A 72,089-nucleotide genomic window follows, 5' to 3' on the forward strand; every position below is an offset into this window, starting at 1 on the left:
GGGAGAGTTACAACTGCATATATCAGAAAAAAAAGAAAACTTACTGTTTTTCTTTCCCTTTTCAGATTTCAGACAAAAGTAATCTAAGAATTTCAATACATATTTGAGAACAAAACAACAGAACTCCAGCCTTCCACTGCAATAGTTGCCAGGATTACTCCAATGGGGTTTGCTCCATGTAGAAATTCTTTTAGTGCCTTGTGTGTTGATTTTTTTGCCCTGGTGTTCAGTTCCTTAAAGAGATAAGGCAAGTGTAGTGGAATTCATGTTTTAAGAAGAGTAGATTTTAACTTTGGGATTGGGAAGCACTTGGAGATTATTTATTGCAAATCAGCATCATAAAACTGCAGCACTTCACGAGGCCCATCACATTTTATGTAAGTGGAAGCAACAAGTGAATGTTGGTTGATGTGCTGTGGCTTTGAGTCCTATGGTGCAAGTTGGAGGATTGTATTATTCAGATAGAACAGCTTTGTTAATAAAAACTTGACATTATATAACTTTCAGCCTCCAAAGTGGTCATATGGCAGAACTAAGACACTCAGACTTGCTCAGGAGAGACTTTTTCATCACATTTCAGTTAATTATTGTGTCTTAGGGGATTTGTAGACTTCAAGTCAGGAAATACTTGCAATCAGGTATGAAATCCTCATGACATGACCATTACAATACAAAGGATAGTCCTAAACTTCAGCCAACACGTTTATAAAAACTGGTTTGCCAGATTTCAACAAAGTCAGCAGAATGCAGTGGAGTAATGAGTGTTATTTTCAGTCTGCATCCCCCAAATTTCTACAGTTTCTGTTAGTTCTCTTCTTCAAACAACGACAATTTCTCCCTTACCTGCAGGTACCTGGAGACTAGTTACAGCTCTTTATTTCAAGATGCCCAGAGATAGAAAACACAAGTGGCAGCTCTCCTGCCTCTGTGCTTTTCTCAGGGAGCAGATCCAGCTGGTGCTTGGCACATTCCTGCCTCCTCCAGTCTGTGCTTTCTCAAATATCCTGTTTTAACCAAGGTCAAGAGCAACAGGACATAATAGGAGCTACCTCTGCTGAAAATACTCCTCATGCCTAAGTGCCACTTCTAGGACCTTTATTCTAAACAAAGTGTGGACAGCAAAGACAAAGAATGAGGCTCCTTCCAGCAACGGAAGATCCAAGTCCCTTGTCATAGTCAAGGTGACAGAACTTTTTCCATTCCTTAGTATAGCTGGGGATCTATCCTGGATCTCAGATGTACATCCAGAAGAGAGTGGGAATTTCACTTCCTGAAGGACAGTGAATCAAACACTTCCCTACAGAGCAGAGGTGGAAACCACCTCATCAAGAAAGGGAAACACAGCTTCATGATGGGCATCCCTAATGTGCTGACGGGGCTTTAAATCAGGCTCATGGGCAAGTGGGACTACAGCCCACAGACAGGAGGCACTTGTTAATTCTCTGGGGCAATAACAGATAAGAAAGATGCTGCTGAAAGAAGACCATTGGGTTATGGGTTTCTCTGACCATACAGTTCACTTCCCACAGCTTGCCTTGCCTGGCACAGTGCAGAGGATCTGTACCCATAGTCCTGTTGCTGGTTGCATGAGCATCAGGGGAATAATTTCTGGCTACACAAACATACTCTGGGCCTTCCACTGGATCTCTTTTTCATTATCTTTTGCCCCAAATGGCTCATCCTGTTCTGCTGGGCTGCTAGAGGGTAGAGAGTGCCTCATTTCTCTGAATACAGAGGTCTGGAAAGGTGGTCTACAAATGATAAAGCCAAGACAACACTCCCAGGAAAAGTACAGATTTTTCTGCTAGATAAAATTTTGATACAGGCATTCTACAGCATCCTGATCCTTAACCCTCTATTTGTTGCCATTTCCTTGGGGTCTTTACCATTCAGTCTCTCTCAGCTTGGCCTCTGTGAGCACTATTAACCCTCTTTTAGGAAATCCACTGGCAGGCATAGCTGTTGTGGGGTTTCTCTCTGTCTGTTGACCTTTGGAAAAAGAACCACAAATGCTTTTATACCTGCAGTGTTACCACTCTGATTTATGCAAATAAGCTCTTTAACAAAACCCAAAACACCTAACATCAAGTGCTGCAAACTGAATCAAGCAGATCATTGCTCTTTCTCTCAATTCATCCCATGTTCAAAGATAACCTGTTGCATCCTTATGCTCCTGCAGTCTAAACCACCAGTGACTGAAGAAACAACCAAGGGAAAAAACAGTTTAACATGCAGTCTGTACAATGCACAGGTTGTGGGATGGTTTTCTTTTTGCAGTGACTGCCAATACATTTAAATCCAGACTCCTTTAAATTTTGAAATAATAAATAAATAAGGTTTATTCTTAGGAAAGCTGTGATGGGAATCATCATTTTAAATTTGAGTCTCTAACAGTAAGCATCCAAACCAACACAGGCTCCCTTGGCAGAAGAAAAGATCTATTTGTCTACTCCTGAAAGAGGATTTTGTAATTTTATTTATACCCACTGCCAATCTATTGACTATAGGGGCATCCCAGAATCATAAGCTCAGTAAGAAAACACCATTTTGGTATCCTTCAGCTGTAACAAAATAGATTTATTTCTAAATTTCTGGAAAACTTACAGAGAAGATATAAAATATTAATAAAATTATGTGCATTGTTTGGTGTAGCTGCAACTTCTGTGAAAAAGCTTTTGATGTATTATTACAAATTTAGCTATGTTGGAAAGAAAGGGGATCTCAATGTTAGATCTCTTCAGAATTTAAAGGAAGATAATAAAGGATCATGTTGAAGCAGCAGGCTAAAAGGAGTTTGAACACATAATCAACAACACTGTGGAGAACCTCCACAACATCTTCATTTATAATTTAGTAAATAGAAGAGAGTAGGTAACAAAATTTGCTGAAAAGGTCAAGATGAGAGACGTTGACACAGTGAAGATGAGAATTTCATAAAATGAGATGATCTAACATAATAGACTACAAGAAGTTGGATCAAGTTCAATAGTAGCAAATGCAAGATCAGGTAATTGAGGATTGTTAAATCTGCAGCTACAAACCAAACAAAGTAAGGTGAAAATTACCAAGGAGAAAGAAAAATAAATCAAATGTATTTTTTAGCAGCAGACTCAGCATGATAATGTTTGACTTTTTTCTAGTATCTTGATCTCAAATATCTGTGTTTCATTACAGGTCACACATTTAAGAGCATAAAATACTATGAAAACAAGAAAACCATCAAATCTTTTTCTTAGAGAGTGTTAGGGAGCAGACACACTAAACATTCAGATCACACTGAGCTAGGTCTATCAGTCAAACAAAAGGGCAAGGAAAGGACATGCTTTAACTGGAGCTTTAGGAAAGACTTATGACTTTCAGTAAAAGTCCCCAAAGTTGTTTTCTGCAGCATATTTCAAATACATTCAGAGGTGGATCTGACCTCCACAGGTTGATGATGCCTCCACTTGGCAGCTGATTGGCTCATCATTCTCAGTCTCTTGTGCAGGAGGGGGAGACTGTACTGTTGCATACAAAGGTTTTTAATCAAGATGTGCCATCATCCATCTTCATCTTTAATACGCTGGATGAGCTCTTGATTTACGAAGAAACTTACTGATTAAAAAAAAAATAATAAAAAAAAAAATGGTGGTTTCTTCAGAAGAGAGTAGAGGACACTTCTAATCAGGTTGTCTACCAAAACAAATTCACCTTCAAGCATGGTGGGAAGTGTAATGTTCAAATAATCAGTGATTGCTAGTACCAGCTTTCAAACATATACCAGAAAGGCTTTATGCTTCTCTTCCAGTAATAATCATCACAGTGATTGCCAGAGTTGCTTTAGGCAATGCAGTTCTTGGTCCTATGGGCCTTTCCACTCCCCATCTTATTGCGGGAAGGAAGAGCAGGGATGGAGGGAGGGAGGCAGAAGTAATATTATAAGAAATAATCAGAGGTGACAGACTGATGGATATGGTCAAACAAAGAGAAAGGATTTCCACATGTAAGATATTGGTCCTACTCGAGAAAAGAAAGTGGCAAAATTTGTCAGTTCAGACTTTATTTTCAATTATTGCCATGTTTTGCATAAGTTGCAGAAGTCTGTTCAGACTGGATGAACAAGTTCCCATGAGCATTTTTAAACATCCAGCACCAGAATGCCCTTAGGATCCTATGACACAAGCAGCTGGAAAGCACTTTCCATCCTTCTGAAAATATTCATCATTACATTTAAAGCAAAATTTGCAGCCAACTGAGGGGGTGGGATTTGTCTAAACAGGAGCTGGAGAACTTGTGGACGGCTGAAGCCTCCTACACCCACGGCTCCCACCAGCAGCACAGGGTGTGCACAGCAAGGGCAGGCATTTTTGATTCAGAACCCATAAAGCCATGTGCCACCACTGGAAGTTACTGAAGACAGAAATGCTTTAACACTTTATGGAGTAATAAAGGTTAACCTGTGAACACCTTCCCACTGGGTATACCTCTGCAGAATTCATGCATTATTGATGATATAAAAGATAACTTTTGCATTGTCTTCATGGACTGGTTTCCTAAACACTTTGCCGTAAATTAAATATACTATTACAGGAGAAATCAGCCTTTTATAGCTGTGTTATCTAGAGAGAAGCAGCTACAGTTGAACAAGCTATGGTACAGAACTGCAAGGCCAGTCTCTTTCAGTCTATTCCAGTTGTTTTCAATCTTCAATTTTCATTTCCTTGAAAATTTACTGACTGCTTTGGGGAAGTTCACAAAAGATGAAAAAGAAACCCCTGTTTTCAGAAAGTCTATTTGGACCCACAGTCTCGAGAGATGGAAGTTCCTCAGCATCTCTGGTCAGCACTGTTTCAGTGTCTGAGCACTCCCTTTATGAAGATTTTTTTTTCCTTATACCTAATGAAAAATGCAATTTATTTCTATTGCCTTTTGTGCCTTTCACTGTGCACCTGCAAGAATAAGGTTCCATCTTCAGTGTAACAACACAGCAGGCAGCTGCAGAAAGAAATAAGGTTTTCTCTCACTCTCAGTTTATTACTAAGAGTAAATAAATTTCATTTCAGGAGATATCAAACCTATGAATGAAGTTTAAAAGATATGTTTACTATTACTAATCTATTATGTCCTTATTCATGACACTGGTTGTTCACACTATACCAGCAAAGTCAATTCTGCGTTTTGCTACCTGCTGCCCCAGATCCATGAAGTGCGTTGCTTCAGCTCTGATGTATTTTGTGAAAGTATTCTGCCACCTAAAGGAGATACTTCAGACAATACATCCTCAAAATGGTTGGTTTGCCATGATGAGTTGAGAATACATATAGTTATTCCAGTTTCAATTTTATGATTAAAAGATTCAGTTTTCACACTCTGAAACTATTTCTCCCCTGAACAGCTATTTCTTTACTGAATTTATTTCATTTCAGTGGGATTCACGGCCTCAACCTCCCAGTGCCTCATTTTCTCACTTGTTAAATGCAAATGTCCTGGAATTAAAATGGTATTTGAGATTTTTGTCAGCAACTCCTGTGACTTCAGAAATTACTGACATTTTTTCAAGGCCTTGGGCTCCCACTGAAAATTAACTTCTTTATTTTAAAACAAACATCTGCGTTCCCTTTGGCATTCTAAAAAACTGTGGCTTTATCCTTAATTAAAAAATTTGGAATTTCTGAGAGGTTGGCTGAAGGAAAAAAGGACAACTTAAAATACTCTGGAGCCTGACTCTGAACGTGAATGTAGAGATGTAGAGATGCAGAAAACTCTTCAGTTCCTTGACATATGAAATAGCTCATTAAACAGCTAATTGATAAAAGATCTATTATTCATGCTTCTACCTAATGAGCCAAATATGCTTTGCATTAATTCTATTGCCAAAGCTTCCTTACTCTCAGCAGAAAACAGTGACATCTACATTTAGGTTTGACAAAAACCTCCTCAAAGCCTGAGGACCAGATATAGCCCTGAAGTAAATGAGTTTTTACTCACCAAGTGAGTCCCAATTGTATTAAGTGAAAGGATTTGGGAGTGGGATTTGGGAGAGAGGGTGATAATTCAACATATATTTTCTGACAGCTTTTCCATATTTTCCAATCATTATTAAAAAAAATAACTTTAAAATTATTTCTCCATGTCTTCAGATTGGTTGAAATCAACATTAATCCTTATTGGAATCCAAAGAAAAAAAGACGTGTATGTTTGGATATACCATCTTATTATCGCTGTAGTCTAGTCTTTATCAATATAAAGTTCTTTTATTTTTGTCCATTTTTATATATTTGCAAAATCACAAGCCTATGTGATTAAAACATTCTCAGGAAGAACTGTTTTTCATTCAGTATGTGACATAAATTATAGTTCAGCAGAGAAATTGAAGTTAATAATTTCTCTTTTTTTAGAACACTGGAATAGCTTTTTAGACTTTTGCACCAGGGCATTAGGCGATTACTTGCACTGAGATCCAATTTTCATGCTTGCATGGAAATAAAACTTAAACCTTCCCTTATTTTTATGTATATTTCAATAATCAGAGTTCTAAATAAATTTGTGAAATAGCTAAGTGATTACAAGAATATTTAGCTCTATATAGCTCATGTTGTCTCTTCCAGAATCAGTCACCAGTGGTTGCATCATCCTGGTGATCCTTGGAGGAATTGCTTTAGCAGTTTTCAGGTTTTGTCTCTATTGTCTTCAGTAAGGCAAAATGAATTCATTTACCTAAGATACTGGTAAGAAAACCAGTTCATTCTTGCCCAAAAATTACAGAAAAAAACCCTAACTGGTTGTTTCAATATTCAAAGATGCTACAGGCACAGGTAGCACAGGTAATTTCAGGTTTCTGAGTTCCTTCTTCAGCAAAATACTTAGGTTAATTTTTTATTCTCTGGTACATTTTTGCAGTGCAGAGATGAAACTCAGTTTGTATTTTTTGATGATCAAAGTAAAATGTCTACAGTAGCACGAAATATCACCTTTTTTGAAGGCTTACCAACACTTTATATTTGTAAAACAATTCCATTTCATGTAGACAAGGCTATGCTTTTCTTAAGACTGTACTATAGTTCCTTACTGATTCCTTTAATAATCTATGTTTTCTACATGTTGGTTAATACTTTCTCTTAAAATCAGGGAAATTCTTTGTACCTATATATCTGGTCATTTCATTTTTGTGGTGTCATCCATTTAACATGAAGGGACCGATTACTTTTTCTTTTTCTCTTTTTTGGCATAGATTTATTTTTTTTTCCAAGGAAAATGAACCAAACACTTTTTTTTTTTTTTTTTTTTTTTTTTTCCGTTCGCATGATACTGGTTTAGAATTTTTGGATTACAAAGAGGCAAGAACATAAAGTAAAGAAATCAAGATCTCCTTAAAACATTTTATATTGTACTCAGTCACACCAAGAAAATTCATTGGCTGAGACCAACAGTGTGAGGATCAACAAGGCCACATACCAAGTCCCACACTTGCGTCACAACAACCCCAGGTAGCACTACAGGCTGGGGGCAGAATGGCTGGAAAACTGCCTGGCATAAAGGACTTGGGAGTGCTGGTCAGCAGCAGCTGAACATGAGCCAGGGTGAGCCCAGGCGGCCAAAAAGGCCAATGATATCCTGGCTTGTATCAGGAATAGTGTGGCCAGCGGGACCAGGGCAGTGATTCTGCCCCTGTACTCAGCATGGGTGAGGCCACACCTCAAATCCTGTGTTCATTTTTTGGGCCCCTCATGAGAAGAAAGATATTGGGGTGCTGGAGTGTGTCCAGAGAAGGGCAATGGAGCTGAGGAAGGGTCTGGAATACGAGTGTGATAAGAAGTGGTTGAGAGAGCTGGGGGTGTTCAGCCTGGAGAAAAGGAGGCTCAGGGGAGACCTTATCCCTCTCTGCAACCTGAAAGGAGGCTTGTAGCCAGGTAGGGGGCTAGTTGACAAGGTAGTCTTCAGTCAAGGGCTCAGCTTGATAGTCTCAGAGGTCTTTTCCAACTTAATTGGTTCTGTGATTCTGTAAATGAATGAGCCAGAAAAATTTTTGCACGGAAATGAAAGTACTTGGTAGCAACATCATCTCCATGCAAATATCCCAAAATATATTTTTTTGTTTGCTTTGCACACAAATTGTGTACTGTTAAGAAATTAACATCAGTTTCACAAAGGTCAGATTAATCTTCATACTGCTGCACTCTAAATGAGATAATAAACACTTTTGATGCTCAACAAATGCAAGGATCTTATGTAGGCTCCCGAGGAGGTGTCAACAAATATGCAATGCAATTATCATTTGAATCACAGAATCACATAATATCCTGAGTTGGAAGGGATGCATAAGGATCATTGAAATCCAACTCCTGATCACACACAGGACAGCCCAAGAGGCATATCATGTGCCTGAGAACATTGTCCAAATGTTTCTTGAACTCTATCAGGCTTGCTGTTGTGACCACTTCCCTGGGGAGTCTGTTTCAGTGCCCAACCACCCTCTGAGTGAAGAACCTTTTCCTAAGATCCAACTTAAACCTCCCCTGACACAAATTCAGGCCATTCCCTTGAGTCCTGTCACTGGTCACCATAGAGAAGAGATCAGTGCCTGCCCCTCCTCTTCTTGTCACAAGGAGGTTGTAACCGCAGTGAGGTCTCCTCTCAGCCTCCTCCAGGATGAACAAACCAAGTGACCTCAGCTGCCCCTTGCATGGCTTCCCCTCTAGGCCCTTCCCTGTCATGGTAGCCCACCTCTGGACACCTTCTAACAGCTTTATTTCTTTTTTTAAACTGGGGCTCCCAAAACTGCACACAGCACTTGAGATGAGGATGGTGCCTCAGTTGAAACCTGTTCCTAATTGATGGGCACATGTTTCTGGGCCAGCCTGAATTCTCTCAGAACACCTGAAAGTTCAGGTACTGCTCAATGTCACCACATCAGCTTTTAGAAGCAAGATTTCTACATTTGCTGCTTGCAACAGAGAATGGTACGGAGGAGCCCTGACAGGAGCAGGCTCATTAGCGGTCAGACAGAACTGCAGACTGTGCCAATCAGACCTGATGAGGTCTGAAATATTTGGGAACTGAGATTTTTTTAAGCAATGGTAATCAATGTTAATTGTTTGAAATAAAAAAAACTTTCAAGTCCCCTTATTTCTATTTGGAATCTTATATTCATATTCATGTCTCTTTAAACACCTGTCAGCATTTACTCTGGTGGAGAAATTTTTCACAGAGCTGCATTCAGTAAGATGCTAAAGCTGAGTGGAAGTGATATAAGGAAACCAAGCAAAAGGAAAACAAAGCTACCAGGGAACTCTCCCTGTCAGTGAGGGTGAGGAGGGATCTGTGGATAAACAGCAAGGGAATAGTGGAGGTTTCATCACAAATCCTGGTGAAGAGAGGAATGAATGAAATTATAGAACTGTGGAAAATCACCTTCTATATCAGGGGCGAGGAATCACTTAGCTCTTTTATTTTTCTACTGGCTAAACTCTGATATCTTTTGAAGTAAATGCCATGCTATTGTCCATGGGAGTCTTGCTTGTGTTTTACCTTATGACTTTACAGACCCAATTCTCCATGGGCATAAAGGAGCATAATTACTGTTGACATAAATGAGGTGAGACCTAACACAGTGCATGGCTTAATTGGATGATGGGATTTGCATTTCTCATGTATGCAAGCAGTGCTCAGTGGCACACAAGTGGGCTTAGAATACCATCAAGCATTAACCTTCGACTTGTGTGTCTAATGCAACAGTGTCTAGAATAAATGGTTGTACATTCATAACTAAAATTGGAGCCTGCTCAGATACCAATGATTTTTTATTTATTTATTTTCAGGTTTTTGCAAGGACAGGAAGAATATTTGCCTATTAGGTGTTCATTACTACAGATAAAGCAAGCAGCCCTCCTGTCTGTGTATATCGTACGATATCTAGGAATATCTTAAACCTCACAGTCCTCTTCACTTCTACCCTGGCTATCACTCATGACTTGAATTCCCTCAAATCCCAGTAGGAATCATAGAAAGAAACACAAGAAATTTGCATTGCTCAGCCTTGAAGTGTGCAGCTTAACTGCATAAATAGAAATATTTGCAAGTCATAGTTGCCAGCTTTACTGGAAGGCACAGCTGTCTGCTTAACCCGTCACAGCAGAGAATGTGAGCCCTGACTGTATAAAAAAGACAAATGTAAAAATAACCATGAGTCTTCTAGCAAAAAAATCACTGTGGCAGAAAGAGCACAGTGCAGTCAAAGAGATGGATAATTGCTCAGGTCACTGCTTTTCTGCTCATTATAAATCAAAGCCAAGAGGAAGCCCTGTCTGTGCAGTCCATGGCTATGTTTACTCAGCTTTGTGCCGCCCTTGTGTGGCCTCTATTCCTTCGCATACAATTCCAGCTGTAACACAGCACAGTCCGGGAAGTACAAGGGCAGCAGCAGAAGGGCTCAGTTCCCAGCTAGGATGAAATCATAAAATAATGCTTTGCAGCTCTTGCTCTGCCTGCTGGCCCTCGTGAAGTCTGACTGCCCATTCATCTCGTGAGCTGCTGTTGCACGCTGGGCACGCTGCTGTTATGGTATTGTGTGTTGTCACATAAATTGGCACATAAAGGAAGGGCTGATGCCTGTAGTGGTATGAAGATCGGCTGGAAGGAAAAACTAATTCAGACTGAGCTCTGATCAGCCAGCGTATTCTCTCAGCCTCTAACAGGACCCCTCTGAGAAGGGAGAACAGGTATTAGTGACCCTTCCACATGCTTTTCCAACATGACATGATGAATGAGATCTGGTAGACCCTGAAAATTGTATTCCTTACATTCAGTGGCTGGTGGAAGCTGGAGCTGTGTGTCATGGGCACAGCATTTTAGTGTCACTTGCTTGTCGCTACCCTTCTGGATGCTCCTTGGCATCTCCGAGGAATGTACATATATGAAAGTGTGACCCTTGTTGAGTGAAAAACAGGAGAGAGGTAGATTTTCTCCTCCAGACCCCTGGGCTTCTCAGCTGGGATTTTTTCATCTGCATCCTGAGTTTGCTGGTGATCACATTTATGACAGAGGCTCTCTGAGCTGAGCCTGACACAAGCTGCTGGTGAGAGTCCTAGCCCAGAGAACCAACAGAGCCACAGCATAAGGAAATGAAAAGAAGATTGTGAGCCTTTAAAACCTCACAGAGTTAAGTGATTTGCCCATGCTCACATAAGAAGTTTGGGGCAGAGCTAATGTGATCCAGAACTGCTCCATCCTGGGCCACTGCCTCCCAGTGTAACTGTTCTTTGCTCTGTTCAACGCACTGCGAGAGGATAATCTGTTATCCTGATTTCTGGGGTCATCAGTGCTGGATGGTAACAGGAATAGCAATAGTCCAAATGTCATTGCCTGGAACATCCACTTTATTTGTCCGCATAGGAGCTGATCTATGAACTGGGGGTATAAAATTCTAAGCCTGCTAATTGCAGATTCATTGTCCTTTGCTGGAGTTGTCTATGTCATTGTATGACTGCTAAGCATAGATAAGAGAGAAACAGTGGATCTATGTCCTAATAATGCAGTCACCCTGGACCTAAAACCCACAAAACCATATTTTATTTTCAGTTTAAATAAGTATTATGAATGCTCCTGTATCTCAGTATTGCCCAGAAGTGACCAGGTACCCTCATGGGCCCTGAGAAACAGCCCTGTTGCACAGTGTTGGCAGACTTACTGGCATGCAGCTGCTATTGAAGGCATTGGTAATTTAACATTTGAAAGAGAGGTTCATGGGTCCCAGGTGGGGACTGCTAGTTCTTGCACTGCTATTTCAGGACAGTGTTAGGTGTCTAAACTCAGTCATGTAATCTGAGACAAAAACAACAAACAGCAATGAAAAGGTGAAGAGAGAAGTGTGAGGTCTACTGTAATTCTTTTTATGTCTAGGTTTCTTTCTAATACTGTGTTTAGCTTTATTTAATAAGGACACATTCATGCTCCCACAAATGAAATTATGGCAGTGCTGTTAAAATAATTTATTTCCCTTTTGTAGCAGTTGTGTTTGCTATAATTATTCTTCCTCCTTAAGGATGACAGATATTTTGATGTCCTTATCTTGATATTTTCTTAATAAGGTTGCAAACAAACTTTCTTTGGAACATTTGATAAAGCTTAATTTTCTGTTGTCCTTTCTGTGAAGCCAAATATTCCTGCAAAATCAAATTTTCGCTTGACCACAAAATTCCAGCATGCCTTTAATGCCTTTAATGCCTTTCAGACTTTTGAGAGACTAATTCTCTGACAATTTCTCTGTTGTAGACCTGCATTCAGCTCCTGCTTGGTGTTGATATCATTATAGTGTAAACTGAGCAATGACTGTAATCAAAGTTTCAGTGTTTTCCCCAGAACACAGCAGGTTGCTATGTGGGTGGCAGCAGGGCAAGGAGAGTCTGCAGGAATGTTGTTTTTTTGGGGGACTTACTGTTGTCAGTAAAGATTTAGCCTGGAGGCTGTACTGACAGAAAAAGAAGCTGAACACAATAAATCGAAGAATGAACTGTATTTTCACAAGCTGCTCTCTGTTGGTCACAGAGAATTTCATGCTAAATATCTGCTGTTATCAGGTCACTGAGCCCGACAGCTCCTTTCTGCAGGTCTCCTTTCAATTACAAATATGTTTCCCTTTACAGTAGTAAAGTTGAGTTCAATGTCTTTACTGCCTTTGATGTCATTTTAACTCCCACAGACCTGGATGAATATATTATTTTATAACTTAGAATTGATCCATTTGGGATTCACAAGTCACAGAAGTAACAATATTTTGAACAGACTAAGATTCACTGACAGAATAATACCCAGATACATCTTTTATTTAATGGCAGGTGCAACTCTGCAAGGTTATTTCTTTACCACTAACCTGCTAGAGTGCTCCCTGCTAGTTTGAACCTATGTTATTAAAATTATATTAAGTACCATGACAGCCTGCTACCTTTTAAGTGCTCCACAGTGTTAACAGAAATCTCCCAATTCCTACATAATGCTGAGAATGTGTTCCAGATTTATGACTAATGACAGAGTGTTTACTGTGCTCAGTATGGAGGATAAAGTTTTCACTCCCTATTTCCAGCCTGTGAGAGCAATGCCTGCACTACATGTCAAACATGAAATCAGATCCTCACCTGAATCTAAGCGAGTTCAATGGACATGTTGCAGCTCTCAAGCTCTGGCTTTCGTGGATCCATCTCCAACCATGCCTTGGCACAGGCATATCCATATGCTGAGAGTGCTTTGTGCTGCAGGAGGCTGACTTTACTGCACAGGCTGCATAGGCAGTGATTATACCAGTAAATTAGGCAGAGCTGGGGAATGTTCTTGGTCATGGAAATGTGACAGACTGTACTGTGAGACTGTTTGAACAGTCCCTGGTGCAATTTTAGCCTGTGCCTATTAGCAGTCTCCCAAAAGCTCCAGAGCACTGTCTGCAAGTTAAAGCAGTCCAGGGACTACTCCCAGTACATGATGTGTATGGAACCACTCTGTTGAGGAGGCTGGAAGGGTTTGTTAAAACACATGCCAGATGGCTTCAGTGCCTAGGAGTGTTTCTAGGCACATTCAGCTCTAAGTTCAAACGTTGCCATAGGGTGTCCTCAGTAGACACAGATTAACTACAAAGAGTACAGCTCTAGACCTTCTGTCCCTGATTCAAACTGGCCATCTTACCCAGGGCTCAGAGGGACCAGGCTTTCTGCCTTCATTGTCTCTTGTGGGAGGTGTCCTGGCCAACTGTAAGACTCCTATTAGTTTTTCTAATGCCTTCTTACAGTTGTGAAAATCATCCCAAAAGGCCTTGGTCACAGACACCAATGCAAACAGCACCAGTAAGCATCCTGAATTATTAACACTCAACAGGAGGCAACATGGTAGATATAAATCACCTCGTCTGGATTTACAATGTTTTGTGCCAGCACCTTGGGTGAAGTCTCAGTGGCAGCAAATCAAGCTGAAGCCAAATCAAGTGACCAACAGTCTCAGCGTGAGTTGGCCAATGTAAGTATCTGTCTCATGGCAGAACTGAAAAAGGAAACATCCGTGTTGTCACAGGGGCTGGTAAGTTCAACAAGTTAAATGGTTCACACAAGAAAAGAAAATCCTTCTTAAAGAAACCAGAAGCAGAAACTTCTGATTCATTCTGGTAATTAAATCTAATTTTTGAATCTCTGCTATTATCAATTATTTTTACACAGCAGTAGATGTCTCAGTTAAACATAGCATCATTTTCCTCTGCTTAACTTATTTTCTTCCTAATTATTTCTAAATAAAGTAACTGCAACATATATAAAAATGAAGTTAAAGCATGCATGCTGATGGCCAAGACCTGGCTTGAGGTTAATCCTGTATGGATAAAAGTGTGAGAAATTTTTCATCACTGTAAGCAATGGAAGGGGAAAAACAGGTGGCCTGAGCCAAACTGGAGTTAAACTAATGAAACAATAATGGAGAACCTAGGAGTAAAATGTATGAAATGAGTATTAGTAACTCTAGTGAGTGAAAACTATCAAAAGGTATTAAAATGGGGGTACTCCCTTCAGTCATTCATGAAGGCCAAGATTGTCATATGAGTGTTAAATCAGAAAAGCCAGGCCCTACAGGAAAAGAGTAACACAGGAGTGGACTGTTCATCAGGGAGGGGAACAGGGGGCAATGTGGAATATAAAGTGAAGCAAGTAATGAGGTCATGGCTGTTTGAGGAGCCCCTGATGAGCAGTGTAACATCTGATCACTGAAGTGGAGCAAGGAAATAGAGCTCTGATCTGCCCATACCTTGTGTCTGCCTTGTTTCCTCAGACAGGGGCACCTGGGGTGCGCTTTCCTTAGCATAGATTGAGGGATACCATGGAGAAGATGGAGAATGGACCAAACATCCCAACATCCAAAGTCTGAACAATGTGCTGAGTGCAATGTTATTCAGAAATTCTGGGCAGAACCCAATGCAATTGGCTGAACTAAACTGTGGTGCATTCTAATTAACATGACAGGGGATAAAATTGGCCCGGTTTTAGCAGATTGGGTCTTTTAAAATAGTTTTGATTTCCAGTGGGAACAAAAAGGTGGGCAAAGAAAAGTAGGTTGTCTACCTAGGCCAAATAAAAGACAAGGTAAAACCTAAATGGTACATTGTCTCTTTTGTTAAACAAGATTTTACTTACAGAGTACATACACACTTCTTGATGCATCAAGAGCTGTTCAAGAATAGAAAGTACACAAGTGCACTGAAGTGAAATCTCCAATTTGAGTTGTTTTTCTGCTGCAGGCGATGAGATTTGGAGCTGTGCCATACAATTCAGTGCACAACTACTAAACCTGAGATATTAGCTCATAGAAATAGAAGCTGGAAAAGACTCAGGCCGTGTAGATCTGCCTCAGAACAAGTCATTACCCATGTTATACACAACTCCACACTTCAAACCAAATAAAGCACCGTGGAGCACTGTTGTCCAAGACTAATACACAGGATTAGGAAATTCTTCCAAGATTTTTTTTTGGTTGGTTGAGGTTTGTTTTGTTTTGTTTTGTTGTTTTGTTTGTTTCAATAAAAGAAATCATAGAATCATAGAATGTCCTGACTTGGAAGGGACCACAAGGATCATCAAGTCCAATTCCTGGCTCTGCACAGGAAAGCACCAGGATACTGGGCCTTTGTCAATTCCACACTACAAGTGAGCCAGAGAAATGATTTTCCACTGTCTACATCTGACAGGGAGAAAGGGATTTGGTTTGAGATTAATTAACTGCCTTTTCAGGTCTTTACCTGTGTGCTGCTTGACCAGTTTAGTGCATGAAATTTCGGTGACCTTGGAGGCATTGCAGGCTGTGTTGGTTGGCCTCCAGCTGCTGCTCCAGAAGAGCACAGATCTCCTAAAGATTCAGTAACCTATCTACCATCTCCCTATGGATATGCCTGGCACCCTCAGGCATTCCAGATGCCAGCAGACACACACTATTCTGCACAAAAAAAGTCTACCTGAAGGTGACCTGAACACCTTTGCAGGCTCCACCAGCTTAAGGGACTGGATCTCCATGGCAGCCTGGACTCTAGACCACAGACAGGTTGCTCATTTTTTCTGTCAAGCAACAAACAAGCGACGTCTAAACCACTCCCAGATAGCCAAGACATCCACATGGGAATGAGGACTTCCCCGACCTATAGGTGACTCATGCTTTCTTGGAGTTGGAACAGCCTACAGAATCCCAAAGGATATAAGAAGCCCATAACTAAGCAACTAGGTTGAACCTCCTTAAACGATCACGTACAATGAGCTTGAACAAAAGACCATGTTGTTCCCAGCTGAATTACAGAGATAAAGGCAGATGTAAAATGTATTTTTACTAACTTTTAAGATGGTTCTGTGTCTCTGAATAGATTATTCACATTAGAGAGTCAATTTTGATTTTTTTTAGGAAATTTTCCTAAGGTATTTCTGAACCAGTGACCAAGGCAAAAACGATCACCAGGAACTTCAACTGCTCTCTGTAGGTTAGGTATTGTTAGTACTTAAAAAGTACAATGCATTGGTCAGATCACATATTCACAGGATTATTATTATTATTATTATTATTATTATTATTATTATTATTATTATTATTATTATAAAGAAATTCTTTACCATGAGGATGGTGAGGCACTGAAACTGGTTGCCCAGAGAGGTGGTGGATGCCTCATCCTGGGAAGTACTCAAGGCCAGGCTGGATGTGGCTTTGACCAATCTGGTCTAGTGGAAGGTGTCCCTGCCATGGCTGGAGTGCTAGAACCAGATGATCTTTAAGGTTCTTTCCACTCCAAACCATTCTAAGATTCTATGATTATAAAGTTTTGTGTCTATTTCTAAGGTACTCATCATAAGAAAAATATATTGTCTTCCCATTGACAACCTCAACATGTCTCTCTCACTGAAATAATTAATCTATATGTATCATAAAGCTTAGAAATACAGTTTCAAGGCCACACTGGATCAGACTCCAATGATCAGCTATGGTTCAGAATCAATCTACCTTGTGTAACAATACAAATTATTTTGGACTCATCAGTTGGCAAAAATTCTACCCAAAATCAAAACACCAGCCCCAGAACACAGGCTGGCATTACAGATTAGGCATTTTCTCATAACATCTTCATGATCATGTGTAGCAACCAGCAATTAAATGTGAAGTGTCATATTTTAAATTGTCATCAACATAACAAAGGAAAAATGTAGCTGAGATTCAATAGTATTAACAATAAAATAGAAGTCAGGCATTGTAATGTGAAGATAAATAGCAACAATTTAATGGACTAAAGCAGATAAAATTAAAGATGTTTATAAAAGCTGAGAAGCTTGACATTACTTTTTAAGCATTAATATATAGTAAAGACATACAGGGAATTTGATACTAAGCCAAGTGGAAGGGTTTCAAGGAAATCTGAATGAATGGTTGAAAACTGTATCCAGTTAAGGGGTCCTGACCTGTCTGCAAGAACAAAGTGTTTACAGAGCACAGTGAAGAGTGCAATGGATGTGACATCCAAGGCAAAATGAGAAAAATGTAATGATATCTTGATAAGAAATGTACTGTAAGTTTAATTGAGAGTAATTAATGCAGAATTTTAATAGGAGCTTTAGAATGTGACAGCAGTGGAGTGCAGCCACCCTGTCAGAAAGGAGTCTCCTCTCCACCTGAGTGGGGCACAGTCTGTGTGTGTGAGAGAGCACACACGTCTGACTAAGTCTGTGCCTGATGAGATGCTAAAACCTCTGACCCTTCACTCAAGGCTGCTTAAAGCTGGTGTCTCTCAAGACCGAGTGTAATGTGAATCCTTGCTCTAAATCACTACAGCTGCAGAGATGCAGGTGCAGTTAGACAAGGCTAAGGTAAATAAAAACAGTACAGGAAACACTGGCTCAGGTCTCAGAGAAATTCAGAACAGTGTGGTGATACAGATAATTACTTCAGACACAGAGACAGGGTGATTATTTTTTACAGTTTCCTGGCCTAGAGGTAGTGCTGGCATCTCTGCATCGTTTTCCACTGCACGGAGAAGATATTGTCTCTAGTGACCCCACTCAAGGTAAGCTAGCTCAAGCAAAGCTCTTCACTGTTGGATAGAACAGGAAATCTCATTTAAGATTTACAGCCAGTGAAATGAATGGATGAAACCAGCGTCTGTCTGTTCTTGTGGTGCTGCACTTGACTGCTGTTCCAGCACATCAGCCAGGATGGCTTGAGCCTCATCTCACCAGCAGCAGCTCAGGGAGTCAGGCAGCAGCATTGCTGCACATCTGCACTGTGCCAGCTCACATAGTTGACCTCAACCTTAAGAGCTGACAGCAGAGAACTGAAGGCTCTGTGGAGCCCCAGGCAGTGTTTACCCATCTTGTTGGGTATCTTTTCACTTTGTAAAGAAATCCAAGCTGCTATACTCCTCCACCAGTACCTGATGTAACTAGCCAGAGACTTCTGCCCATACATACTCCCAGGAGTCATGACTTGCAGGACTCGTATCAAGTCCTGAAATACACTCTAAGCTAAAAATACTACAAGTCAAATCCCTTCTAGGAATTACAATCCTTCAAAAGAGATCTGAAGCAAGCTGCTAATTCTCCTAGACATGAATAAACTATTCTTTTTTTTCTTTACTGAGACAGGCTTGGTTTCCTGAAGAAAATCATCCCCCATCTGTCTTTGACTATTAGCTCATGTAATGGTTCTGACAGCGGATGGAACTTGTGCCTGGGAGAAGTGCTGACCCTTTCCTGAGAAATGAATAAATCCTTCATTTACCAAGCAGAGTCTATATAAATAGAATGGCAGTCAGTAAAAAGGAGGTGGTCTCCTGGGAAGATAAATAGCTGGTTGTGTTCCTGACAGTAGGAATGCAGTTCGGAGAACAGTACTTGCATTTATTTCACTTATAACAAAGGGGAAATATTACCATGGAAAGCTGTTTTCTGAAGTGACGTCTGTCTACCTTGGCCTAATTCATTTGGAAAAATGTCTAAAATGGACAACGGCCCAGGTGATGTTCGTTTGCATTGTACATCTGGGAACTACACAGTTTCAGAACAAGTAGGACCCGCTTTACTTCCTGTTATGCAGTGCACCTATTTGCAGTTATTTCCACGGGCTTGCTCTGAATTTTCACCAATTCTAATGGTCATCATCCCTGCAGCACTACAGCTCATACAGGTTCAGTACTGAATGTTAAACAGCCCAGACAATAAACAATTCTGGCTTGGCTTTGTTCTACCTTTTCTTCTTCATCTAAGGTTTTCTAGATCAACACAAGCTGTTTGAACACAGGGATGTTCTCAATCTCTTAGATGCAGAGACAACCATCAAACAAAATTTAAGCTTAAGCCAGCTGGGGTCATACTAACAGCATTCTCAGTAGCAAATGAGTTTAGATAAGCTCGAAGTCTTGTCTGGTAGCAGTCAAATTTATTTCAAGTATAAAAGAATAGTAGTGCATTTGAATCAACCTTTTAATAATAATTCCTCTGTGCTTTGATTTATGAGAAAAACAAAAAAAAAATTGCTATTCTGAGGTATAGTTGCAATTTTTCACACGTTTCAGATGGATTTCCAGGTAGTTATATAAGCACAGTTCCTTTTGGCTAATACACCCTTTGTTTTGTCTTTTTTTTTGGTCTACATTCCTGTAACATAACTTGAAAGTAAGTTAATCAGTGAAATGAGAGGAAGAATACTTATCTATCTTTCTGTACAGATATACACATACCACAGCTGTGTGTGCTGTCAACAGGCTGGAGGGAAGGGATGGCATCCAAAGGGGATGGCATCCAGAGGGACTTGGACAGGCTTACGAGGTGGGGTTGTGTGAATCTCATGAAGCTCTACAAGGCCAAGTGCAAGGTCCTGCTCCCAGGTTAGGGCAATGCCAAGCACAGGTACAGGTTGGGAGGAGAATGGATCAAGTGCAGCCCTGGGAAGAAGGACCTGGGTGTGTCGGTGGATGAAAAGCCCAAAATGACCCGGCAATGTGCCCTTGCAGCCCAGAAAGCCAAGCTTGTCCTGGGCAGCATCAAAAGCAGTGAGGGTAGCAGGTCAGAGAGGTGACTCTCCTCCTTTGCTCTGCTCTGGTGAGACCCCACCTGCAGTTCTGCCTCCAGCTCTGGGGTCCCCAGAACACGAATGGCGTTGACTGTTGGGGCACCTGTAAAGACAATCTGAGAGCTGAGGCTGTTCAGCCTGGAGAACAGAAGGCTCCAGGGAGAACTTTGAGCACTTTCCAGTACCTAAAGGTGCTACAGGGGAGCTGGAAAGGGACTTTTGACAAGGACATTTAGTCTGTCCATGGCAGTGGGGTTGGAACTAGATGTTCTTTAAGGTCCCTTCCTGCCCAAACCATTCTATGATTCTGTGATATACTGCTTAATATTCAGGTTTGGTATTAGCAATTACGATCCCATCCAGCTTTATTTCATCCTCTCCTTTAATCTAGACTTTCAACTAAAACTCCCACTGGTTTCATCAGGAGTATTTCAGTGTGCATGTAAAGAGTAGGGATAATTTTAGAAATGAGCTAACTCTCTTCATATTATGCACAGTGCACTGAAACTTAATGTCATCCTAAACTGTTAATAAATTCAGCCCATTTCTGAGAATCCCCTTCATTTGCAGTTTCTTTCCCAAACCATCCAGATTAATAACAGATACTAAAACAGTATAGAACTTTTCTTTAACAAAATCTGATTCTGATAAAAGAATAGACCTTTTTCTGAAAAATGCAGAGCAATTCCATATCTGGTGCAACTCATCTGGGTTCCTGACAGCTGCTCTGGTCATAACTTGTTTTTTCTGATCTTTCTTTTAGCCAGAGAAAATGACACTCTCAGTTTCACCATTCCTGATGACATTTACCAATTACAGATTGTCAGAATACTCAGGGTTGACTTTTTGGTGGCATAGAAGAGGTATGTAGATATAAGCATCTTGCTGTAGTCCAGAGAGGAGAGACAGAGACTGGAGTTATATGAAATTAATTAAAAAAAAAAAAAAAAAAAGCAGAGAGAAGCATAGTATGAAATTTAGGATTGTATTTTTCATTCTCTAATTAAATTAGAGTTTCTTACCATCTAATGCTATATGGCAGCCTAGAAGGAGAAGATAAAACTGGTTTGATTCCACCCTCGTGTTGTATGTGAAACCCAGATAAGTTCACAGTGAGTTGGCTATAGAAGTGGTACCGAAAAAATTCTCCCAATTATTCTTCAAACAAGGAGGAGGAGAGGAACTCCTCTACCTACCTACTTCTACTTGTCTCTGTTCCCTGAGGCATCCTCCAGTGTGGTAGCCCCTCAGACAGAAGTCTGGAGTGATGAATAGGACAGTTGCTCTGTCAGCATTTTGTTTCCTTTTTTTCAGATTACAGAACAGAATGCAGGTTAGAGAGGAGAGTACAGGACTAATAGGAAGCTAAATGAGACATGACAGTTAGGGCATGCTCTAGATGTGAATGCACGAAGTTTATTCCCAGTTGCTTCCCTTTAGGAACATTTTGTCTAAATTGCTTTAGAAACTCTGATATTTCTCAGAGCTGCTTATGCTGTACTGAGTCCACCTTAGGAAGGTCTGCACCTTCAGTGAAAAGTCCACCTTACTAAGGTCTTCAGAAAGTTAAAATACCCAACGATCCCTTGTGGTTTCTGTTTTAAATGTCCATTATTCTATGACTACACATTTTTTCTGTAAATATCTGAGGTTTCATACATCTCTAAATAGCCTGAACTAAATGGACATTGTTTCATTTCCATCTCCTGTAAATGGGTAGTTAGAAAGTAGGGGGAGATTGTCTTCAGAATCACTGGTATAGGTATGTCTTGCTTGGAGGACTTAAGTTTTCCTGATGCAGTTTTGTCCATTCCAAATGTCTTTTTTTAACTCTCAGGAGTGCTGAGGTTTGTATCAGCAAGAGGTGAATGGGTGAATGCTGCCGCCTAGAGATTTCCCCTCCTTTCTTCCCTTTGATGGGGAGCTTCTATGACACTGAATAGTTACAACTGATTCTTCTGTTGGCTACTGTGGAGTTATACCAAGGACAATTTGCAGTCAAGGTCCTATCTAACAAATTTTACAGGTCTATTGGTTAGATAATTAACAGCTGGAATATTCTTTGATGTTCAGTCCTACAATACTGCTCTGGGTTAGGAACAGATATCCATGTCATCTTTTCGTCAAACTTCCATTTTTACAAGGGATTTTTTTTTCAAAATTCTTAATGTATCATTTATTAATACTTTCTTTTGTTCCTGCTAAAGAAAAAACAAAACAAAACAAACAAACAAACAAAAAGCCACTAAAAAAAAAGCAACAGCCCCTGTTGCAATGCAAATCCTTGCAGGACTTCAGCCCGGAAACAATTATGGAGAACTCCCTTAATCCTCAGGTGACATCAATGAACATCAGCAGATCTATGGGCAGGGGTGTGGGTTCCCAAGCGTAGGCAAGGCATTGTCCTCTCCCTTGTCACAGGATAACAGGCATTGTGCATATGCAGGGATGGTAAACCCGTTCTCCCAGTGTCTGGGAGAATAGCTGTGATCCAGATACTCAGTCGAGTTGCTAAGAAACCTAAAGAATTTTAAAGTATGCAAGGTTACAAGGCTAATCTAAAGTTAGACTAATACTGTGTAGCATCCCCATGGCAACCAGGAGTGAACGGCATGTGAGGTGAAAGTAGAGGGGAAGACAGAATAATAATCAGCAATAAATAAACCTTGACAGGGTTTGGTGCGATTATGTTGTCAATGAGTTAAAGAATGCTGCTGCCCTGCTGTGGTTCGGCCAGTCTGCCAGGGAGATAACTTCTTGCTGGTCCAGAGGAAATGGTGGATGGCATTTTTAAAGCAAGGCTGTACTTTGAAAGGGTTGCTGCTGAAAGGGTCAAATGAAGGAGAGGATGGTGGCCGGAATACAGCCCATGTAACAAAATACTCTCCTTTGTGATTTCATTTGCAGATAAAAATTTCCATATCAAATCTAATATTTGTACCCCTTCACCCTTTAAAGTTCCTGCAGTCCTGGTCTGTTTGTTATTTCCTCTAAAGTATAGTCTGCATAATTTTGCCAGTACTTATACTATTTTATGTATTTTAACCACATATGAAGCATTACCTGGGTAGAGAAGCCTGTTTGAAAAAACAACTTTTTCCAATTATTGTCTTACAGCACCGGATTTTATCTGTTCATGTTCATGCTCCCACGTCACCAAGGGACAAGGGTCTTGCCTGAGGACCTGTTGTCTAAACACACTATGGACTGTGGGGTCAGTGACTTCAAGCTTCATGGCCACCACCATGGTCCAGCAGCAGAGCTCACATTTTCTGCCCTCAGCCTTGTGATTCAGCCACCACTGCACATGAGCTAGCACAATGTTACCTGACATGCTGAATGTCATGAGCAAAACTCTCCTGAGTGGTCAACAAAAAAATCTGCGATGCCCCACTCCTGAAGTTCGCTCACTCGGGAAAGGTTTGATTTTTGGGTCTTTGAACTCAAGTTTATTTTAATGTTTTTGTTGTACTGAATGATAAATAAAAACACACTTTTTAGTCCTAAGTAACAGTTGTCCTGAGACTTTACTTGCAATCTTACTGATTCTCTTTAAAACAAGTCCCTGAAAAAATAACATTGATAAATCTTATAAGGATAGCACTGTGCGCTGCAACAATACTGAGGTGAATATTCCTCACTCAGCCATCATCATTCATGTGCTTCTGAAATTTGGATTAATGCAAACAGTAAACCAAGACTAGTTGACCCTCTCAGCTTGACCAGCATGGATGGATTCAGGTGCATGAAGTTCATGAATTTTCTTTGGGTCAAACCAGGTAACGTTGCTTTGTGTTTCACAGCTCAGTGCTACTACAGAGTGGAGATCTGAGCTCCAGTTCTTCTTCTTGTTTCTCACGCCCCACTGACATGGGCCCTACAGGGAAATGCTTTCTTCTCATCCTACATAAGCTGTAAGTTTGATCTTTGCTTTCTATACATTTCTGCTGAGCATTACACAGGGAAGCAAAACAGGTGCTGTATAATCACTACCTGCTCTGAAATGAATGAAATGCAGCCTGTGAGAGTTATGGGTACTCCTGAGCATCTGAGGCATGGAGACTCCTGTTTCCTGATTGGGAAACAAGGATCCTACACAACTAAGCACAGTAAAAGACCTTTCCCAAGTACCTGTTGCAGCACAACATTAGGGCATCTTAGAAATTCAGTTCAACTGAATAAACGTGGATGCTTCCAGTGCAGGCACCTACACCTGATCAAACTGCTTTAAATTCTTTAAAGTCTTTAGAGAGTGCATCTTTTGTCTTAAGCAAATGCAGTCAGTTGGTCAAAGAAGTCACATCTCTGATTTCACTGACAATACACACTGTATCTCCACCAAGTGTAGTGTGAGGGTCCCAAACACTCCCCTCACAGACTTTAGAGTATAATTCTTTTCACTGTACCAGTTCAAAAGATAATGAGATCCCATTTTATCTAGAGATAAATGCTCTGTTTTCTGCTCTTGAAAACAGAGAATGTTGCTACCAACTTCAGATTGTGGTAACCTTGAACAGTTCTGGCAACCCAGAACTTAACCAGGTTTGATAAGATTTTCCTGCCTTGGTTTCATGGCGTTGGTAGTTTAAAAGAAGAAACAACTAATATGCTAATATGACAATAAATCATTTCCTTAAGACTATACAGTAAGGCAGAGGCATAGCAGAGATCTGAATTCAGTCTCTGGGAACCTACAGGTTTGGGCAGGATGGCTTGGGCAGGAAGGGCCCTTAAATATCATTTAGTTTCAACCTCCCTGCCGTGGGCAGGGATGCCACCCTCTAGACCAGGTTACTCAAAGCCCCATCCAACCAGGCCTTGAACAATTCCAGGAATGGGGCATCCACAGCTTCTCTGGGCAATCTGTTCCAGTGCCTCAATGCCCTCTGAGTAAAGAATTTCTTCTTAATATCTAATCTAAATCTTTTCTCTTGTAGTTTGAAACTGTTAGCCTTTGTCTTGTCACTATCTGCCCATGTAAAAAGTCATTCTCCACCTCTTTTATAAGCCTTCTTTAAGTGCTGAAAGGCTGCAATAAGGTCTTCCTGGAGCCTTCTCCTCTCCAAGCTGAACAACTCCAACTATCTCAGTCTGTCTTTGTAGGAGAGGTGCTCCAGCCCTCTGAGCATCTTCTTGGCCCTCCTCTGATGTCCTACAACTGTTCTGTCTTCTCCCTTGCTGTGTTTTTCCCTTTTCAATCCAGTGACAGCAGTATCACTTCAGTCCACTGGGAAAGCTGTGCTTCCTGACAGATAGACATTTCACTGGCTCTTACTGACCTGGAGCTTCATGAAGAGGAGGGAAAAAAAAGAACCGAATTGTGAAAATATTGAGTTCAACTCAAATCTCACAGATGTCAATAAATGTTTTTCAATGAATTTCAGTGAGCTATGGACCCAGTCCACAATGTTTAAGCAATAAAACACTCTGACATTCACATTAGATAGTCAATGGTCTGTGATGCCACATGTGGAAGTTCTCTTATTGCTATAGAATTAATCTATTTCATGATGACAGTCAAGTATTTGCTATAACTAGAGAATCAAGGACTCATGATTTATTAATGCTTCAGTCTTAACTGCTTTCTCTGATATGATTTATACTTTTTATGTTATAATCTACATTTCCCATACTTCTCATTTAACATATTTAATGCTGACTGGTAGAAATTCTTACAGAAAAAAGTCACCCATGATCTCATTAATGAAAGGGAAAAAACCACTCATGAACTCATTAATAAAAGCAAAAAACATTAAAAATGTTTGAATCAGGTTGTTCAAAAAGATGTAATTTTGATGTAATTGGGTGATTATGTTATGTTAAATAAGTAACAACTGACTTTGAGAAGTACCTAATTCCACTTGCTGATTAGAAATTTACATTCAGAGAAGTCTCCTTTATAATGTTACTGCATAATTTCATTAGTATTTCAAGACTAGGGAGTGGGGGGAAGGGGGGAGAAGTCACATACACAAAAAAAAAAAAATAACCACAGCAAAAAACCTCCATGGAACTGGACTCTTGATCTGAAGTGTGAGGAAATAATTCAGTGATTCCTACAAGTTTTCAGACAAACCTTGCTGCTCCAGGTGGGCATCCTCCAGGACTCATATTAAAGGCTAATAAATGGATGATTTATACTCTTTAGGAATCTGCTTTAAAATTTAGTGGGAGATCAGGACGATACTTTCAAAAGTTAGCTTTAAAGTATTTCCACCTTGGAAGCTTCTTTGCCTCAAGATCTATATGTGATACACTGAGCTGGTTATTAGGCGAAGAAACAACCCGCTATTTTAAGCCTGTGAGGACTGTTATCAAAATAGTTCCAGCCCTTAATTGGTTCTCAGCATTTTAACCTTGCAATGATTATCTAACTAAAAAAATTCGGTTCTTCTTTGAGTAATTTTTTCCTCTTTAAAATGTTTCCTTCCAACATATTAATTTGTCCAACATAACCACAAGCCATTAGCAGGAGAGATGTCATTCCCCTGTGTGGTAGTGTCCTCTTCTTTTGCCTTTCCAAGAGGCTTTTTACAGTTTAATTATCTGCCCATCATTCTGTTTCCAGGGCACTTTACTGAATCTGGGTTTAAGGGTTATTTTTCTCCATGTTTTTAAAGTATTCTCTTCTTAATTTGGAAGCTGCTGCTGCCACAAGCCATTCTTTCACTCAGCTGCACATCCCAGGGCTGACACTCATCTTGTCATCTGTTCCCTGAAACCTGAGCAGATGGAAGAGTCCAGGAGGGAGTGCTGGTGCCAGCACAAGATACCTTTATCTCTCTGTGGTAAATGTTCTCCAGCAGTAAAATTCAACCCCAGATAAACTTGTCAGGGAATGCATTGTAGTTAAGGGAAGGGGTTTGTAAGTGTCTACAGTAATATATATGTCTTGTGGGGAAAATTTAACAAGTTGATATTAGCTAATCTACAAAGCAACTATATTTTCAAATGTATTTATGGCAGTATTGAGTCCTTTAGCTATTTTGGTAGGGCATATGATCACCTTAAGGTTGTTGCAGGTGCCCTTTGATAGCTCCTGAGCAAGAGCAGAGTAGACAACCCCTGCACATCTTCAGGAAAATCCAAGTAAAATACGCAGTTGTCTGGTATATTTAAGAATATAAGGACAACTCAGTGCAAACATAGGAAAGGACACAATTCATATTATGTAAGATGGAGAGAAAAGAAGTTCAGCATCTGTTTCTATGGTCTTTCTTGCAAAGCAAATCAGTAATCCAGAGAAGCCCCAGAGAACTATTTACTTCCCTGCACCACATACTTGGGTGCTGAATCATGTCTTCCAACACATGATGTTTTCTAAAGGTCCCTTTGGGAGGAGCTAATCCCATACCACTAAAAATGTGGTTCTAATCTTTTCCAATTCATTAAATATGAATCTGTATTGCCTAAGAGCCCAGTCGTATTTCCTTAGTCGATGGGAGAGGTCTGGCTGCTGAGTTGAGCAGAGTAAAGGACGTCAGTTTTGCAAGGAAGCACTTCTAGAGGAATAGCAGCTTTAGCTGTATATTATCACATTTCAGCTGCTCGAGTTTCCTGTGTTTCTTTTGGATGGAGCACAGCACTAACCTTCACATGGCTTCAGTTCTGAATGCCGGGAGTGAAAGGCTTGACGAGAGGGATCTGTTTAATTGGCAAGGGCGTTCCCTCTTTAAAGTCTCTCAAGAGTACTTTTCTTTTTATGCTTTATGGTTATTGTTCCAATTGTGCAAGCAGAAAAACAATATTGATATTACATCATGCACAATAAAACATAAGAAAAATCAACAAACATCTCCTATAAAGCACAATACCTCCACTTCCCAAGTGAACCATTGACCATTCAAGTCAGGAATTAATTTCCCCTAGAATGTGTTCTTTATATTTCTTGACTTCTTGCCATCTTGCCTTAACAGCTTTCACTGATTTATTCTGTCCTTGTTGTGTAATGAAATAAGCATACATGCCAACTTTTTATTGACAAAGAACCTTCCATCTCTCCTGACTCTCCCCTTGGGTCAGGATGCTGCCCAAGGTAACTCCTGGAAGTTGAGAGCCCTTGCCTTACTGGATGAGGGATGGCACATTCTGGGTTACCCTTCTGGAGCTTAGGAATTCCAAAGTCAGCTGTGTAGTAGCAATTCCAATTGACATCCTGAATCTGTAATCCATCAATGTTGACAAACCTTCCACTGGTTTTGTAAAATAAATTTTGTTTGAGTATATTATTTGGGTCACTTAATTTATAAGCCTCTGTGACAGAAGCCATCAGCAATTTTTAAAAATAATATGAATTGACATATTTTTGATCAGAAAGAGCCTAATGACTAGGGATCTTCTGGAAAAAGGAAAAGGAAATAGTTATTTCTTTATCAAAGAACTAAAAAATATCTCAGTTCCATTAACAGGATTTTGCTATTAAACTAATAATTTATTCAGAGACTCTTTGCATTCCTAACAGAGCACTTAGACCAGGATTCAGGGAGATGTACACTAGTTCAGTTGCATTGTTCACTTGCTTTGGGAGTTCAGAAAAATCATCAACATTTATGTGTAAACAAAAAAAGATTAAAAAGTTTGGTGGAGGCACTAAGATTTCCATACTTCTTGGGAGTACCCAAGAGAAATATAATGTTCCTATTTTTTGACTAGTCACATTGAGACAATCACAAATCATTTTCTTCCTGGATTTATCCAGCTGTCTGCATTTATTTAGGTTATGATAAATTCATCCTTATTAAAAAGTGTCATACATGAGATTTAAGAAAGCAAGGTGTTTCCCTTACACTGTTTGAAAAATGATAGATTTTCTGCCCACTGAATTTCATAAGTTTTAGCACTGTAAACCAAAAGATATTATTTTGTTATTTTCTAAATAGCACTTAGAATTTTTGGTTTAAAACCTAGAACCACATGGAGGAAAAATCTTCAGAGATGGGAACAATTTCTACCTGATTTCAACAGCACCTTAAGTCATGTGAGATGAATTCCACCACAGCTGCCTGCAATCAGTCCATTGCAGTACAGCATGATCAGCCACCTCAGATTTACCAAAGGCAAGTTATGACATGCTAACCTGGTCACCTTCCACAGCAAAATTTTATCTCTGTTGGCTTGGGGAGACCAGTGGCTGTCGTTTACCTGGACAGCAAAGTGTCTTCAACAGCCTCCTCCTCCTCAGCAAACTGTCAAGACACAGGATGGAGATGGCCTATGAGGTGGGTAGGACACTGCCTCACTCAGGGAGTGTGGATCAATGGTTTTTACTGAGGTTGGTAGCCTTGCACAAGTGGGGTCCCCCAGGGATTGATAATTGTTCTTGACACCTTCACAAATGATCTGGATGTCAGGACTGAAAGCACTGTGATCAGGATTTCTGATGACACCAAACTGGGTCGTGAGGTGAACACATCAGAAGGAAAAGCCATGTCACAGAGAGACCACCTGGACAGGCTGGAGGAGTGGATTAGTGAAAACAGTATGAAGTTTAACAAAGACAAGTGGAGATTCCTGCACCTGGGATGACATAATCAAAGAGGCAGCCTTGCTGAAAGGGACTTGAGTTTCCTGGTGGAGCATGAGTCAGCAGTGAAGCTGCTGCAGGAATGAAGGTAAATGGGATCCTGGGCTGCATCCACAGGGATAGGGGTGTGATTTAAACACCCTGTGGTGGTCAGGCCTGCAGCACTGTGTCCATTTCTTGTCCCCACAGACATGGACAGACTGGAGAGTGTCCAACTGAGGGCTATGAAGATGATCAAAGGGCTAGAGAACCTGTGAGGAAAGACTGAAGGAGTCAGGTCCTTTCACCCTGGAGAAGAGATGGCTCCAGGATACATCACTGCAGTATTCCAGTACTTAAAATGGCAACTAAATAAAGGATGAAGGCTCTCTTTTCACAGGGAGTCACAAGGAGAGGACAAGAGGCAATGAGGGCACCTTGCATAGAGACAGGTTTCCTCTTGACATAAGAGGCAAACATTTTAGTGAGAACAATCAATCACTGGAACAACCTACCCAGGGATGTGGTAGACTTCACAGTGCTGGAGGTTTTCAGGATGTGACTATATGGTGTGCTGGATGATTTCCTCTAACCTTTTTTACATGAAAGGTTGGACCAGATCATGTTTACAGGTCTCTTCTATTCTATGATTCTATCATATGGCTTTGCCTCAATCCCTCACAGCGATAATTTAAAACAAAATTGTGTCCTAAAGTCGTAGCAAATATACATATGCAGCATGCACACCTCAGCTGATGATAAACAGTAATACACCATACCTTGACCTGAGATGAAAATCTTGCAGCTGTAGGACAGATCCAGAAATCCTTAATGGATTTTGCCAGACCGTTTTTCTAAATTAAGCTGGTGGCTGCTTACCTCAGTCATTTCATTCAGTGGGAGTAAGGACTGAAATTATATTTCTGAAGATGGATTAAAACATTCGGCCGAATAAAAGGAGAAGGATCAAATCCCTCTAACCATTCCACATCTGAGCAGGCTCTATAGTGCTCATACTAGCAGAAAAAACCCAGAGATAACTGAGAAACAGATGAAGCAATTGAAAAGGTATACTTACAGTCATCTCCCAAGACAATTTTAATGTAAGCAAGAATCCTCTCTTTATAAAGAGCTACTGAGTGAGTCCCACCAGATATAGGCACAGGCAGACAGAGAATGTAATCTGTATATTTATGTTACAGATGGCTTCTGCAATTTTTACTATTTGAAGCATCATGTTGCCCTATGTCCCTGAGTCTCCAGGGTCCCAAACCTGTTCTTTTTTTTTTTTTTTTTTTAATATTTAACACAAAATATTTTCTCCTCCCTTTAACTCATGGAATAAGGTCTTAAACCAGCAGTTCTGTGAAGCTGAATTAATTTGTGTCTGTGGAGGATTGTGAAGCAGTGTGGGGAGACATCTCTTAAAACTGCAAAGTAATTTTGCTGTTACAGTCAAACTCTCAGTGGAGTGATACAGAAAGAATGTCAATTGTGAACAAATCTGCAGTTTGTGAACGCTGCAGACATCTACTGACTGTGGTGAGCAAGGGCTGGGGTCTACCTCTTCCACTCAGCTGCAGAAACAGTCACTCAGCCCTAATTCCAGCTTTTCTCCTTGGCAAACAGGTGTGCTGAGCTCCTAAAATTCAAGGAAGAGGGTGGCATGGTAAGAGGTTATTGCTTTTGTGCTGACAATTTTCTGTGTTGGATTTCACAGTGCAATGTCATACTGTGAAATGATTAAGTGGAAATTAGCATGTTTGCTTCTCCTCCTCCATTTTTCTGCTTTGAATAAATGCAGTTTCTCAGTTTTGCCTATTTCCTCAAGGCTTGAAGCAAACTGCTGCAAGTGTTTCTTGGCTTTAGTGGGCCTTGGTCCACCTTTCCAGCACAAGGTCATGTACAGCATTGGCTGTAGTGCTCAGTATCTGCTTCCAGAGCTACGCTAGAATTTCCATCCAGGCAATATTTGCCCTTTCTTCACAAAAGAAAAACCAAACAAGAAAATATGCTGAAAGAGAAAAATACGATACAGAGATTGGTAAACTGTAAGAAAGACCGAAGGCACTGACACCTCACCTACAAACAAGAACATTTTAGCCACTGGGGTTGTAAAAAACTTCAGGATTTTGATCCCAGAGTGCTTTTGCTCATAAGGACACTGGTATCAAGCGTTTAATTACCCTGATCTGCCAGATAACCCCTATGCAGATGCTACACTAGCAGGCACTGGGTTACATGCCTGCACTCAGGACTGTTCTGGTTTGATCAGCAAGGAGGTGATAAGTATGCAAGAACTTCTCTGTCCACAGCCTTTTGTGCTCACAAGAAAAAGGCTCCTTAAAAATCCTCTTTGACATCAGTGACTACTATTGCGTGGTCCCCAAGGACTGCAGACACAACAGCCCATGACGTGGCCCATATAAAATAACTGATAAAAGTAATTTTATTGTAATTTGGATCAAATTAATTATGTAGAGCTCTGCACTGAAACACTGTTAGGGTTATAGGACTGAAAAAGAAGTGATAACATGATCTGTAAACACTGCCACCTTTACCAATAGCAGAAATGAGCCCAAGTTGTTCCCCTTAATGAAATCTGTGTTATTTATCTTATTCTGTGACTGAACATTTTCCTAAAACACAATAGGGTAAGGTCAGTGTTCACAGATTCTGTAAGTGGGCTGGTTAAGTGCCACTGAACTAATGACTCATTTTCTCTTGCTGCAGAAAATAGACAGGAACAGTAGGTGTTTATTTTTTTCCTTCTTTTGATGTATCATTTAGGAAGAACTATGTGTAGAAAAAATGTTAAAATAATGAAAAGATAAATTCTTTGGACATGACATGGCAAACTTGTGATAAGCTGAAGAAGAAGCAATGGAAGCATCAAAACTTTCAGAGCAACCAAAGTTTACAGAGCAGTTAAAAGGAGAGAAAGGCTTTCTTTCACAGTCTTTAACAATAGAAAAAATCATCACCCAACACCTTCCAAAAATGATTCTGCCATTTGTCTTACAACTGAGAAAGAATGACAGAAATCCCAGATGAGAGAGGGGATAAAAAGCAAAGCACAAAGGATTAAGTGACTCATGCAAGATCACTAAGGAAATCTGGTAGAGATGCTGCAGGGTTCCCAAGTTCTATCCTGTTCACATCAGTGGAGAAATGTTTGACATCCAAGCAAGGCACTACACAGACTTGTTTGGAAATTTTCTGCTAACATGTGTTTTTTTAATTGTAAAATTATCATTTTGTCCAACTTTCTGGACTACAAGAGTTTTCCTGACCTTGGTCCGGAAGGGATTTTTTGGCTCTAAAATAGAAATTCTAGTCAAAATGAGAGTCTCACAGTGCCTTCAGATAGGGGAGAAACAGGCCAAATTGCTAATTCAATTAACATTTTACTACTATTTAGGATGAGATAGCTGTAACAGGAGAGTGTGGGACAGCCTGGAGGGTAAGGTATTAGGTGTGAGTGCAGTTTTCGTTTCACAGGTTCTTGCATTTAGCCACCAGCTGGAGACCATTCTGAAGGGCAGTCATTGCTGGTTGCTGTAGCTGATCAGTCAGTTGGATTTTTTTTTTTTTTATGGTTTTGACTTAGTATTGTTCCTTAAATGGGAAAAATTATTGTCATCCTGAAATAACAGAGAACATTCATATTTTCAACCCTAAAAAAGTATCCCCCAGGCAGAAATAGCTATATCCTACATGTCTTCCCAGGTTGAGTGTTAACAACATGCTTAGAGTCCTCCTGGAAAGACGGTTCATTAGGAACAAAAACTGTGCATGGATTTACAAGTTCAGCCTCCTGCATGTTACAATCAAGCCCTGTGAACACACAGTAAAAATGTCATAGAACTGTAGAATCACTGAATGGTTTGGGTTGGAAGGGATCTTAAAGATCATCTAGTTCAAACCACTCTGCCATGGGCAGGGACAACTTCCACTAGGTCGGGTTGCTCAAAGCCCCATCCAATCTGGCCTGGACCATTTCCAAGGAATGGGGCATCCAAAGCTTCTCTGGATAACCAATTCCAGTGCCTCAACACAAAGTAAAGAATTCCTTCCTAATATCCAATCTAAACCTACCCTCTTTCCCTTTAAAGCCTGTCGTCTCACTTCAGGCAGCCCATTTTGCAGATGTACTTGCTGTGCACAGCTTCCAGATCCTCAGCCCTCAGCAAACACGGTCTGTGCATCTTCTCTGCTCCTGCAGAAAGCCTGGAAGAGCTGAAAGCTTGGGTAAATCACCCTTCGTCTTAAATGTGTTTCTAGGTCACGGTGGTTTATACTGTTCCTAATCTCCAAATGGTAATTTCTTTTCCTAGGTGGAAAAACTTCAGTGCTTAAATCGACAGATGTGTTGTTTGTTGCTGTTGTGGTTGCTGTTACCTTTTGTTTATGAGCTAGGATGTCAAACTTCCAACCTCATTTCTCATGTATTTTCCACATCATTAACTGTTTAAATTTCCTGTGCTTGGACGGCTGTTGCTTCTCACTATCAGTTCTCTCCAACACGGCTGTGTTAAAACGTAGAAACTGTTATAAAATCACAATAGAAAAAAGACCAGATGGCATCAATAACTGCTAATGCACCCCCATGTTTATGCTCCGGCATGTGTCTGATAGATGGGGTAAGTGCTAGCCACTGATATTCTGTTTGTGCCATCGTTTGCTGAGTTTGCTTTTTAATTAACCATATGCTCCCAAGGAAACCTTGGAAGCATTTAACATGGTTCCCCAAAATACACCTGCAATGCACCTTAAAAATCGACAGCATTTTAAAACACAACTCCTTTTCCTTTGTGAAAAGGAAATACATCCTATGACAAGAAAATTAACTAGTTTCTATTCCTGTTTCTTCCCTGTTTTCTAAAGAAGAGCTATCAGTTCATATGTTTATTGGTCTCTAAGCTGCACAATCTGTAACAACATGCTTATGGTATGCATTTTTTAAATCCAAACACCAGAATAATCATCAATATGACCAAAAAATAGTTGGAGTCACTTTCACTGTGCAAGCTCTTAAGACTCCTGACACTTCTTATACATTTATGAAAGCAATGCAGGATGTAGACTGTCAGACACTGACTTTCTGTGCAGTCAATGAGGAAAAGCAGTCACATCCCTGAAATTTGGGATCCGTAGTAAATGACTAAATATGCCATCCTAGTTATGCTTTTCCATCATTCATGCAGTCAGCTTCCATCTGGCAGCCTTAGGTAGCAGGTTGCTGGATTTGTCCCATGGTGTCACCACTGTACTCACTGTGCTCCCTCACATGTACTCAAAGCAGAGAGATGACACTCACAGCAGAGGGATTATTTCTGGGTTTGTGACTACAGGTCATTCTTAGAGGGAAAGGGCAGCTTGTCATGGCAGGAGGAAGGCAATTTTATGTAGGTTCTACTGATGTTAGTTTGATTCTAACAAAAGGGTTAGAGAAGTCTGGTTTTCATTGGCTTAATGGGGATCTGAAGGTATCGTAGAATATCCTGAGTGGAAGAGACCCAAAAGGATCACTGAGTCCAACTCCTGGCCCTGCACAGGACAGCTCAAGAATCCCAGCACATGCCTGAGAGCACTGTCCAAACACTTCTTGAACCCTGTCAGGCTTGGTGCTGTGACACTGCCCTGGGGAGATTGTTCCAGTATGTGTTATCTGTATTTCCTTGTGGCTTTTAGGTCAGGGTCTGTATTTCCTACATTTCCAAAACTTACCTAACTAAATTTCATATCCAGAAATGTAATCATTGACATCTGAGCAAGTTTCTTGTGTTCCTCTTATAGTTTATAGAAAACAAGTCCACAGAGTCAGTGAAGCATAAGGTGAGTCATTTAAGCAGACGTAGGTATCTACTTTGGGATGACATGAATCACCCCCTTCACTGATCATCCAGAAACCCAAGGCCAGCTTCTAAAGATGCTGATGCCACCCTTGTACTGTCTCATATGGTAACTTAATTAGTGTGCTTTGCCTCTCACCTTAGTTTCTTGACTTTTGCGATAGAGATCATACAATCAGCCACACAATTTGTGAGAGACAAAGATAATGAGTTCATGTTTGTACAGTGCTGAGGAAATCTGAAATCCTACAAGCTGTGCCTTAACGATAGAGTCTTAACCCATACTGATGAAGACATATTGTTTACATACAGACAGCAAGAGAGCCATAAGCTCTGGTTATGCTGGCAACCCTTCAGGGTCCCTACATGGCTTTCAAAATTAGGTAGTTTGTAAATAGGAATATTAGGGTAGATATGTTGGAAAACTTGCCTGGAGTAACGAAGAACATTATCAGCTGAGCTGGAACAGTGAATTTTTGTGCACAGCTCCTGTGGCAATTGCTAATTGTCAGCTGTAATGTAATTCTACCTTCAACAACTTGTGATTCCCTCATTTAATCCTGAGGGAATACAGTTAATTTTAATGTTTTCTATGTTGGCTACTGAATGTCTAAGAAATGCCTTCAAATATTTCAGGATGAAGACAGATAGATAGATATTATTAATTATCATTGCAAGTAAGGTAATTTGTTCTAAAATTTCTGCAGTGTACATGTATATAATGAGTCAGGGTGTTTCATAACTCATCAGCCTTCAGCTGAGGTTTTATAGCTTTCCTGTGTCAGAAGGAATAACTGATTGTGGTTGTTAAAAGCATGGCTCAGTGTAGAATTTTTGCTACCATCTATATATTACACAAATATCTTTAGAAAAATCTTGGCTACAGTATTTCATCAAGGCAAGTGAGTATGTAAATCAGTATACAGTTGAAATCTGTGGTATCAAGCCACCAAAATTGTTCACTTATTCTCCCCAGTAAAATTTTCTGCAGCAGATAAATTGCCATGTCCTTAGAGGTGGGATAAGATATTGTAGACATGAGATAAGACATGAGATAATCTCTGAGGTAATAAAGTCAAATGATAAAACTTTTCACTATAGCCACGTCTGTAAATGATGACTGGACAGCATAATCCTTTTAGAAGAGTAACACTACCGACATACATCTAATCTATTCAGTAAAAGCCTGATTTGCCCTTCTCCTCCCCAAAGTAATCACGAAAATTATAGTCAGAAAGGCTAAGCAGCACAACCATTTTCACGGAACAAAGAAAGGTAATCAGGATGAACTGTACAAACACAGGAGCAAAGAAAAAAAATCAAAAAAAACCCCCAAACCAAAGGGAAATGTAAGTCTATTTCTTACCTGAAAAGAACTAATAATAAAAGAGCAAGAAAGTTCAATATTCCATACTCAAATACTGGTTAAGTGAAGCTGAAGTATTAAATCTGTTATTACTAAGAAGAGGTTAAGGGCCTAATATATAATAAAAAATAATAGGTTAAGGAATATTTCAGTAAATTAGATGTGTTCAACACAGCAGTGTATTCAACACCCAGTAACAAGTGGTGTCCCTCAAGGGTACACTGGGATCAGGACTATTTAATATATTCATGAGTGACATAGTGAGTGGGGTCAAGTGTACTCTCAGCCAATTTACAGGCCACCAACCTGAGTGGTGCAGTTTATTTGCTTGAGGGAAAGGATGCCATCCACAGGGACCTGGGCAGGCTTGAGGAGTGGGAACATATGAACCTCATGAAGTTCAACAAGGCCAGGTCAGCAAGGTCCTTCACCAGGATCAGAACAATCCCGACTGGAGGATGAGAGGATTGAGACCAGCCCTGCAGAGATGATGGTGGATGCAAAATTAGACATGAACTGGCAAGGTGCACTTGCAGCCCAAGGTGCACTTGCAGCCCAACCATATCCTGGGCTGCATAAAACAAAGTCAGTCGAGAGAGGTGATTCTGCCTCTGTAGTCCACTTTTGTGAGAGCCCACCTGGAGTGCTGTGTCCAGTGTGGGCCCCCCAAAGAATAACATGGATGAGAAGGTCATGAAGATGCTCAGGGGGCTGGAGTACCTCTGCTATGGGGAGAGGTGCCCAGCCTGGAGGAGAGAAGGCTCCAGAATGGCCTATTTGGCCTTTCAATATACAAAGGGGGCTTATAAAAAAGATCAAGAGAAACTTTTTACCAAGGCCTGTAGTGACAGGACAAGATGCAATGGCTTTAAACTGAAAGAGGCTGGGTTTGGATTGCACATAAGGAAGAAATTTTTTACAATGAGGATGGGAGGACACTGTCTCAGGTTGCCCACAGAAACTGTGGACGTGCTATCATTGGAATGGTTCAAGATAATGCTGGATGGGATATTGAGCAACTTGATATCCCTGTGAAGAGAGATTAGAACTAGAAGATCTTTGAAGGTCTCTTCCAATTCAGACCATTCTATGATTATAACACTGATTCCTGGTACAAAATAAATTTCAATTTCTAAATTATCTTCCATGTGTAACTGCATAAAACATCAGTCATCATTATTCCACTATAATTAGCAGTAGGGTATTGTGACCTAGAAATAAGTGACCAGCTCTGGGCACCACACACTACAAATATTTCTGAAAAATTTGAGAGAATTCAGAAGATTTAAAAAAAAAAAAAAAAAAAAAAAAAAAAAAAAAAAAAAAAAAAAAAAAAAAAAAAAAAAAAAAAAAAAAAAAAAAAAAAAAAAAAAAAAAAAAAAAAAAGCAAACCCAGAAAAGCAAGCAGTGCAATAAGCATGACCCGTGAAAGAGTCAGAAAGATGTGAGATGATGGGATAGTATGACAACGGTCTTCAAATATGAAAAAAAATTGTAGTTCATGTTCTCTGTGAAATAACAAGAGGGAATCAGTAATAACTTGTAGCAAGTGTTACTCAGCTACAAAATGCCATGTATGAGGATGAGTGACAAAGCCCACTGCAGTCTCTCAATCACTGGGTGGCTCTAAAAACACATCAGACATAGTCAGCATATGTAAATAAGATTGTCTAAACAGTCACTCAATGACCCACACAGTTACAGTTCTGTTCCCCAAATATATTCTCACTATTTTGCGTGGAAAGAAAAGAGAGGGCAAGAGCTAACAAATGGGCTCTGCTATAAGAAGCTATAACTGGATCCTTTACAGATTATCTGAGTTATACAAATGGATCATTTTAATGGATCTTATTGCCCTGCTCATAGGGGAGCCAATTTGGAGGCTGTCAGAGACAGCATCATTATGTTAAAGGCACTAAAAAAAGTAAAGCTGGATTAGCCTGGGTTTGGAGCATCCCTTTAATTGCTATCCAGAGGCTTTTTCTATAGCACAGGGAACAGTATCAGGAGTTTTTTCTTTCTGTAAGTAGAAATAATCAATTGAAGAAGTTTGCTCACTCAGACAGTTTTTAAAGGCAGGTTTTCATAAACATTACTGTAAATTTGACAACCAGTTGACATCAATTTCCAGTGCAACTGGAAATTTTTCATGGGACTTTATTTATCTTGTTTCAGTCATAGGCCACTGGACAAGGTGTATCTTCACCTGGTCTCTCAGCCCCTGGTTTCCCTCCAGTCATTCTGCTCCACCTCAGAGCCAGCCTCTGCCTCCTTGCATCTCTTTGGAAGCTTCTGTTAACAAATTCCCCTGCCTGGTGCAGCACCATCCTCATCAGAGCTCATTCCTGCTCACCTCTTCCCCAGTCCACCTCTCTTTCAGGTCACTTCACTGCCTTTAAGCCCAAACAAACATAAAACACAGCAATCCTTCTCTCGCTGTCTTCCAGCCTCCAGAAACCGGGGATGTAGAAGTGGCTAATTGTACATGGCATCTTGCTGGACTTGAATGGCATTGAGGAAAAGCAAGTGTGATTCAGCTGAAGGCTATGTGGGTTTGTCAGCAGTTACAAAACCCCACTTGGACAGCGCAGGAGTGTGAAATGACGCTTCCTGAAAAAAGTGAGGCCCTTGAGGTTGCTTTTTTAGCAACATGTTCATTAAGTGCAGTGGCGCCCAGAAATTATTTTGGTTTCAAGCCTCTGATCAGGACAAGGTCACTCTCTACATTTGCTTCCTGGTTAAAGGAATTTGTTAATTTTGTAATATTTATGCTCAGTTTTAACAGTCTTGCTACTTTTGGGGCTGCTTCTTTTATGACACAGTGTTTTGTCTATGTTTTATTTATGTGAGGTAGATGTATCAGGACACACCAGTTGTGGATTTGGCTATTTAGACAGAAGAACACATGGGATTGAAGCAAATATCTCTGCCTCTCTCATCCCTGAAGAAGGTTGCTTTCAATTTACCACCCATAATATCTTCTACCTAAGACTGTTGCCTAAAAGGCTGCAAAGAAAAAGAGGACTGCAGGCCAAATAGGTAGGAGGTAAGATAAAGAGAGATGGTCCTTTAATAAGTCCTTAGGCCAAGAGGAATACATACCACATGCCCATTTGAACACAGGTTCTATGAATTTATAATGATGTCTGGACAAGACCCAAAGATCTTGTCTAGCCTCTACTACTTATACCTAATGTCATCCTAGTATGATAACTAATACCTACATCATCAGTTCATGAAATGAGCTATTACACAAACCCTAACTATGCATATCACTAACATAAACAGTTGCTTTATCCGGGGCCAGTTTGGTAACCATGAAGTAAGTTTATAGATGATATGTCTGTAAACCTCATGAGACATTCTCAGGAATTGCTCATTTTAGGAAACTTGTTGCCAAATTTCAGCCAAACCCATAGTGCAAATCCAGCACTCACTTTCATGAAGAATGTTGGGTGCATTTTTACTAAAGCCAAATCTAAATTTTGGTTCTAAACCCAATCCATAGTTACTGGTGGTATCACACAAAACACAGAGAAAAACAGTCCAAACATCATTTTAACAGTTTGTAACAGTTTCCTTTGTTCCTCTTGTCTCAGGAACAGAGGCCTTTTTCCCTCTGGGTGGTGAATCCAAGGTTCTCTGCCAACATCTCTGACCACGATGGAGATGGTCAGTAGAACTTGAAACAGTTCCTTCTACTTGGCTTGCAGGGGTTTCAGTCCCGCTGTTGAGCACAGGCTCAGTTTCTGAGCTGGAACAGATGACCAGGAATGTCCAATCCCATGGGTCTAGATGACACAATGAATCTCCACAGTTCCTGCAAAGCAGAGCCTAAACCAGTAACCAGTTTTGCAAATCAACCTTCCTTTATGTGAATAGGGATTATGTTGTTTTCCGCCTTGGACTGTATGGGGATGGCCATAGACAAGGTCTGACCCCACATGATAGATGTTTCTTGACAAACTCTGTGTATTGTGAGTCAATGAAGTGTGACTCTCTGTCCGATGACAATCTCACAGGAACCCTAGATCTTGGAATTCCTGCATCTTGACTGTGTGAGAAGAACTTGACCTTCTATAACATATAGTGATTAAATGCCAGTCACAGATCCATAGGTCAGTTAGGAGCTTACCAAAAGCAGGTTGCGTCTGAATGCAACACGAGATAGCTCTCTGGAAGTGCCAGTAACTCATCACAGAGAGCTTGAACTTCCAGACAGATTCCACGCCTTACTGGGGACAGGCCATCCTGCCACAGTCTGCCCCAGACTGCAGTCAATCGTCTTGACCTCATGGAGCAGCAGTGCAGGACCTCTCGCCTCCATGGATAAAAGCGTCCTCAGATACTGGGTTAGGTGCACTCATGTATATGTGAACACCAACAAAATAGCTGTATTACAATAAAGCTAGGAAACAATCTAAGCAAACCATTTAAGTGATCTAAACAAATTGTCCCAACAATGATGTTACCAGTTTGTCTCAAAGATCGGAGGTAAGATGTGAGTCAGGTCTCCAGGTCCCATGGGCGGGTCCACAGAACCAGTGCTGCAGCCACTTTCTCACTCCCCTTTCCATCCTAACACAGGACTTTTCTTCTGTGAAACTCAGCATTCACACACTCCTAGACGACACTGGACAAGGAAGCATTTTAGAGGCATGAGGTACATAAATTTGATCTCACAGTCACATGAAATCCTATGTGGATTTCTCTACCAAACCATCCCTTCAGGAGGAATCCCCTTCACAGGCTGCATTAGCCAAAGAGGTGCAGATATTCCAAACTGTGCTCACAAAATGCTGGTTAACTGCTGGGACAGAACATTTACAAATACGAACATTGCAAACTTTAAAGCAATCAGTGTAGCAAAAGCAACATAAGCTTTCAATTTTGCTGCAATTAAACTAGTAGTAAGAGAAGCCTAAAAGCAACATAGGACAGAAGATAAAAACAAATACAATAGTCATGGTACTATCTAGTGTTCTGACAGTATTGTTCAAATTACAGTCTGATTCTTGTTTGTGCACCACCTTTAGAGATCACAGGCTGATCTTACCAGAGTTCTTAACTGTGACAGAAGCTTTTCCTTATTGGTTTTCCTTGTTTACTTATGACAGTCCAAAACCTCTTGTCTTGGTGTATCTCACTTGCAGTTGTTAAGGCATTTGTTCACTTCTGCACAAAAGTTGTTTTCATCCATGCCAATTTCAGTCTGAGTTCTGATGGCACAGTTCCCAGGTTTGTCTGCTGAAATAGATTTTCTGCAAACAGTCAACTTATGATAAATTGTCAGTTCACACTGAGAGCAAAACAGTGTCCCCCCTTTTGATTTTGCCACAGCCCCCCGAGCTCAACCAGGACACAGGGGGCAGTAATATTCACAGGCTGTGAGCCTGAAACAGGCCTAGAGCACACAGTGGCCAATATAGCTAGCTCTTCTTTCCCCCCATTTTTCGTGTTAGCCAGTCCAAGGGGAGAGGGAAGGGACCACAGCGATGGCCCGCCAGTTCATGGGACAGTGCCAGTCGCTCAGCCTTCCCCACCGCGTCTATTCCTGCTGGGCTGCCTTTGGGACCCCCGCAGTTCACCACAGGGACGGGGCCAGAGCAAGCCTCAGGCAAGCTTTCATTCTGAGCTTCTCTTCTCGCTGTTGCATAAAGTATCTTTCCTAGTTTTCTACTAATCCTGGACTCTGTTGCTATAGCAACGCTTGCGAGCCAGGAGCTCGAGTGGGCCGGGCAATGCCGACTCGGGATGCGGGGCGGGCCCTGGGGCGGCCCAGGGCAGGACCACTCGTGTCCGTGGTGTCCACAGGGGCAGCCCCGGCCCCGCCCGCTGCAGGTCTCTGGCCGTCAGCTGCCGGACAGCCTGGGACTGTCCCCCCCGATGCCTCCCGCTGCCGCCGCAGCTGCTCCCCGGCTGCGCCGCTCCCGCTCACAAGCGCCTCCAGCATCTCCAGGACTCGCAGGACCCTGAACTGCAGCTGGGCGCGGGTAGCGGGGAAATTGGGCCCGGGTCTGAGCTGCATGAAGTCCCAGCCCAGCACGGTCGAGATGTCGTAGACATCGGCCACCGTCAGCTGGAACGGGCTCTTCTTCAGGGCCCTCTCCGGGCCACCATCTATATCCTCCATTCCGGGCTGTTTAGAAAAGACAGGAAAAAACTGCAGCTAAAACTTCCAGCATGGGATTCAGACCCGTGGCACTCATAATTATCAAACGAGATCTACTTTCCGCACTTCAGGCCAGGGCAGGCTAGTTTAAAGTGGAAAGGCATCCCCCCTTCCGGCTGTTCCACGCCAACACAGAATCCCCTGAGTAAACACAATGCTACGGTCCACTGTCTACCGGCCCTGCCCTGCCTTTACCGGAGCCGTGCCGGGGAGAGGGGGAGAAGGATGGATGGGGGGGGGGGGTCCTCAACCCACACCCCCTTGAGCATCCCGGGCCAGTCAAACTGCCCCTCCAGGAAAAGCACTTTTCACCCACAGACTGGGAAAGCTCCGACTTTTTCAACAACACGGGTCCAAGTCTCACTTCACTTCCCAGCCACACCATATTCCCAGTTTCTGGAGAAAACCCCCTTTATAATTGCTAGCAAAATTACCCCAAAGGAGCCGCTCTCTTATCTCACCTCTGTGTGTGTGTTTCTGAGGAGCTGGGCTTCTCAAGGTCGGTGTGGGAATTCTCCAAAGTATGCTGGCAGAAGAAGAATTTCCTGCAGAATTATATTTCCCGATCCAGGGGAGTCAAAGGTCCCACTCTTCTGCCTTTCGGAGTGCCAAACTAATTCCCTCCTGTAGAGGAAAAAAGGACTGCAAGCCAAATTAGGTAGGAGGTTACATAAAGAGAGTTGGTCCTTTAATGAGTCCTTAGGCCTAGAGGAATACATACCATGTGCCCATTCGAACACAGGTTCTATGAATTTACAATGATGTTCATCCAATCCCAATCTGTCCAACCCCCAGTTCTGCCCCATTCTGCCCCTTGACACGCCCTCCTGGAATTGAGTCTGGGGGTGTTTAGGACCACTTCTTCCTCATCTTCATCTTCTTTGCAGCACGTACAGTCCTTGGAGTTCCTCCAAAGTTTTGGGTTTGAAGGTCACTATGTCTATGTGAAAGCTTCTGGTCCAGGCCTTATCAAGTTTTCTACAGTTCTACCTTGAAAAGAAGACTAAACACCGTATGGAATTTAGAGGGATTGATATGGAATGGGGTAAAATGTGGAACCACTATGTTAAGGGTAAGGGATATAATACAGCTATATTAAAAGCTACATTCACTGCTCAACTGCTTCTAAAATCTACCAAAATTAAAAAATCAAAAACTCCAAAGCAACAAGACCATGAATAAAATCTCTTCCTATGTATTTCCTGGTAGACTGTATATGAAGATTTAAATAAATTTTTGTAATAATTTATTTTTGCAGAGTGTAAAGAAATGCAAGCCCAGTCTACTTTCTAGCATACACTCACCTAAAAGAGAGCACACCTCTACTGAGAAAAAGACCTTTCAAACTGCAGAAAAGTATTGATACCAAATGGATAGATACATGACTTTGAAGAAGTGAAAACTCCACTGGATGCAGTAAAATTCTGCTTCATTTCCTTAGGAGACAATAGAAAAAACAGGACTGAGTTCAGTGGCAGCTCCTTGAGGAAGCTGGAGATATGTTCTGGAAGGATGTGTGGAAATAGACAATGGAAAATCCTGTGGAAGACAGGTTTTATGAATAAAAAGAAGCATCAAAATCCATTTTTAACACATATCTTCTAAAGTTCAGTAATTTTGTGCATCTCAATTAGCCAAAGAATAGACTGTTATACCAGCGGGTCTCAAATGGTCAGTTTGAAAAGCTCCTTCAAATCTACTTACTGTGGTATGAGGTCCCTATCAGACCCAGCTACTCACTTCATAAAGTATTTATTGCTTTTCTGTTGAAGACTGGTGCAGCAGCTTCATTACTGCAGTTTTCATTCCTAGCTGAGGAATTCAGAGTGCTTCACTAATTTAGCTTCCCTTTTGCCTAAAGCAATGAATACAATTAAATAGACTGGACAAGAGATATGCTTAAAGTTCCACGGGGGTTTTGTGACTTGAAGTTTATAACTTTCAAGGGCTGGCTAAGGTTTAATCACCAAGTGAGACTTTATCACATGAACTCAGTAGTAAGACAATTGCAGATCTCAGATTGAAACTTTAAAGAGGCCCTTTAATTTAGGTGAAAAGAATGATTGCCCTAATCAAGAGTGACTGTAGGCATTTCTCCTAACATAATCATCAGCAGCTGCCAGATTAGGAAACACTTTCCTGGGACACTGTTTCCTCTCTCAGGGTGTTGTTACATGAAGATCAAAGCAGCAGAACCTCCCTAAGGAGCACCTCCACAATGCCTGATTACAACTCTGCAATAGCCGACACTAAGATGATCTCCCCTGGTTGGAGACACACAAGCATGGAGTAAAAAAAATACCACCTCTGGAGCAAACCACTCTTCAGAACTGAAACCCCTCATGGCAAAATCAGAGCGACTCCAAACTAGTTCAGACTCCGAGGATGAATTTTTGTCCTAAATAAAATCGAGGATAAAAATCTGCACCATAACCTGCAGCCTCTTGAAGTGAACAGGAAACTTTTAACTGATTTCAGTAGGCTGTGACTGAATGAGAAAACAAGCTTTATTAGATAGATAAAAAATACAAATGCTGAATAGGAGGACAGCCTACCAGTCACAACCAGGTGCTTTAGCACAAAGCAGCTGCACACACTGATGAGTGCTTGGCATAGGTGTACAAAGCTCTTCCATGAATTTATATGAAAGTGAAGAGGCAGAAGTTACAGTGTTGTGAGGCAGGAAACAAAAGAGAGCTGCCTTCTGCAGAGAAGAGAAAGCAAAACCTCTTGCTGATTTAAATTGACCCCAGACAAAGAGCCTGGGTACTTACTGAAAGATTAAACCTTTATAAAATGGTCTGCTCTCTCTATACACACAATTTTCTCTTTTGCCTACTGTTTTGATGACCTGGATAATGATGTGTTTGTCGAGAAACATCTCTTACCACACTGACATCCAGAGCCAGACTATGATGACAAGTCTTCTGCATCAATCATTGTCAGATTTCTCTACAATCTCATGGCAATAAACCCTTCCACAGTTGTGTTTCCTCTGCTTATCTCCAGTTACTCATCTCCCACTTCCAGTGAGCCATTGCCTGAAGTCCCCTTTCATCAGCTCCTGTGAGGTGACAGATGGCCAAGGGTTCTGCTGTCAGCGCAGGGTCAGCAGTGAGCAATGTACAGTAAATGTGATGGCGCTGGGGACAGAGCACAGAGGGCACACAGGGCACTCACCATCTCAGCACAAACCCAGAGCTCATATGACACCATTTTTCTTGCCTAAGCTAACTACAGAACACGTTCATGGCCAGGCAGTAAGCAGTAAAACACACAGAGGGAAACTGCTGTGAAAAAAAAAGGAAGGCAGAATAATTTGGCATTTTGCACAGTTTGTACAACCAAACAAAACAATACAATTGTTTCTACTTTGATTTTGGGAAAAGAACAAGCCAAGAACATTTTTTTTTTCATTAAATTTACCTCTATCTGATAATCTGTCATCCCCATTCATTCTTCTGTTTTCTCCACTATCACCTTCCTGTCCTCATCTGTCCTGGAAATATTCTTATCTGAGATCTTCTCTTCATTTATCCAGAGGGCACTGAGTACTTCACAGCCCAGATTTATCCAAGACTGAGCTTTCATTTAACAAATATTAATCATACTATGGCTGTGAATTCTCAAGTGACCCTAAAATTTGGAGGTTTATAGTAAAAAACTCAAACAAACCAAACCAAACCAAACCAAACAAAACAAAAAGGGGCACACACACACAGGAAAAGAAAAATTCCACAACTTTTCATGGCTCAGAGCTGAAAGCATTATTGCTCCTGGAGTAATATTCTACTGAAAAGGCTGAGAATTCGGGAAAGGCCAGGGGATCACAAGTAATTGTGTTACAGCGATTTAACGAGCTTCCAGTCACTTGCCAAATCACACTAATTTTTTATATTTATTTTCACCTACTATCCCATCTATTGTGTCAAATACATTCTGTGAAATCACTGTTTGACTCACTGAGTAGCTCAACCACTCGCAGATAGCTGTTAATACCCTGAGGATGTTTATTTACAGTCAGGTCTGTCTTCATTTAACATGCATATATGAAAAGCAGGAGCAAAACACTGCTAGATGATTCACATTGTTTCACTCTGCTTGGTGAATAACAGAAAAAATTACCAGTAAATTTCCCATAAGAATTAGAAATTAACTCATTTCATCTGTGCTTATGCAAGTTTCATTCTCCTTCCTGCAAATATGCAAGTAATTGCTTTTTACTGTCTGTGCAAAGTGAAATTAGAGATGTGTTTTGTACATGACAGTGCTTGTGCTGGCAATGGTTGTGTACATTCGGGAGCAGCTTGAGAAAGGGATGTGACTTACCTGAGGCAGCAGCACAGCTCAGCCTTTGAGTATACCAAATCAGTCTGTAAAGCTAAATACTGGTAAGAATAGTCATTAATCAAGTTATCATAGCAAGCTCATTTGAGAAAGTGAGAATCTGTCTTCTGTATTCTGAACCTGGAAAAAAGTGGTTAAATATAAACATTAACCATGTGCACTTGTCTTCAGATCTAATTCCTGCCCTCTTTGTATGTCTTTTATATGCAGGAGGGTCTAATGAGTATGAATGAATAATACACCCTTGGGGGAATGATTACATGATTTCAGATTTTACTTCCTTGAGTATAGAAAGAGGTGACAGATTAAACTTTATGGGCTGTCACTGTTCCACTGTGTTTGGGACAACACTTTAATGACATTTTCCCATGCACTGGTATCAAAGGCACAGAGAGTCTGGGAGAGAAATTTGCTTCAAGGTAAGAATTCACATAAAGTGCAGTGGCATTTCTGAGAGGAGCAAGACAGATCACATCCAATATCACCCTTCCTTGGTCCAAGATGAGAGGGGTGCTGTGGTTTGACAAGGGCTATGCAGGAGTTATGCCCAAGTTACAGGTGAGCCATTGCAATATGTCACCTCATCTGCACATCTCACCCGTTCTCACCAAGTTACATGGCCTGGCAGCTCCTTTGAAGTTCATTTGCCTTGCTGAATGCTGAATTCCCTGGACAGGAGTTTACACATGTGTGCTAAAAAAAGAAAAAAAAAAAAAAAAGAGAGAGAGAAAGTAATTCTAGAATGGTATTATTGCTCAGAGGACGTCATTACAATTTTGTCATTAAGAAATTACTGACCTACATAATTTATACTCAGAAGTGTAAGTGATATTGTAGACAACCTATCTCCTAATAGATCCCAGCAAGGGAGCTTGGCATCTTTCTAAATTGATGCATTAGTATGTGTCAGATTCAGACACCCATCTGAAATTACTAGCTGTGATTAATATAATTAATTATCTGCTATTAGGTGCACCCATATTTTGGTAGGACCCTTTCAGAGAGTGAGATAATTTGATATATTAGCTGGGAAACATCCAGGCAGTTTATATCTAAAATGATTAGGAGGTAATAAGACACATTTCCTGCTTTCACAAATAATTCTGTAATGAGGTTGTAGGAAAACAATGAAGTTTACAAGTAATAAATCAGGTCAATGTTAAAGCTGTTGATAATTGCACTACAAATAGAACCTGGAAAAATTTTCTGGCAAAGAGTTTGTCATCGCTGAGCAATACAGCTGTGATGACTGACCCTATTCACTAACTGAGGGGACAGTTTGATCAAAGGAAAAGGTGATCCTTTGCTGGAGATGACACAATATTACACATTGATTCCTTTATTTCCTAAAATAGCTTATTGTTTCAAGAGTGAATAAGCAACTTGAAAAGGCTAATTAAACCCAAATAAAAATGAAAACTTCCCTTTGTGATCACTCTTTTTCTGACACAAAAAGGGAACAGAGAGTGGGTTTGCTCAAAGAAAATGCTCTCAACTCCAAAACCATATATTATTAACATTTTTTCTTTCTCAAGAAAAAAATCTAAAATTACTTTTGAACAACAACAACGATGCTCGTCTTTGCCTTAGGCACGACCCCAACAGAAATTTTTTATACTTTGACACAAAGTGCAAGCTCCATTTTGTATTCCAACAAGAAGTATTTTAGACAGAACAATGATTTCTCCAGCATATTACAAATTTCACCGATCTCTGCTGTGCCGCGCTGAAAAGACACATTATAACCCATCTGTGAAAAAGAGGAGACAAGTTATGAAGGGATTATTAGATAAACACGAGCAGGAGAGTACAAAGGTTATGCTGCCCTTATAAGCAATTTAGTAATGGCACTACACTTACATACACCTACATACACTTAACAATTATATGACGACATAATTAGGTCAAAACACACAACTTTTTCACAGTCACATTCATGCCATGAAACAATGAAGTGGCACCTCACTTTGTGCTGTCCCAGATGACATGTCCACACTATGCACTAGTGTAGGGTAAGGTACTGGCTCAGGCCTGAAACCTATTTACAAAAAGATATGGCTACTGATGGTTTTTTAGCTGGTGGGGATCTCAAGAAAATAATGGAGTACTCATGAGTCTATGTGTGTGTGTGTGTAACACAATGTAGGATTCAGAGAATGATAACATACAAAGAACAGTAAAAGTTATCTGTTGGAAAGATACAGCTAACAAGACAAGTATTTATTTCTTATAGATTTGAAAGCTGAAATATTGCCATTATCTATAAAGGACCTTATAACTTCCTCCTGTAAACTCCTTTCGTGCCCAGCCTAGCTGGCAAAATCCTCTCTGGGGGTTATTGTGCTGGCACACAGACACACAATGTCTCTGCAACATGTTAAAGCCTTCATTAAAGATATATCAGCATGTAGGTATATGAACATTTGTCACATGTTATATTAAGCTGTTGTGTATCTTCACTTGGGGATTTTACTGACTCCATCCAAGTTCACAGGAGATGGAAACGTGGCAACAAAGGAGCCCATGGAAAGGTCTGTAGGATGAAGGTGCAAAGTTCTCAACTTGTTAGTATTATCTTGATCATGAATGGCATCTGCTGTTGCTGTTTTATACAAAACTGTTCTTCTAAACCTTCTGCTGTGTGCTCACCACTGCTGCTTGCCACTGCTAGGGCAGAAAACAAGGAAAGATTTTGTGAGGCTTATAAAGTTCCAGTGGGGTGAGCCCTGCTATCACTGAGGTCACAGCCACCCCTACATGTGACAACATGCTGAGATTAATAATTCTGGCTTTTGGTGGCTCACTGTGTGCTAAGGACATTACATCACTGCACAACTGAGAATGTCAAAGTATGAGACAGGCCGCTTGTATTAGACTAGGCTGTCTGGGGTGAGATTAGGCAGCAAAGTGTCCTGTCTCCAGCAATAATCAGCAAGTGGATACAAAGGAAGGAGCAGAAGAAAAAAAGCAGGCATGCAGTGATTCCACTCCAGGGTGCTCTGCCAGTCTGCAGATCACTTATGGCTCACAGACTTGTTGGAGAGCTGCATTTGTTTTTGACAGCCTCCATTAGATCTGAACTCCATGAAGTTGCACAGTCACTGGATCTTAACTTCTAGCACCCATGGTATCCTAAGACAGGGAGTTCCATGATCCCACAGGATCGCCCACTAAAGAGCTTACTATCACAGCCCAAACAGTTCTTTTCCTTCACATTGTCATCTAACAGCTTCAAATAAGCTGCAACTTGAAAGAAAGGAAAACAAATTCCAGATGACCATCCTCTGAAAACCAGAGTGCCCAGAATTTTTTTCTGTCTCCATCTACAGCAATCCATTTTCATCCCAAGTTCACCCACACATCTCATAGGGCTGTGAGAACTTTGAAATTTAATTTCCCCAAGGACCAAAAGCAGTCTGCCAAAATCTGTCAACTCATTTGTCCTTCCGTCAAACCTCACCAACAAGCAGGTTCCTTCTTGCTCCACCACAAGGGAGCAACTCCATGCAGGATTGGTTTGGCCAAAATTGGAGTCACAGTTACCAGTGGGACTGGCTGGCTGCTCCCAGCTGCTCCACATGCAGGCAGCTGCCTTCTTCTGATGCCTGCAGACAGACGAGTTTGTTGGTTGGGGTTTTTTTCCCAGAAGAGCAAGGACCTTCGTCACAGATTGAATGCCAGCAGAGAGACTGATTTTAGAGACATTTTTCCACCATTCGTTTTCTGCTTCTAAATTTGTAGCGTAATAAATATTTAAGTAGAGATTATTTTTTATCTCCTTTGATAAAAAGTAAACTGCGAACTTCCTGTGAATGAAAAACAATGTAGTGATTGAAAATAATTATAACAGATGACTCATGAGACTACAGTGGTTTTTGCATCAGCAAATAAAATTGGTTGGGATAGATGGAAAAAAGAGCATTGAAGTTTAACTACCAAATGCATCTTCCAAATCCTCATTACCAAACCCTTTTCAAATGAAGTCTTTTTCATCGTAAATCACCCAGCTAAGTTTTGCATTTGCAAATTTTTTTTAATTAAAAAGCGAAAGAAGAAAAATGGAATAAGCAGTCATAGTGACACCTCTTGAGAACAAAGGGCTTTCCAAAATGCGAACAATTAGAGAAGTCTAAGCTATGTACTCTCTCACACAAAGGGTATAAAAACCCAAAAACAGTGAAGGAGGAATTACTGTGCCAAGTGAAGACCTTTACAGTTTTTACTTATTTACTGTTTCTCCCTTACAGTCTTCTATTGAAACTCTTGCATTTCATCAACAGCTTTTTAGCTTCAGGACTCTTTTTCCCATAGGATTCAAGACTTTGCCAGATTGGACCAAAGCAATCCATTAATATGGTAAGCTATTGTCTATGTTCTTCTACTAAGAGCTGCCAGTACTAACTATTTGAGGTGAATATTGACTGAGAGATAAATTAGAGGTTGGCTAGAATACTGGAGTATTGTTTATTTTCTCTTTTAAGAACATTTTCTCCCATTCTCTAATATTTGGGAGTTGGAAGAAAGTACTCCTTCTTTGAAGCAGATACCTTTTCCTTCATAGTCTTTCCTGGTCCTGTTTCCTCTGTTACCTGCTTTTATGTTCTCCATTACAAAATTATTTGCATCCTAGTCTGTCCAGAGAGAAGCTGACACCCTATCTTTAACAAGCCCTTGAGAAGAAAGTCAAAAAACATGTAGGAAATGCAAACATAAAGAATTTAAATTATTTGCTCAGGATTGTGTTAATAACAAATTCAAAAATATTTAATGGAGACCAAATCTTGAATTTCTTTTGCTGGGGAATCAAATGGTTCGAAATGATATCTAAAGAGCAGCTGTTTTATCTCAACTGAAAGAAGCAGCATGACAGAGTCAGGTATTTTATTCAGCTAACACAGACCCCAAAGGGTGATTAAGGACCCACCTAAAAATGACTGAGAGGAAACACAGCTTATCACAAGGCAACACTAACCAAGAAAATCTGAACTTGCACCCTTCATGGAGCTTGTATGTTTGCTTTTCCCTTGAGTCCATATTACTGAGCAACACTCACAGGCCCATCTCCCAAACACAGCTCGGTGCTTATGGCATTCACCCAGGAACTTCCCAGGTTAGCAAAGATCATTCTTGGCCATGTTTACCACACATTTAACCACCAGGATGTACCAGGTGGACAACCCTAATGCCTCTCATGAAGCTGGATAACTCTGCCAGATTCCAGGAAGTGGATAACTATTCAGTGGGGGTTAGGGTCATGTCCCTGTCTCATGGACTATTTATGGACTTCACATTGGACAGCTGTTGGTTGACTCCAACCACCACTATTCTACAGCCTGTTATCAATGTATTTGCTCAGGGTCTGAGTCCCTGAGGATTGCATGCTAAAAACCTCCCAGTGAGATCAGGGGAGCCATTCTTAGGAGTTAGAATTGCAATGAGTGCTCAGCTCACCTCTGTACTGACCACAGAGTGTACTGAACACCATCCCTCTGTGTTTTCTTTGCACTCCGTTATTCTTTGGTATCTTACTGCACTGCCTTTTTGACAGTTTTTCTACTGGTGGGCTGACGAGGATCCATGATGACTCTCCTGCTTCTGACCTGCTACAGCACAGATATCCGGCTCTGTCTTTATAGGACTGTTCTTCATCCAACAGGTAAGGCTATGCCAGGGATCTCTGCATGACTATAGCTCCTACTATAAATATAGCATAGTGTTGTCTGCATTCAGCCTGGAGCCACCCATCTCTGTCATACCTTAATGTTTCTAACACAGTTGTCAATGGGAACCTCCTAGACAACAGCCTAAAGATTCCTCCCTGCTTTTCGGCTCTGAAGTTCCCAGAGGTGACCAAAAAAAAAAAAAAATTTAGACCTGGAAGGTGAAAGTATGGAGCCAGACTCAGAATGGGAGTTCAGCAGAACTTGCAGGATCGAGCTAGATGGGCCCCAGGAGATGAGGCCGGGAAATTTATAGTCAGAATAGTTGTTGGCTCTGGGCATCAGGCCAATCTCATTATCTTCGACACAGTCAAAGAAGATGAACTCACAGAGTACAAACCTTGCACTGCAAACCACTTACACAGCTCTGCTGTACTAATTACGTTAGTACTGCTTTCCCTTTCAGCCTAAGCAATCGCTGCTTCTGCCTCACATGGCACCTGGAGTTCAAACTCCTCCTCACCTCCCACACAAGCCCTGTTGTTTCGTGCCCTGTGCTCTGTTAACAGCCACTATGCTCACGCCAGCAAGGCAGGTGTTTTATTTTGGTTTGGATGAAGTTATTCCCACATACAATTGATAAAGGGCTCTGGGATGAATGATAGGACACTATCTTCAATTACTGAGGCCAATCTCTGAATTTTTTTCCCCAGGTTCCGTAACAGCTTCTTCTCATAAGGGGCTTGAAAAACTTAATCAGTTGAATAAATAAATCCAGATTGAGAGTCCTGCGCCAGTTCAGCAGAGTCTTGCTAATAAAGCTCTTGATCAGCACATGGGAAAAGTCTCATAAAATGTCTCTTTTCCCACCAGCTGCTGTCCTGGCTTAAGAAAAAAAGCTCTTTTCAACTGCCTGCTACATCCCGTTCTCCTTTCCCTGAATAGCCCTGTTCAACTTTCAAGTTATAACATGAGCAAATCAAGAAACTGCTTTCTTGGCTTTCCTCACAACCTCAGAAGTAGAGCCCATACAGAAAACAAACTTCTGAGCACATAAACATCTTTAGGCACACTCATCCTTTTAGACAAAGGCTCATAAAGGGCTCATACATAGTTAATTTTCTGTTGAACAGCCTTGGTACCATGGAAATTAACTCATGGATTAAGATTTGGAAATCACCAAATTATTGTTTTTATTTTAATTACTGGCACATGTGTCTGGAATAATTTTTTTCAGAGTCACATAAAGGCCATTTTAATGGTGGCTGGGCAAGAGAAACACAAAACTTTCAAATGGCAGGTGAGGTGTCTTCAACAGAGATTATATCCCTTTTAATCGTGTAATATTCATGTTTCTTTGGTTCTCTGGCATCCAGCTTCTGGTGTTTGATTGGGATAGGATGACGTTGCTTCAAGTCTCTGTCATACACGCAGTCCAACAGCAGGTTACACACATCTGTCACGGGTTAAAAACAAGACAGTGTGTTTACTCATCTAAAGGCTTATACCAGGGATCAGGACTAAGTTAGAGTGTGGCAGCTGCTTTGTAATAAATTTGGAGTGCTCTGACTCTGTAATGTAGAGCTCTGTAATGTACTTGCTCACTACAAATAAACATTGAACATTATTTTATTTATATATTATTTATATTATTAAGGTAGGGATTAAAAAACTTTTTTGGAACTTAAAATGGGCATGCAGGATTTCTTTATGGTTTGTTCTTGTTCCACTGACATTTTTAGATCAAGGATTTCTGCCACTCTTCCAAGGACAGATAAGCACACACAGACAGGTTCTACCATTAAAGTGTCTCAGCTTTGTTTAGTAATAAATATTGTAATAAAAATTCTATTTCGGACTGGAGACATTTGCTAAACAAGGGTGAGGTACATTGATCTGAGCTACTCAGCTAATCAATAAGCTTTTGCATGCTTATCTGGAAACCTGTGATCTTCTCAACTGCAGCTCCATTTCACCAATTACAGTAAGAAAGGTTAAGCTTGGATTTATTTTCATAAGCAACCTGATAAAGAAAAAATACTTTTTCTTCATCTTTTTCAGTACTTATGAAGTTCATAAAGCCACCATCTAAGTAACAGGCATCATATTTGCTTGAGAACTGCATCTCTTCTTGATGGCTCAGTAGAACAGTGTGCTTGAGTGCAGATAACACATTAATTACTGTAGAAACTGATAACATGTTCCTGCATATTTTGCAAAACTGTGAAGTCTGTTCTGCTGAGTAGAAGGATGCAGTGTTTCAGTGAGTTTCTACTATACTACGTTGGATCAGGAAAAAGCAGAGAAGGCCTTCAAATGATGGGAAGAAACTAAAAGTTCATGGGCCTTAGTGTTTTTGGGGGACTTCAGTGATCCCAATAGCAATCTCCAAGGCAGCTGCTCTGGTGTTGGCAGGATGGGCAGTGGAGCACCCCAGAATGATACACAGGGGCAGTCCCCAGACAGGACCTGAAGGGTGAGAGAAACTCAACAATAGCTCACGGCTCACGCCACAGCACCAGGACACCTGAGTGGGGCCAGGAGCACCAGTGGTCAAACCCCTCTCCCCATAAAAAAATCCCTTAGGAAACACTGACAAACAGGAGCACCGTGGCAGCTGTCAGGCAAGAAGGGCGCTGTAGCTCCTCCAGCTCAACCAGGGACAAGTGGTCTCCACCTGCAGAAGGCCCTGGACTTTCAGCTCTGCACACACCACAGCTGAGGCAGCTGCCCAGACAGGGCTCTGATGGGAACAGGCTGCCACCCCAGTGCCAGCAGAACAATGCCTGGCTCTGAGCCTGGTGTCACTGGCAGAATTTGGGGGTTTTTGTCGTGCATTGGTCTACAGGAAACCAGGCCCATGGGCAACAGATGTGGTACACCTGCCTCAAAGGGGAAAAAGGGTCTTAGTGCAAAAGTGAGCAGCGCTGCTCAAAAGAGTTTTAATCTGGACTTGAAGGGGGAAAGGCATAAAGCCAGACTGGCTAGAGGTAAACCGGGGGGTGGTAGAGGAGTGTTTGAGGGATGGTGTGATGGCAAGGTCCTTCAGGCTGCTCCACGCTGTGCTGAGCATACTGGAGCCCATCTGAAATGTCCACGTTCTAACAGGCACAGCCCCTCAGATACCTCTACGGGGCAGGAGATGGACATCTACTGTGGCAGCAAAGACATCAGGATGATTCACGGTCTCAGTTCAGGTTATTTGCAAGAAAGTAAAGACATGGCATTTTGATAAAGGGATCTCTGAGTTAGAACTTTGGATTTAGCTGTCATGAGTTTACCTCATATTTCCAGTCTCGGCGTTGCCTGCCAAAAATTTTCCACGCCGTGGTGTTTACTGCGGGCTGTGCTCTGTCCTGCTGCACTGACACACAACACACCCACAGCATTACTTCTGCTGTCTCTCAGTGTCCTGATACCCACTCCTGTCCACAGTGGTTGCATGGCAAGTCAGACCAGCAGTGGAAATGGGAGTAATTACAGCATGAGGTTTGGAAGGGGGAGGAGAATATGAGCCCTCAATCTTCACTTACATCAGTGGACTGCAGATAAACCTTTACTGTGAATTCACAGTAAAGCACTATCCTTGGTCAAACTCAACCAACAGGATAAAGCATAGGAGACAGATTCCCTTTATTTTTCAAAGATATCCTTGAATTTCAAGCCTTTAAATTTTCCAGTTTCCATAAAACTGACTGGTTCAAGCTTTTGTTGGCAGATTATTTCTTTAAGCTGCTGTAGATGTCAATGTCTTTAATAAATTCTTTTTTTTTTTTCAAATTTCAGCGTAAGCTTTTTTCTTTCAAGGCTTATTTCAGTACTAACAAGAAAGTAACAATGAATTTATAACAAAGACTTTCAACTACAAAGAAGATAAATGGCTCTTCCTGTTCAAAATGGACAGTCAAATAATATCACAGGGATGTTATGTTTGTAAACTTTAGATAAACTACAAGGAAGACTAATAAATACATTCTTAGAAAAAAAATTAAGAAAAGCATTTCTGAAAAGGTAAGAAGTAATATATTTGAAATTATATCTCATTATTATTTAAAAAATCCATCCTTGTTAGAGTGGGAAGGAAAAATATTAATATTTTACGAGATAACTCTCTAAAAAGAAATTAAATATCCTGAATACTTTAATACTTCAAATAAAACTGCCTTTGCTCAAATATTTTACACTTTTCAGAGGACATCCATGTCCAACTGTAAGTCATGAGCTATATTTGAGTGATATTATTATAAAGCCTACAATTTACCCTCTGAAAAACTGAAGGTAACCTGAGCCATAACAGCAAGGAAACCAAACAAAAATTTTGCAGCTATAGACTGAACATGGACAAACAGCCCCTGTTCAGTTCCTTTTATGCATATATGCTTTCCAAAACCCAGAGGGATTCCCCAAATGTATATTCAAACAAGGTCTAATTTTACTAAAAATCTAGGACCTTTTTTACTTAAGTTTGAAGGAAGGTAGAAAGCCCATTCTATAGGATGTTGAAAAATTCTGACATTTATTTTTCTTCTGAGGCAGAACTCAAAGCTGCTTCTTCTAAGTGTTATATTTAAAACTAATAATAATGTTTATTTTTTAGAAAAAAAACAACCAAACAAGAGAATCCAACCTCTTTGCTCTGAACACAATTCTTTCAATTTTAATTAATTACATCTACATATTTCAAAACAGTTACTGTTAGGTGGGGGAAAAAAAGAAAACACCAAACAAACAAAAAACAAAACACATAAAACCAAAAAAATTATTCTATCCAGAAAGCATCGGGAGAGAACATTAAGGGTTATGTAAATGCATTCATCTGGGAGTCAGGGAATTTTTCCACAAAGATATATTTCTCCAAAATACTACGACACAGACATTTTCTAATGGTAAATTGCTTCTGCTGGTGATATCCCAGCTGGCTGCAGTTCCTGTCTATGATGAACTGCTTGGCCAGTTTGCTTATCTCCTTTGTACTTGCAGCTCTCTTTGCAATATGCAGCTTGTCAGAATGATTTAGAAAGTGTCTCCTTCCCACCTTACGCTTAAAAGCCCGGCATAAAAATAACCCATTAAAACACAAATAATATTAATCTCTCGCTTCTGGTCTAAACCCTAAAAGATATAAAGAGGAAAGATGTGATTTACCCATCGTCTTGCTTCAGCCTAGGGTTAATTGTATGTAATGATATATAAATCAAGAAACATTTGTCATTTTTTTCACAGATACATCCAGTGATTGAGATACCAGAACTCTTTAGACAACCTATTTTCTACTCTGTGATTCAGTTATTGCACTGTTATGAAGTTTTAAGGAGTGTCTAATCTTAAATACTTGAAATTTCTCTTTTGGGAGGTTTAAATCCAATAGGTCTTCCTTCTGTGGATCCCAGTCATGTCAGCAAGTAGGTTGTTACCTATTCTTCAAGCTGCCTGTTACACATTTGAACACAGTTATACAGTGCCCAGCCAGTCTTCCCTTTTCAAAGCCAAGTAGCTGTTATTTTTTCAATTATTCCTTGTAAGTCATTGTTTCTAGACCTCTGATTATCATATCTAGGTTGTCACCATCTAGTCCGTGTTAGTCCACTGCTTTCTTAATGCCGAAACCTGGACTTTGAACTCCCCAATACATGTTCCAGGTAGTTTCTTTTAAATGTCTAACACAATGTCAGCACAATATTTATTTTCTTTTTTTTTCCTTTTGTTTGGTTGGGGGCTTGTGTGAGTGTTTTTTTGCTTTTGGGTTTTTTTTGGCTAGTGAGGGATTTTGAGGGGGGAGATTTTTCAGTTTGTGAGTTTTTTTGGTGGGAAGAGTGTTGGGGGTTTGTTTTGTTGGAGTTTGTTTTGGATTGTTTAACAGTATGATACTGTTGGGTCTTATTAATGCCATCAAATTAGTGAAGGGTTTTCTCCCCACCCTCGAATTCTCTGAATTTCTCTGAGGTTTGTATAATACATTGAGAATGAAACTGCACTAAAACCTTAGTAGAAATGCCCAAAGGTGCAAACAGATCTGGAAGCAAAGCAAGCAAAGAAAGAATAAACAAGAAGTAATGATACCAAACACTTTTAATAAAGGATGGACTTCTTTGTGTGAAGAAAATAAAAAAAAAAACAAACAAGCTCCGTTAGGTTGCTATTAGAAACCTCACTCTAAAATACTAAAGAGATAAAAACTCAGAACAATTTATTAAAGATATTAACATCTATTCAGATGGAGGCATTTATAGAGATCTGAATATTGAGACATTTTTGTTGTGAAGCAAATAATGGCATTTTCTCCAAACGTTCTGAAGTGAGCTCTTAACAAATTATGAGAATTTTTTCCTACATAGGGACTTCTCGAACACCAGTTACCTGGGGAATCTTAAAATATGTTGGGGAGGCTGATGGCAGGGACGTCAACATCCCTTTGTGCTTAGAAAATCAGACTTTCCTGGTGTTTCAACAGCTTGGGTAATTAACCATGGGAACAAGATGGTAAGCACCACGGAGGTTTCTCCAGCACAAAAGAATATTAATGTGATATTTGGTCTTGTATTTCTCAGTAAAATTATGAAGGTATTTAAAAAAATTAATAATAATTGAGGTAATCTTCTGGGCAGCAGCTGGCTGCAGCTGTGCCAAGGTTACTGCAGTCTCCTTCCTGGCATTTTTTTCTACCATGGAGAAACACTGGAGAAGTTCCATTCTTTTTGGGAGCTACTTTGAGGAACTGTGATCAGAATCCACTGATTAACTTAATGTACAAATAATTCACCTTCAATGAAAAGGCAGGTTGAGCTAATGTAAAGAAAAAACCACTTCATTTCTCAGCTCAGCCTGGATTACCACTCTCACCTTTACCTGCCTTTTAAAGTAAGCAATTAATGTAGGAAAGGAAGGTCATCTGTCTCTCTCTGTGTAGGGATGAGGAAATTAGAGCTTTGGTCTTGCTGGGACATCACTTTGTTAACATGATGTCATGATTGTAACACAGGCAGGGACACAGCCCTATGTTAACCCACCTGAAAACATCATGGATTACACCAGAATGAAACTCTCCCAGCAGCTGCCTTGTAACATCCTGCCTGTAACATAAGCACTGGCAAAACCTCTGCAGGTTTGGAGATGGGAATAGAGTACAACAAATAATTCAACCTCAAACTTCGAAAACTCCCCTTCCCAACATGCACCAAAAATAAATGAGGAGTGTTTTGGAGACGCTTCTCAGTGCAGATTTTTCTGTTTCACCTGTGGTTTGGTATTATACGGTTCATTTCATGGGCACAGCAACAAAAAAACACTGCTCCTCAGAGAGAAAGGTTTCCCAGCTCTCCTGGGGCAGGTATGGCCCTCATCTCACCAGGGGACAGCATCACCATCTGCTCAGCAGTGCCAGGTCTCTCCCTAACTTGTTCATTCACAAACAGAACAATAATGTTGCCAATACCTATATGTAAAAGGCTGGGAAAAAATAGAAAGGAGGCTGCCCTACACAATCATAAATCAACCCCCACCCTGCTGACACTTGCACTGGATAGGCTCTAATGCAGGGATTGCCTCTCTGAAGGACCCTGGTCTCACAGACAGAGTGTGCAGGAGTGATTTTTTTTTGTCAGCATCCCCTCCTTTGATGGAGGGTAGGATTGGGAGAAGTGGTTGAAGGTTTATAGAGAAGGGAAGAGTGATGAGGAAGCCAAAAAATTGCCCCAGTGAGCTGGATTTGACCTCCATATCTTTACAATGGCACAGGAACAGGTAAGTACTTCACCTAGACAATTCTTTGGGAAGCAGTAGATGAATTGCAGCTTACCTGAAAACTCAGAGCAGACTGTGTCAGTGGGAAATATGCTGCTGGGAGACAGAAGACAAGCAAAGGCAAAAGCTCTGAAAAATAAAGGATCGGCCATGTCACACTGGGTATCCCAAAATTACCCTGTACCTGCATTTCTCTGTGCTTTTGCACTGTCAGAGGGAATTGTATTTTAACATCTCAGAAAGATCTACAAAGACTAAGTCATTAATATTTGTGAAATAGTCATGTAATCTGGACAAAGAGCAACAGAAATATGCTGAAGAAAAGTAATTAGGGTCTGGTTTTGATTGATATTCCTTCCACAAGGCTGACACTGGGCATTTAGGAATTTGACTAATGTAGAATATTAAAATAACTGCCATGTTAATGAAACCTTATAAGGGACTACAGCAACAGAGCCATGATGGACCCTCACCTAGAACAGCCCACCTTGAAACAGGTGCATTGATGATGCCAATTTACATCAGTGACAGAAGAGAATAATCTCTTTTACAGGATTCTGGCTGAGAGATGAGTTTTACATCAGGGGAGAAATGAATATGCACAAAACTGCTGACCACATTAAGTACAAGCTGGCACCTCTGGAAGTAAATTTGCAGGGATTTGTTGGCTTGCAGACAGATACTGCCTCTGCTGCTGCTCATCCTTTTGCCATGCAGTGGGAGATGATTAAAAAAAGTTTCAGAGCTCCAAGTAAAGAATTGTCAACCAGCTCGGCAGCAGCACAAGGGGGAACTGCTAACTCTCCAAGATCTCTGAGCATTTGAAGATTGTAGAGTCTCTGACGTGTAAGGGAGCATTTGTACCCTGGCTGTACCCAGATGAGCAGCACAGGGCAGGGTGTGAGTCAGTCACAGCTCCTGAAGATCTTGCCCACTCCATGGTGACATTACCAGTCCTGTCAGCATCTTTGCAGCTGCACAGGGAGGAGAACTGTCAAGAATGTCAGTTTTTAAGTGCAGCTGCAAGGAAAAGCTTTTGTTTTGTAAACACAATAATCAGGTGTGTCAGATGTGAGATTTTTCTGGGAATTTCCAGTTCACAGAAAATTCTGAATTTTTCTGTCCATTCCAGCCTAATTCAGACTGAATACATTTCTTAGGTGAAATTTCCAAAGAACTGTGAATGCTGCTTGTCCACTGGTTGTGCCAGAGAGTACCAGGGAAATTTAAAAACAAATAAAAGCAAAAAAAAAACCTACAAACAAACACACAAAATAAAAATAAAAATAAAAAAGGGTATTTTTCTTCTTTTAAAGCAACACGTCAGGGAAGCCTGAGGGAATCACATCACTCACGTTCTGCTACATGAAAAAAAGATCATCACAAGGCATCAAAACGCCAGTGGAAGACAGAGGTCTGCAACAACTCCAGCACTCTTAACCCGCTCGAAAGAACTGTGAAAGCTGGGGTGCCACAGGAACGTAAGCTGCATGTACAGAGAATGTCCTTTGCAAAGACTTTGAGCAGTGAGACATGTGGGAAGAAACAAGGAAGAGGCAAGATAGAATGTCCCTGTCCTCCAGCCATTATAGGGACGAGAGTGTCAAATTGATTAGACGTGAGGTATAAGTGGCATCTCTGTTTTACATTTTCTAAGAGTCAGGTCCAGAAATGTCATCCAGGTGCATTCACAATTTGCTTACCATTCCCCCAGTTTGCAGAGACTGCTTTCAAATATGCCAGCCGTGCTGGACATTTTCCTGTATAATGCTCCGGGTTAGTAGCTGTCAGAGTTGGAAAATTAACTGGAATCCATTAATTTTTCAGGTATGCCTGTGGCTGTTAATTTTCATCCTCTAGAAAGAAAATGCCTTGTTACTTTATCAAACTGTTATGGTTCCTGACAGCTTAAATGTATATACAACACATATCCAAGCAATGAGCCAGATAACATGCACAAAGAAGCGAGTACAATCTACTAAACCAGCTGAAAAAACCACAGGTGTTGAAAAATGCCATGCCTCAGACTAACTGGTCTATGTTTATTAATTAATATGAAATACAATTAGCAATTACATAGAATGTAGAATCTCTTTCTGTTTTGCTTCTTAATTAGTACAATAAAATGTTAACTATGAAAGAAATTTACGTTCCAGCCTTATTACACTGGAATTTTCCACTGCTGTGTGGAACACTGAGAAAGAAAAAGCTGTGTTGTAATTCTGCAATGATCTACATCTTAAATAATTCAAAAGGGAAGTTCACTGTATGCCTGCAACTCTGATTACAGTGGAAGACAGGGGCTCTAGACTGCCCACTGATTAAAAGCGTCTGCAGCACCCTATTTATAATTAGGCACCTGAAAAAAACAGTGCAGGAAAATGCGTAAATGTTCCTCAAATATCATAGAAAATGCTGAGGCTGTAGAGTGATAAATTACCAGACCTGTAATTCAATCTCAGCTTTCTAATGATCTCATCGATCAATCATACTTCATGGCTGCAATTCATGATATCATCTGCACCCCCTCTATTGAGTTATGGCTTTGTTATAAATCCCACATTATCCATTATCCTTACATTCAATATACTCTACCTTATTACAGTAGCACTCAACTGCACCACCAGACTTGAGGGGCTATCAGTTTTCCAATTAGAAATTCTGGCTTGCAAAGGATCAGCCAGGAGAACATACTCTGAGTTCAGCATCTCTGCATGACCTCAGGAAGGGGAGGATGGGATTGTGTTTTGACTGTTTACCTCGGCCTGGCAAAGAGCTTGTGCAAATCCTTGCTCACACAGGCTACACACACAGCCTTGCCTAAGACATCTGTGCAGCTGAAGTGCTGAAGGCTGTGGCTGTATCACCTGGAAGATCAGAGAGCAGAGGGGCCTCAACCTGCTCCTGGCACAAGTGAGCAACACCCATTCAGGGCTCAGTGAATTACCTGGGGTGAGCATCCTCTGCTCTGATGGGGAAGGGGTCTGGCTGAGGCACCCTTGCTGTAGAAGCACCTTCAGTGTGCCCATCTTTATATGGGGAAGGTGGGATTGATCAGGCCCTATGTTTCTTCTTGGGGAAAAAAGCCTATGCTGATATTAACAATCTTTTTGCAGAGAGTGAGTTAGAAAAACACCGTAGTATTCACAGTGCAGTGGAGCCACTCGCACACATTTCACCACTGTGCTGCATTTGACAGGTGAAATGTAATTAGTTTAGGAGTAAAAAAAGTGGTTCTTGGTGCTTTGGGGTTCACCTACATGGTGCCAAAAATGGGTCTGTGAGCCTAAACTGGGGCATAGCTAAGCAGGGCTCTGTATGTCCAAGGGACAGCTGGAGGGCTGCCCAGGGAAGGGGTTCGTGAAGTTCATTGCTTCTTTCCTGGCAGAAGGCAGCTGTGGCTTCACTCCAAAGCATCCTGCTTCTTGCCAACACTGAGGGCAAGGGTGGGTGAGCTCCTGACTCCTCAGGTATCCACAGTGCTCAATGAGAGATGTGTTGACATTACCCAGTGTCAGGGAGCAGCAGGGCACAGAAGCCCAGCTTCACAGTGGGGCTGGGCTAGTGACCCTAACCCTACTCAGCAGCCCCAGACAAGATGAGGTGATGATTCAGGTCCAGGGTCCATCAGAGTGCAGTCAGAAATAGCAGGACATGTGGCTGATGACAAACTACCTTGTCCTTTGTTCCTTTTTGCCTCATAAATGCCACCAGTCTCACCTTCCAACCAATTAAAACACAATAACTTGGCCACAGGACCTTTGCCTCCTGTCCCAGGTTCAGTTCTTTTCTTTGGTCCCACAGCTGAAGAGGTGTGTGTGTATGAACAAGTCAAGGATAGGCTAGACTATGGATTCAATCCACCGAGCCAAGGAGATGTTTGCTGTTAGGGGATTTGGATGAGGCCCCAGGTTCAAACAGGAAGGCTGAGATCACATGAGCTGTATTGAAATGGCTTGTCATCCTTTCCAAAAGCAGGAGCTGGGAAGAGCGGGGCTTGCTCTTGCTTAGCAAACTGATGTCTTCTGATAACGCCTCTGTGCAACCCAATCTCTGTCTGAACTGTCTCTGCACTTCAGCAGAAAACATGTTACTTTTTTTCCCAAAGCATAGTGATTCATTAAACTTGTCTAAGTCAGTTTAATTCCTCTTTAAGCCATTTCTCTATTTTTAGAACCTATTATTCTGCTATTGTGACATTTCAAAGTTCAGTGACAGTTTTGGGGTAGTCTTCTCTGAAGCATCAAGGTGAATTTTCAGCGAACAATTCAATGGCATTTCAAAAAGTTCTCACCAAGATGCTTAAAAAATTCTTGCTGTGAAAAGTTTAGCCTTATCTGCAGGTTGGCCTTGGTGCCAACCTCTGTACACGGGATGAATAAAAAAAAGTGTAGAAAGAAATTCATAATGACGTGTTCAGGGTTTTTCATAGAACAATGTGGGGATGATAAACAGGTACAATGGATGTGTTGGGTTTTTTTCTCCATAGCTGTAGCTGTTCATTTCTTTTCAAAGTAATTTTAATTATTTCTCATTAAATTAAAAAAGTAATCACTGGTTATTTTAAAAAATGTATTATTTCTATTAAAAATTCAGCATCTTATCCTAGTTTTTGAGTCTTCATAAATGTATATCCATCCACATGCTGTAACCAGACAGGGCAATGAGTGAGTTACCTGCTCACCTTTATTGATCAGCTGGCTCATCCTTCCTAGAGACAGACTAGTTTCCTTCCCTGAAGATATCATTAGTAAAATTCTCAGAACTTTGTTATATGTTCAGGTCAGACTGGGTGGTTCAGCGTATTTTGTTTCCACTTTCACCACATCAGTCTACTTTTAGTAAAGAAGAAACCCAACATGTTGTGTACTCATTTGTATGTGTTGTATCTACTGGAAAAATGTGATAAGGTGGGACAGAAAGAACAAAGTATGATTCCCATAGTCAATTGCTAATTAAAAGAAGTCACTGCTAATTAAAAGAAACATCATTAGTTTTTCTCCCCTATAAGCTAGGTGCACACAGAAAACACAGAAAAAAATGCACACACCAAAAACCTAAAACTGTTTGCATGAATCACCCCTTAAAACATGACTTTTCTTTAAGAACACATTCCAGAAGACATGATTAATGAATCTGCAGATTAATGAATCTGCAAACTTTGGTGCAAACCTGAGAAGTTTCCAGTTTTCTTCCAGCATCCGATGTGAATGGTGGTCATTAATGTTCCCAGGAAAGGGATTCAGCTCCAACACTTACACATCTTAATTTAGGTGCCCACCTCTAGAGCTGTGATTCAGTGGCTGCAGCAGAGGCTCAGGAATGCCCCAGTAGATCTCACCTGGACTCCAAGTGTTGGTCCAGAAGGACACAGGTCACCCATAGATCTACCAGCTCCACATGGTTACCTGCCATCCAGATAGCTGGATAAAGCCTTACGTCACCTGAAATGGAACCTGAAACATCTGACTCACCTGGAAATGTGAATTTAGGCATCTAAATTCATTAGTCATGAGCTGAAGCCCTTCCCAAGTTCTTCTAACTGAGCTCTGGAGAAACCAGCCCTGATGCAGAGTGCACAGTTTTCTTCAGTTAGTCGTAGGAACAGATAAGATAATCCTCATTTGCAGTCTCCAGTGATGGAAGCAGGATGTCATAAGCAGTCTGGTGCTGCCTCCAGGGAAGCAAAAATGTTAAAGGGGGAAGGCTGGGCAGGGTTAGAGCTTGGGAGGCATTTCTTTCTCATATATGACATTGCTGAGCTAGTTCAGCACATTGCAAAGAAACAGAAAGTTCTCTCAATACTTCTGATTACAAATTCATTTGAAGGCAGGAAAACACTCAGGATGTACAAGGCTTGATGCTGGCAACAAACAAGCTTTGCAACCTGACATAGGGCAGCAATAGTTTTACGGACCTTCTAAATTACATTTCCTCCCTGACAAAGCCATTACAAAGAAAAGCTTCTTAGTGATTTATACAATATAGGAATAAACTGAAATGTATATTTTACCAAACAGGCCAAGTAGCACTTGAGTTGAACTGCCTCTAAGGACAAAAAGAGATGCCACACTCTTTTCTGGACCTGTGTAGTCACACCGACCAATGCAAATGCAATATGACAGCCAGACATCCTTAATCACCGTCACAAAAAGCTGTCACTGCCACATATTTATCCCCTGCTGACAAGACAGATTCAGGTCCTCTGGTTACTGAATCCATTGCATAGCCTGCTTCAGCAAGATAACAAAAACGCCAGCAGGAAGTGTGAGAGGAGCTGCCCCAATTATCCATCCACTGTCACGCACTGGATAATTGTTGCTCCTCTGAGACTCAGGGCTTGCTACCGAGGGGAGAAGGGACAACCAGGCAGCTTCCTCTGGGATCTTTGCTGAAACTCAGATTAATGGCCATACCAAGGAAAAAATATATGTGAAGCACCCAGTGTGTCTGTTTTATTACCCTTGAATATTAATTAAAGAGTTTAAGTGGTCCTTAAGTAGATATTTGTACTAATGCTTCACTTCTTATCATAATAGATTACATAACTTGCTGTTAGGAAGCCAAACTGTAAAGATTATTAGAACCCTGAAAGTAGTCAGCTCCACCTCTAACATTTTTTGTCAATTGTATAAGTGCTTATCAAAGCTGGAATAGCATGAAGGCATCCCCACAGACAGATATTTGGCAACCATTAGACAGCAAATGAAGCCATGACTCCTTCTCTAGCAGCAAGAGAAGGTAGAAAATTACATCAGAAACCTGCATTTTCTGATTGCAGAACCTTTGCTTTTGGGATTCCTGGTGATGCAAACCATGGAGTTATGCTTCAGTCTGGATCATGTGAGCCTAAACTAGGCTGTACCATTAGGTCTATAAGTGAGGTTATCTCACCTTACCTTAATTCTCTACAAGTCAAGACACCAGTGTTGCTTCCTTGTTTAGGCCTCTGTTAACAATGATGGAGAACAATCAATTCTTTCTGGTTTAGGATGGGTTATCACATATCTGTATTTACCTCAGTGCACCTTAAAGCAGCAACTGGGACCCCCTCCCGGCCAAGTCAGTAATTTACCCTTCTCTTGAAAGAACAGCCTCTATAAGTTTAGAAGATAAATGCAAAAATTTGTCCAGTGATAAGATGAATGTCTAGGAGTGGGCACAGATGTTACATAATTTGTTTAAGTGCCTGGCCCAGCAGATTTAATTGGGAATTGGGTATTTAAAGGTAATCATCCTGGTGAAGTTTTAGAAGCAGGAAGATACTCTAGAGGAAAATGTTGACTTTTGAATATGCAAAAACAGAGTTATTGGTGTATTTGATGCCAAATTATGTGTAAAAAACTTGCCCAGAATGCAATAAGCAGAAAAATCTGGCATATGCCTTGCTCTCAGTATCTCTTCACCCAAACACAGCTCAACAGTTGGGCAACCCTGAGTACGTGGAGGATGGTTTGACCTACTTAGCTCCAGAGATTGACTGAAACATGCATAAATGAAATAAAAGAGAAACAATAGCTCTGGCAAATGTAACTGAAATCGTAGGATTTGTAGCTCTGTGGCATCCATGGGTTGCCATGGTGATTCTACAGGGAACTGCAATAGGTATAGGTGTAGATAAGGTTACAAATTTCATTCCAAAGCTTTGGATTCTCATACCTTTACCCTACAAATATTTCCACTGAATCAGGCATTCATTGTGACGACATTACTCCAAATCTGTTTGCTACTCTGTTCCATTTGCACAGTACTTGAAAATAAAGCAAAGCTCACCTGCAGGATAAAAGCTTTATGGTTGTGTAAAACCACCTGCTTAATTCATTTTTATTTTTTTTTTAAGTTAAAAAAGATTTGCTTGAGCCATTTTCCAGCTGGACTAAAGGAGCTGGAAAATACTGTTTTGTTTTTAAAAAAAAAAAGGTCAGGTGAACCTATAAACAACTTGAACAAACACCTACCTTTAAAAGGCACAATTATAATATTGTATAAGTATAGGATTGCAAATTTAACTTGTGCATGTATTTGCTAAATTGGGTGTCAGAGCCTGTAAATGTCACTTGCATATTCAGTGATCACTCCTGAATACTCTCATCTCATTGAATTCACAGCTGCACTCCTTTGCCCTAATGTGCATAAGAAACATTACAAAAACCACAGAATACCTAAGGAACACAAAGAACCAGAGGCAAAGCAATGTAGCAGTTACATGTACCTCGCAGCACAAAAAAGGTCCCTCTGTGTACATCTATCCCATTGTTTCCGTTGTCACAGTACCTGCCAGCCTGGTTATAGACGAAATAAAAAGCTAATCCATCAAAACCCTACACCTGCAGCACCAAACACGGGAATGAATCAGCGATGTTTAACTAACAGAGCTTCCCTGCTCTGTCTTTGGCAACCTCCTTACTACACATCCCAGTGGGTGACACTGCACACCCCTACCCCTGCTATCAGTTGGTCTTTGAGGGACCTGCCATCACATCATTCACGTATTAGCAAACCCAGACGTGCTGTCACTTGACTAGAAGAAAACCACTCTCTCATGGTCCTGGGAAAACTATCTCATTATAGTGACAACAAAAATCTGCTCAAGGAGAGGAACTAACCAAGAGCGGACTGTTTTCTTTAGTGCTTTCAATGCAATTTGAGGGAAAGTGAAAAGGCACAAAACCTGAGAGATGACAGAAGGTGCAGTTAAAAGAGTCCAGGACAGCCTGATTAGACCATTACAAAAATACAGAGCACTAAGTGCTGAAAAATACAAAGTGATGTTTTGATAACCTGATATGGTTAGAATCATTTGAGAATGTGTTTCCTCAAAATGTGGGCTAAAAAAAAAAAAAAAAACCAACAAAACACCACCAAAGAAACACACACACAAAAAAACCCAAAAACAACACACAAAAAAACCCATCAAAACAAACAAACAAAACAACCCAAACCAAATAAAACCAAACCAAAACACAAAAAAACACCAAATGTCCTGTTGGATTTACAACTGCATCAGCGGGAGTAAGTGTAGGGCTCGGTCTCACATCCTGGATGAGTTGGTCATGGACACTCACAAAGTGCATACTCATGTCCCTCCTGTAGTTTCAGTTTACTGTCTCCATACCACAGTTTGACACCTGTTATTTGTAATAACTTTTCAGCAGGGCACCACAACGCTTTTCTCCTGCCTCTGCTCCAGTCTTCTTGCAGCAGAGGAAAGAGGACAATAGGAGACACCTCCATCCTGTCAGAAATATCCTTTTCTGACTGGCATGCAGGTGCCAGGCATGTACCCAGCTCTGAATACACCTGCCTATGAGAAAGCCAAGAGCCTAATTCATTGGCTTTCTGATCCAAATACAGTATGGATATCACAGACTAGAATTTTGATCTTTTTTCTGATGTGGATGCTATAATGTACCAGTACCTGTGACATTTAAGGATTATTTTAAAGCTATTACATCAAGCTTTTTTTTTTCCTGAAAGTGAATTTTGCATCATGCATTTTTTAATTCATGAAATTAATTTTCAGAAATTTACATGTTCAGCAAAGAATTAAACTGAGTTCTAAGACAGAGAAGAAATTTACAGAGCTATTCATCACATGGTGTTACCATCAGCCACCATATTACATTTTCATGGAACATGAAAATAGTAAGCTCAAGTGTACACTGCATGAGTGTGGTATCCTGGACTGACAGAAATCCTTATGGACAGAGACCTGACTGCATGATCTGTGCATCTAATTGATTCCTTGAAAGTTTACAATTGTTTATATCTGAAATTGAAATGATATTGAAAGGTTTCGTTTGTTTTTGCACATGCCTTGGAGGAAACTCATTCTGGTTTATGACAGACCCCCTTATATATGCAGGTTTTGTAAGATGCAGGACATTCACATTCATACCATGTACAATGCTTGGTAACATAGAACCATTCTTTGCCACCAATTCCCAGTCTCTTCTTTCCTAACTTGCCCAGCCCTAGCTGGGCCAGGGCTCAGCTTTGGCCAGAGCTGACTTAGCCTGAAATACACCTCTACATTTCTCTGTTTGGCTGCAAGCCAAGCTCAGCTTACATAAGGAGAGATGCTACTGTTTTATGTGGTTCTTTGCAGAAAGATGAGTCAGTGAGTCCCCTTGTTTTGTGGTTCACTTCTACAAGTTTTGTGTAAAAGGAAATTTATCCTCATTACTTCTGCAAAAGGACATCAAACTGACTCTTAATTTCTTCTCAGCTGATTGACCATGACTGCTCTTGCCTCAAATGAAAATTGAGAGTGCATGCTACATTCAGTGGTTTCAGGCACCTTGTTTCTTTTCCTGGAGCTCCAACCCAGTGAAGCAATCAAATGGATATCTGGATTTGATTTAGGGTTCACTCCAGGCACACATGCAGGCAGGAGGTCCACTCTGAGGCTGTAGAGAGAGTAACTGTAACAGGGATGAAATAGAGACAGATTCCTCAGCCCCAGGAGCCAATGCCCCTGGCTTGGAACTAGTCCATGCCATTCCAAACCACAGATGAATCTCTGTTAATCTCATCCATCACAGTGACCCTTTCCTCCACAAGAACCCAGAAATCTGGAGCAGAGGGATTTCTGCACAGGAGAACAGTGGCAGCAGAGCATTAGGGAAATATTAGAGAGGTTATTTGGTCACACACACAAATTGGTTCTTTACAATCTGCACACAAATTCACTGCCTTGGTGATCCCTCAAATCCCACGTGGTTATGATTTCTTTACTGCCAAAAAAAAAAAGTCATATTTGTTCTTGGTGTAATTCTTGTGGTCAACCACATGCAATTCAAGTATGACTTTGGTCCTAATCCTTTGTTAGTGGTTAATGTTTTACACCAAAGGCAGTGATGTTATTTGCATTTCCAAGAACCAAAGAATGGATTCAATGGAGTCCAATTCAAATGTGGGCTACTTGAAGTACCCAAAATGCTTATTCATGTGGGACCAGGCTTTGGACACTTCTTTAACACCAAGGATAGAAACCAGCTCTGTAGAACTGCCAGCAGTTCTCACAGTCCTGACAGCAGTTCTCATAGCTTATCTATGATAAAATGAAATTGGTTATCTCTGTTCCTTTTCCAAAGGAACTACTATAGCTCACAATCCAATCCATAGCTAATGACCATGTGGACAAATATTGTTTTCTTTGTTTTCACCATTTAAAAATATTTCTTCCTCCGTCTGTCTTATCCTGTTCTCCTTTCCATGGTGACTTTTTCTGCCCTTTCAGTAGAAGCATGCAAAGAATTGATCCAGCATTCAGCACAACTAAGAGCATGAAAACCTTCAGGAGGAGACTGAAAGAAGAAACACCTGTTCCCCTGGCTTTCCTACATCTGTTATGTTTAATATTACAGACATAATAAACAACTTTTATCTATACATTTCTAAGAAGAAA

Source organism: Empidonax traillii, unplaced genomic scaffold (genome assembly GCF_003031625.1).
Source record: "Empidonax traillii isolate 1590-97213 ecotype Southwest subspecies unplaced genomic scaffold, ASM303162v1 scaffold711:size593479, whole genome shotgun sequence".
NCBI lineage: Eukaryota > Metazoa > Chordata > Aves > Passeriformes > Tyrannidae > Empidonax > Empidonax traillii.